Source organism: Podarcis muralis, chromosome 6, assembly GCF_964188315.1.
Source record: "Podarcis muralis chromosome 6, rPodMur119.hap1.1, whole genome shotgun sequence".
Lineage (NCBI taxonomy): Eukaryota > Metazoa > Chordata > Lepidosauria > Squamata > Lacertidae > Podarcis > Podarcis muralis.
Window position 1 is genome coordinate 503,094 of NC_135660.1, and position 67,768 is coordinate 570,861.

General features: G+C 55.4%; 2 protein-coding genes, 1 long non-coding RNA gene and 1 pseudogene across 6 annotated transcripts; 2 read left to right on the forward strand and 2 right to left on the reverse strand.

The window, feature by feature from the left end:
• The first annotated feature begins 1,227 nt into the window (after positions 1-1,227).
• Positions 1,228-31,670, forward strand: ACAP2 (ArfGAP with coiled-coil, ankyrin repeat and PH domains 2). Of its 4 annotated transcripts, XM_077929591.1 has the most exons (24): positions 1,229-1,379; positions 8,555-8,612; positions 9,166-9,285; positions 9,768-9,821; positions 11,861-11,919; positions 12,540-12,723; positions 13,734-13,778; positions 14,028-14,123; positions 14,562-14,636; positions 15,864-15,976; positions 17,781-17,801; positions 20,132-20,183; positions 20,948-21,048; positions 22,009-22,114; positions 22,491-22,696; positions 22,809-22,878; positions 23,620-23,714; positions 24,207-24,400; positions 26,289-26,369; positions 26,997-27,190; positions 27,307-27,416; positions 28,185-28,295; positions 28,518-28,579; positions 31,467-31,670. In XM_077929591.1, exons 1-24 carry the CDS (start codon positions 1,327-1,329, stop codon positions 31,568-31,570), a joined length of 2,364 nt encoding a protein of 787 aa, XP_077785717.1. In that variant the 5' UTR covers positions 1,229-1,326; the 3' UTR covers positions 31,571-31,670. The 4 variants fall into 4 exon arrangements, with proteins under 4 accessions (XP_077785719.1, XP_077785717.1, XP_077785718.1 ...); XM_077929592.1 differs by lacking the exon at positions 26,289-26,369; XM_028731960.2 differs by lacking the exon at positions 17,781-17,801.
• On the reverse strand, positions 30,754-31,470 carry LOC144327916 (uncharacterized). The gene is made up of 2 exons (XR_013393083.1): positions 31,065-31,470; positions 30,754-31,012 (listed from the first exon to the last, which is right to left on the reverse strand). It is a non-coding gene; the product is annotated as an uncharacterized LOC144327916 (long non-coding RNA).
• Positions 31,671-33,880: 2,210 nt separating the features above from the next.
• XXYLT1 (xyloside xylosyltransferase 1) lies at positions 33,881-37,251 on the forward strand. Its single transcript, XM_028731884.2, has 4 exons — positions 33,881-34,375; positions 34,514-34,661; positions 35,240-35,372; positions 36,179-37,251. The coding sequence occupies exons 1-4, from the start codon at positions 33,905-33,907 to the stop codon at positions 36,573-36,575; spliced, it is 1,149 nt and encodes a 382-aa protein (XP_028587717.2). The 5' UTR covers positions 33,881-33,904; the 3' UTR covers positions 36,576-37,251.
• Positions 37,252-56,201: 18,950 nt separating this feature from the next.
• On the reverse strand, positions 56,202-56,580 carry LOC144328109 (guanine nucleotide-binding protein G(I)/G(S)/G(O) subunit gamma-5 pseudogene; annotated as a pseudogene).
• Between the last annotated feature and the right edge of the window lie 11,188 nt (positions 56,581-67,768).

Sequence of the window (67,768 nt, forward strand, 5' to 3'; positions counted from 1 at the left end):
TACATCACTACTGGGAAAACCATGGCTTTAACTATACGGACCTTTGTCGGCAAGGTGATGTCTCTGCTTTTTAAGATGCTGTCTAGGTTTGTCATTGCTTTTCTCCCAAGAAAGGGACGCGGGTGGCGTTGTGGGTAAAACCTCAGTGCCTAGGACTTGCCGATCGTCAGGTCGGCGTTTCGAATCCCTGCGGCGGGGTGTGCTCCCGCTGCTCGGTCCCAGCGCCTGCCAACCTAGCAGTTTGAAAGCACCCCCGGGTGCAAGTAGATAAATAGGGACCGCTTACCAGCGGGAAGGTAAATGGCGTTTCCGTGTGCTGCGCTGGCTTGCCAGATGCAGCTTGTCATGCTGACCACGTGACCCGGAAGTGTCTGCGCACAGCGCTGGCTCCCGGCCTCTAGAGTGAGATGGGCGCACAACCCTAGAGTCTGGCAAGACTGGCCCGTACGGGCAGGGGTACCTTTACCTTTACCTTCTCCCAAGAAGCAGGCGTCTTTTAATTTCGTGGCTGCTGTCACCATCTGCAGTGATCATGGAGCCCCAGAAAGTAAAATCTCTCACTGCCTCCATTTCTTCCCCTTCTATTTGCCAGGAGGTGATGGGACCAGTGGCCATGATCTTGGGTTTTTGGATGTTGAGCTTCAGACCATATTTTGCGCTCTCCTCTTTCACCCTCATTAAAAGGTTCTTTGATACCTATGAGGTCCATCAATGACCATCTAGCATATATTCCACACACAGAAACAGCGGCAATTTGTTGCGGACAAAGGACAGCTGGAGCTAGAAAGGGCCGCATCCGGCCTCCCTCCGGCCCGGGCTCGGCAGCCCGTCCTGAAAGGGGGCGGGGCTCCTGCTTCTGCCTACGTCACTCCCGGAGAGGCGTTCCGCTCGTCTGCTAAGCAACGGGGCCCGCCCCCCTCGACGCGGCTCTGCCTGCTCCCCATTGGCTACGCAGGACGCGACGGCGGCGCGCGTTATGGACGAGCGCTATTGGCTCTCCGGGCTGCCCCTTATCGAGAACGGGGCGGGTGAAGGAAGCCGAGGAAAGCGCTTTGGCAGGCGGGGATTGGCGCGAGCGGCCCGCACCCGCCCTCATCATTGGCTCGGGGAGCTGCCCCTTCGGAGGCGGCCTGCGGAAGAGACGCCTGCCGCCGGCAGCCATTGGCTCGTGCGTAGCGCCGCCTGTGCCGATTGGTCGGCGGGTGGGGCGCTGGGCTGGGCTCCGCCCTCCCTCTCCGCCCGTCCTGCGCCCCCCCCCGGGCAGAGCCGAGTCTCTGAGGGAGAGAAGGAAGGAGCGGCGGCGGCGGCGGCCGAGGGGAGGCAGCCATGAGGGTCGCGGTGGACTTCGAGGAGTGCCTCAAGGACTCGCCCCGCTTCAGGTGCGGAGGGCGGCGGAGGGAGGGGAGGAGCTGCCGGGGCCAGCTAGCCCAGCCCCCCGCGGGCAAAGGAAGGCGAGGCCGCCGCCGGTCCAGGGGCGCCTCCCCGCGGAAGCGCCGGGCTCCCTCCGCCCGGGGACAGCCTCTCGCCGAGGGGAAGGCGCCTCTCCGGGCTCCTCTGATTCCGCCCTTCCTCTTCCGCAGGCACCCCCAGACTCGGCCCGCCAGCTGTTTTGCGACTGCAACTCCCAGCATCCCTGACCACTGGTCCTGCTAGCTAGGGATGATGGGATTTGTAGTCCCAAAACAGCTGGAGGGCCGAGTTTGGGGGTGCCTGCTCTTCAGGCTCCTCCTCCAGCAGCGTGGTGGGGGGCAGAGGGGGCATCGTCCTCTGGCTTCCCCTCTGAGGCAGCCCCAGCCTGTGGCAGACCTTCAGGGAGTGGGGTGGGGATTGCCCCAGGCCAGGGGCTCCTTGGGGGGAGAAGAGGCCTTGAAACAAATGGGGGGTCCCCTTGTCACATTTGGCCAAGCCCAGCTGGGCTTTGGGGCTTAGGAGGACCTTGCTACCCGACACCGGATCCTTGCGGGGCATCAGTGCTCACTTGGATCCAGGCATGGACAGGCTGAGTACCAAGAAAGGCCTGGGTGCTTTTTGTGCTCCTGTGTTAAGACTTTGTCTCCCGAGCCCTGGAGGGCGTTCAACATCAGGGTGCAAATGAGAAGCATCAAAATAAGTGGTGGATCCCTTGGTCAATATAAAACTGGCAGGAATCATTGACTTCTCCTAATGCTCAAATGTTCTGATGGACATGTGACTCTTTCATATGTGTTAGACTGTATTTGCTAAGCTACAGTGGGTGTTTCTGTGGATGGTTTGTTGGTTTGTTTGTGTGTTTTGACTTCCACAAGCAGCATTCATCTTGAGCTCAGCTGCTCTGGAATGCACGCAAGAAATAGACCGGAACAGACACAAATCTGTGTTACCCATCTCAACCAACCCACAGTAAGCGGTGTGGGGGTCTCGCACACCAACCAACTCACTCTACCTGATTTTGGTTTCGTCTATTTTTGAGCATCTGGTAAAAGCACCTGGTGTGTCCTCAGTTTGTGGTTAGCCTCTTCAGAAGCTTTGAAATATAGGGGAAAGAACAACTGTTAGCCCTATATCCAAATGCTGGAAGGCAACAAGAATGTTGTCCCTTCAATCTCCTACTGCCTGCTTGGCTAGTGGCCTCAGATGCATCCCGCCATGGTGATTCCATCATTTATGTAGGCATCTTGATGGTTGCTTTTCTCTAGTTGCCTCAGGCATCCCTGCCACTCTTTCCTCACCTTCAGTGTTTCCCATCTACACAATGGAATTTGTAATGCTGGCCTCTCCAGGGCTCATGTATGAAAGAAGTTCTTCCATTGCAATGTCATTGAATCCACTTTTCAACATGTGGCTTTTCAGTCAGTGACTATCACGACAAGGAAAGCAGGATAGGAAGTAGCCACAGTGGCTGGAGGGAGACCTGTGCAGCAGAAGCCACCCCCAGATGTGAGTAAGGGACCGTGGCCCCCAGCGCAGGGATTTATGTCGGCTGCTTGGATATATTGATGCAGGCGATGCCTTAGATAGACTGCATCCCACTGTAAGTAGCAGGGTGCCTTCACAGAGCCGATGTGTTGGCTGTTATGGAGACATTACTACCCTTAACTTGCAGGGTGTACCCACCCTTCCTGTACTGCTGTGTCCTTATGAAATGTTTGGTCCCTCCCTTGCCAGACTGGACCACAGTGGCTCTTCTGGTCATGGAGGTTGTCTTAGATGGGTCACAGCCTGGAGCTTGAAAGGAAAGCTAGAAGGAAACACCCATGCAAGAGGCTGGCTTATTCTGCAAACCGGCGGGTGGTTTCCTGCCAGACTTCTACCCACTTCAGTATGTAATTCTTGGAATCTGGAGCTGATCAAGTTTAGCTGTCCTTTAAAATGGTTCCTTTTGCTGCTCGCGTTTGCCAAATGAATAGAGATTTCTGTCTTGCTGTCATTTTACCTGAATACAGAGAAGCAAAGATACAAAGCCGTTCACAGGGCGGGCTTCTCAGGGCTCCTGCTCTGCAGGTGTGATTCTTTGTGTAAAGTTACCAGAGAAATGTTCAGATGGGTAACTGGCAGGGGAAATGGTCTCCAAGTTTTAAGACTCCTTGAATGTGTAGCTGAAATGGAGGAAGAAAAAAGGGCTGGGAGGGTTGTTTTTGCCAAGTGCTTTGAGATTTGCAGAATAAGGCAGGCATAGTAGAGATGCTGTGTTGCTATGCCATGATAAACTCTGGTTTATTGTGACAGAAGCCAGCCCGAGGCACATTCATTCCTGTACCTTCTCCCAATCTGGCTTCAGGTTTCAATAAACCACTTTCGCATGGCATCTGAACCTGACAGACTACAGTTTTTTGAAACAAGTTTGCTTTGTAACCTGTGCTTGAAGTTGGCTTGTTTGAAGGAAACCATAGTTAAGATAAACTACCATTTGTCAGATCTGGATGATGTAACAAGCTGTGTTTAATCAGAAATTGGAAGTTCGAGCTCCTTGTGGTGGCGCTGGAAGAGGAGGAGGGCTCTTGTGTGAGTCCAAGGCTTACTCAGCCTTCTTCTCATCTTAATAAACCAGTCTCTCCTATCTGGATACAGCCCTCTTGGTCTGTTGATGAGCCTGGAGAAATCTCAGGCACCACAAAACTGGATTCAGGCAGCTAGGAATTTTGCAGTCTCCTTCCAGGCTTCACGGGCATAACCTCAGTTTCCTTCTGACAAAGACCAGTGAAACTAGACAAGAGTACAGGCCTTGAGTTGACCCAGTTGTGCAAATGACGGATGTCAAATGCAGAAGTTGTTTCAGGGAGGGGCTCCAAGCATCAAACCCTAACCAGTGTTGCTACAGAGCAACGCGTCAGCAAACTTTTGTTTGGATTGCAAGGAGGAGGAAAATGCTTCTTCAAAGCACTGGAAAGCAGTATTTAATCTGCCACAGCTGTAAGGCAGAGGGTGGGGATGCTTTGTAATGTGTCACTTGCCTTTTGTGCTCTAGTTCAGCGGGGGGGGGGGAGCCTGTGACCCTCCAAATAGTGACCCTTAGGATGGCCGATGGAGGTGAGGGAAGTTGTTGCTTGACAACATCTGGAGGGACAAAAGTTCCCTGTCCCTGTGCTAGCCCAACAGACTGAAAAGACCATCTTAATTGGCATTTTCAGAAGCATAAGCTATTTTAACTTGCAGCGAAATCCCTTCTGTGAATCCCTGCAGCTTTGGGTAGCGCTCTCCTCCCTGCATTTGTCTTGCCCTCTTTTAAAGCCTTCCCAGTTGGTGCCCACCGCTGTCCTCAAGAGGGGCGCCAAGCTTTTCTGGGAGGTGCGGTAGGCGAAGCAGAAGTGTTTTCTGCCAAGAACTACTTAAGTTAACTTGCCTTAGGATCCAAGCGTTTACTCCCAAAGATGGACCCTCTTCTTTTTATTCTTTTTGTGAATGTGTTTTACTGTTTTCAAAGAAAGAAATTAACAGATACAAACCGTACAAAAAAAATTTAGAGGCAAGTCCCATATTTGAAAACTAAGGAGGGTACATTAACCCCAAGAACCTAACTCACACAAGCTGGAGCAGTTTCTTGGTTAAAGGGACAGAGCGTCTGCTCCACAATGCTGTGGGTGCTGCCAGTGTGTCCTTGTGCTCTTGGGGCCCCAAGGGAAGAAGGAGGCTGCTTGACGGCCAGCACATCATCCAGCCACTCCTCTGCACGACTGGAAACGGAGGTGGCTTTGCAGTTGGTTGCTGAAGCCCTGCAAATAGGATAGACCATTTTGCAGAATACCGACCCTCAATACACTCACATGCAAGGTGTCTCTCTGTGCCCCATTTGGCAGTGCCCTCCCCCAACCCCACATGTATCTTGAGCTGCCTTAGTGCTTCAGATGCAGTGTTCTCATTTGGCAAACATTTAAAGCAGACAGGGCAGCCATGAAGACTAAGAAAGATCCTCCCAAGCAGAGGCTGGGGTTTAAACGCATGCCCGGAGCACGGGAAGCTGCCTTCTCCTGAGTTAGACCGCTTAGCTCAGTGCTGTTGACACTGGCTGGCAGCAGCTCTCCAAGGTCTCTGGCAGGGAGGCTTTTCCCAGCCCCCCCCCCCCGGAGGTGCCATTGAGGATGGAAGCTGGACCTGCGTGCAAAGCAGGCGCTGGGGGTGGACAGGTTCTGACCCCTGGGCGCTTGACACTTGGCTCTCCTTTCTTTCTGAGAGGAAGCTGACTTCTGGCAGCCGGATATCTCTGCTTATGAGAAAGTCCTTTCGGAGAGGAGGAGAGACGGGGGCTTCCCTGACCGTTCTCTGCTCCGTTTGGAGATGGAGCAATGATGACCTGCATTGGGGACCCTTTTCCATGGCAGAGGCTCTGTGTTCAATTCACTCAGGTTGCTCTTTATTGCGTACGTAATCAAACGAAATACAGTTAGAGGAGCAAGCATGGGGCGACTTTCAGTTTGATTCCTGACGGAGGGGGTGAACTGGAGCATTTCCAGACAGGCCTTGTGTTCCCTGGCTGTTTTCTGTGGAGTGTGGCAGGCCAGTCTCCCTGATGCCTCCGTTGCTGCAGCATTGGTTACAATTACATCGGTTTGTGTGGCGTCTCATCCTTGGCTGCTCCTCCAGTCTTGGATTGGGTTTCTCTGGTTTGTTGGTGCTGGAGCTCCTGCCACCCCCTTGACCCCACTGTTGGCCCTTCGCCTGAGGTTTGCTCCCTGGATGCTGCGCCTGAAAAGGGTGGGGGCCTCTGTTCATAGCCAGGGGGGCAGGGGATGGAGAACCAGGGTGGGATGGAGCAGAGCAGCCCAGGGGCTGGGCAACCTGCCTGCCCCCTTGCCCACAGGGGCATCAGTAGCTGCCCTCACTATATGGGGGCCACCCTTCCCAGCCTCTCCCTCTTGCCTGCCAGGGTATAGCATTCAGCTCTTACTGGGCCCTTTCCCCGGTTTTTAATTGGGCACATCTTTTGTAAGGTGTTTTGTGAGCCTATTAGAAGGACAAAGCAGGATATCAGGGTCCTAAATAAAACTTCTAAAACATTCTGCCCATTTGGGAATCCTGGTGGCAGAAAACGTTGAGCCTCCTTGCCGGCCTGCTCCATTTGTTGCAGGAGAAGCAGCCAAGGGAGGGGGTGGGATGGCAGAGCTCCGCTCAAGCTGGCTCCCCTCTCCTCAGCAGGCAGTTCCTCTGGCTTTCTGTCTGCAAAAAGCCATTCAGGCAGGTGCTGCTGGCTAAAGAGGATTTTTAAACTTACCCAAGCACTGCTTTCCTACTGAAGATGCCCTCCCCCTTCTGTAAGTAAAGAAATGTGGCCGAGGCATGGCTGGCATCACCCTCAGAACCCTCCTTTCATGTGTCTGGGATGTCCTCCGTTGGTTCCTGGTGCTGCTTGTGAGTCCATCTGCTCCAGTTGGTTGTTCAATGGGCTCCAGCCCTTCTGGATGCCACTGTTCCTTGAGGGAGGGAGAGCACAAACGGCTGTGGCTCAGGCCGGCCTGGGCCTTGTCACTCTTGTTAACGCCAGGCAAGAGGCGCCTGCAGGTTGGCGCTTCTGCCAGAAGCATCCCCGCTCAGCCAGGTGGAGGTCTGTGCATCACAGCTGGCCTGTGTCTGGGGCAGTCTCCTTGCATGGTGCTTTCTGAAAGGAGCCAAGGGAATAACATTCACTTTCTGGCAGGCTGCTGATGCCTAGGAATAATCAGAGTCCATTTGCATAGCTCTCCAGGAACAACCTTTGCTGGATTTGAGAGGGCCTGCTTTGCAGCTTAGACCCAAATGAACACTTTGCCTCTTTCCCTGCCTCCTCCCCAATGGAAACGGTGAGAAGGGAGGAATGACCCTTTGCTTCATGGCTTTCGTCCCCTCTGGCCCGCAGCTGCAGAGCCTGTCAGCTGTTTCCCGGCTGTGTGGTCCCCTGCAGCTGGACTGTGCATCCCAGTTGCGGGGTGTGTGTGAAGAGACTTTCCTGGGTGGCTCTGCCCACTGGCTGCGTTCCTCACACCGATCCTACAGCTTCATGGAGATCAGAGTGTGGGGAAAGGGCTCTGTGTGAAAGGGGAATCGAAAAGGCAATTTTTTTCAAAAAAGGTAGTCACCCTCCCTCCTAAATGGCAGGAGAGCCCTTTTCCACAAACGGGTTTGGCAGCGCCATGCCTGGAGTGGGGAGAGTGTTTCTGTGGCACCCGGTGGCAAATTGAGGTCCCACCTGGCATTGGCAGTTGCTGTTGACTCCGCTCTGTGGAGGCATCCTCTGAGAGGCGACTCATTTTGCAAGCAGCCCTGAGTGCTTGGCTGCAGTTGTTGACACTGAAGCCGCCTTCTTCACAGAGTTGGCATTCAAACAGTGGGAATCTGGCCAGACCTAAATGGGGAAGCCAGTGCCACTGAAACTGCAGGGACTTCCAGGAGTGCCTGGAGATCAGGGCCCGAGTGCAGGGTGTCTCCCTCTGCTACACTGTCCTCCTCCACCCCGTGCCTCTTGGTTGTGCCAGGATGGAGCACCCCCATCCCTCAGACCCCTCCAGGGAGATCCACTGTAAGCCTTTCTGAAGTTGAACTGGCTGCTTTGCGTGCGGTGGGTCTTATGTTAGCAAACGACAACTTTCCCAGGGAGTCAAGAAGGACACTGACAAACTGGAACGTGTCCAGAGGAGGGCAAGCAAAATGGTCAAAGGCCTGGAAACGATTCCTTATGAGGAACGGCTAAGGGAGCTGGGCATGTTTAGCCTGGAGAAGAGGAGGTTAAGGGGTGATATGATAGCCATGTTCAAATATATAAAAGGATGTCACATAGAGGAGGGAGAAAGGTTGTTTTCTGCTGCTCCAGAGAAGCGGACACGGAGCAATGGATCCAAACTACAAGAAAGAAGATTCCACCTAAACATTAGGAAGAACTTCCTGACAGTAAGAGCTGTTTGACAGTGGAATTTGCTGCCAAGGAGTGTGGTGGAGTCTCCGTCTTTGGAGGTCTTTAAGCAGAGGCTTGACAACCATATGTCAGGAGTGCTCTGATGGTGTTTCCTGCTTGGCAGGGGGTTGGACTCGATGGCCCTTGTGGTCTATTCCAACCCTATGATTCTATGGTTCTGGAGGGTGTGACATCTCCGTCTGTTTCTCCTTGCAGGGCTGCTTTGGAAGATGTGGAAGGAGATGTGACAGAGCTAGAGCAGAAGCTGGACAAGGTGAGCAAACATCACCTGGGCAGTTCCACCCCCATCTTGCTCCTCAGAGGGTCCCTTAGGAGAAGGTTTGGGGAGGGAGAAGCAAAGTTCTGTTGCGTAAGCATAAATCATTGCTCTAGTGGAAGGGGGATATTGAATGCCACCCTTTAGGCCCAACTCCTAGTTGAAGCCAGTTGTGCTCCTGGAACCTGGGGGTCAACTAACTGCCAGTCAACTATTGAGGTGGGCATTGTCATGTGGAACGCAACCAGTTTCTGGAAATCGCAGGTGGGCAGAGTGGCGGCCGTTGTGTTCAGGTCCTGCTGGTGTGCTTCTCATGGTGTGGGGGCATCTGAATGGCCCCTGTGAGAACAGGAGACTGGACTAGATGGAGTCCCTTTGGCCGGATCCAGCAACAGGACAGCAGGGTCTGTCCCATCCAGCATTTTCATCTGCCAAGGTGGTCAGCCAAATGTCGGAGGAAAAGGGCATTTGCTCTTCTTTGCTGCAGAGTAGATATGTTGAGAGACGACCGCGGCCATGAGATAGGAAGACTCTGCTGCTTCTCTTTCAGTTAGTGAAGCTTTGCATTGCGATGATTGACACGGGGAAGGCCTTCTGCCTGGCAAACAAGCAGTTCATCCATGGCATTCAGGACCTGGCTCAGTATTCCAGCAAGGATGCCCTCGTGGAGGTAAGTGCCCCCTGCCAAGTGGGCTCAGAAGAGTTCCATATTCTGGGGTCTAGAGCTTCCCCTTGCCTGGGGAACGGGCGGGGGGGGGGGCTGCCTGCCTGGGCGCCTGAGTGGGCTTTTCTTAACCGGGGGCGGGAGGTGGAATCCACAGCCCATCCAGGGAGGAGCTGTTCCTAAGAGAGTGTAGGAACTTAGATGGGCTCCCCATTAAATATCCGTTGCTTTCATCTCCTGAAGCTAAGCGTACTTGGCTCTTCAGCCTTTAAATGGTAAATATATCTGTTAGTTCATGCTGACCCCTTGAGAGAAGTTGGAGAAGAGGAATGTTTGCAAGAGCAGAATCCCGCCCTCCCCTCCCGGCCCCCAGTGCAGCCGCAGTCTCTGCTGATCCCTTTGGGAGAGGGGGCTTCCCTGCTGTTCCCTGGGCAGGAATAATCTATCTGGCCTTGTTGCTTCCTCTCCCCGCCCCCCCCCCCCTGCAGACCAGCTTGACGAAGTTCTCCGACAGCCTCCAAGAGATGATCAATTACCACACTGTAAGTTTCAGAAGTAGCTCCGCTTTTCTCCTCTATGGATTTAGAAAGCTGCTTGATAGAGATGTGAAAGTTTTTCTTCCCTGTGTTTCGTCTCCAAGACACTTAGAAATGAAATGCCTCCTTAAAAGATTTAAAATCTCTCTCTCTCTCTTTATTAAAAAAATGTGTGTTTTGAAGTCCCGATGGAGCGTGTATGACTCGGTTGTTCCAGCTTCCTGGAACATCGCAGCTCTTGGCACTCTCTGCCGGTTGCCTTGGCTGGCCATCTGGAAACTCTGCCTCCCTCCCTCTGTCAGGCATGGGGGTGAATCTGCAGCCAGAGTCTGTGCAGGGCCTTGCACATCTTAATTTCTAGCCTCCTTAACACAGAGGCTTTGTCAGAGATGACTCCTGCAGCCTCGTGGCAGCGTGCCGAATGGTGTGGCTGATTCTTTCAGCTGCAGCGAAAGAAGGAAGCGTCCGCCATGCATCTTCCCAGCATGGGGGGAAAGAAGAGAGATGGAAGGAAGTGAGGGGCTCTTCTCCCTCCCGCCGACATTTTTGCGGCTTGTTTGCGCAGTCCCAGAGCAGGACTCTGGAGCTTAGAAACCCCAAGTTTCCATCTCTCAGTGCCCCCTTGTGGAAGGCACAGGGGCAGCGCTAGTGGGGAAAGGCAGGAAGAACTTCAGTGGGGAGACTGGCTGGACGTTGGAAGGTGCCTTGGAGCAAGAGGCGTCCAGAAAGTCCCGGCAGCGCTTCTCCAAGGCTGAGAGGGCATGCGGTGGGGGGTTCCTCCCTGGGGCGTCCTGCATGCAAGCTGTGGCCCGAGGGGAGCCTACTTGGCCCCAGGCGCAATGACTTTCCTTCTGGGCCTGTTTATGAGGCTGTGGGCTGGGGCCCTTCTTGCTTAGCCAAGTGGAGGGGTGCGCAGTGTGTGGTCTTTGAGGCAGAGGCTAAGGGAGGGAGCCAGGTGGGCCCTGGGGTTCAGCGCAGGGCTGCAGCTGCTCCTCCGGCAGGTGCTCCCCCCCACCCCACCCGCAGCCTCAGTCCTGTTGCGGCTGCCTTCCGTTTCTGATCCTATTTGGGAAGGGGGAAATCCAGGGCCCAGGAAAGGTGGGGGCTTTATGTCCCCCCCCTTTTTTTTTTTTTGCTGTTTAGTCAGCTGAAAGATGTGGGTCCAGCTGAAGGGGCTCCATTGGAAGCAGGAAAGTGCCTGGCAGCCATGGGAGGAGTGAGGAGAGGCCTCGGGAAGCCTCCTCCATTTGAGCAGCTTGCAGAGTGTTGGGCGGGGGGGGGGGGAGGCAGTACTGGCAGAGTGGGGCTGGGTTGGGGGTTCACTGCGCTGCTGCAGCATAACTTGGTCCTTGGTTGGGGGTAGGCCTTTCTCTGGCTGGTCTGTTGAGTCATAAAACCATTCCTGCCCTGTCTTTTGGTCACTGAAAGGGGCCCCCAAGGTGGCTTGTGGCATTATAATCCCACAGTAGCAAATGCTAAGGAGAGAGCATCAAATGATGCTAAAGAAAATGAGCCAGTGGGGAGGGGTGGGGGTCACAGTCCCGAGATAAAGCCAACTGCCTAAAGCCCTCCAAGGCTCATGGAGCCAGCCGTGAAGGTGAACATTGATACTGTGTGCTGAAAAATAGTTCTGCAGCCAGTGAAGTTGTTCAGGAGCTGCTGAGCGATATTCCCTTTGGCATGTCTTAGTCACCAACTGGGCAGCTGTATTCTGGACCAGTCGCTGCTGGCGCTGTCTTCAAGGGCTGCTCCATAGGCAGCCCATGGCAGTAGCCTAACCTGGATGCCAACAGTTCATGCATGGCAGAGGGCAGGCAGCCTCTGTTATTTGTACCTTCTCTGGCTCCATGGTGAGCTTGCCGTATAATCTGAAATATCCTTTGAGTTTAAAAAGAAAAGTGAAAGGTGACAAATTGCAGAAGCTCATTCTCTGGGCTCTGTTGCCTGGGGACCCTTAGAGAACCGGGAGGAAGAGGAGGCGGCTAGAGGTGCTGGGGCCTGGAGTGCCTTTGAGCCTAACTCTCCAAGCATTTCCTCCCTTTCAGATCCTGTTTGACCAAACACAAAGATCAATTAAAGCGCAGCTTCAGACGTTTGTTAAAGAGTAAGTAAGACTTGTGCTTAAAGAGTCTTGGGGGTGGGGTGGGGGGGTCAGGCTTCCAGGAGGGGCTGTGGGCCAGCTGGACTCAGGTTGCATATCTTCAAGGTTTCCTCGTCACTTGGGCATGCAGATGGGGCAAGATCTTGCCTTACCATGGAGTTTTCCCAAGACTTCTGATGCTGGAGAAGAGGCATCCCCAAACTCGACCCTCCAGATGTTTTGGGACTAGAACTCCCATCATCCCTAGCTAACAGGACCCGTGGTCAGGGATGATGGGAATTGTAGTCCGAAAACATCTGGAGGGCTGAGTTTGGGGGTGCCTGCTGGAGAAGAAGCAAAGGCTTTCCTGCCATGGAAGCCAAAGCCCTGCCTGGGTTGGGCTTCCGGTTTGTTCCTCTGCCGCTCCTGAGCCACGATGGAAGTGCCAGGTCTCATTCTGCTGAGCCCCCTCGCTTGCCCCCAGGTGGGCACTCCTGTGCCTGCTCTCTCTGTCTGTTGTGCCCTCCCCATCCATGAAGCCGTCTCTGCATTCAGCCCCGATTCCCCTGTGAAGCCGCCTGGGCGCTGCTGTGCTGCGAAGGGCAGCTGATGGAGGGGAGCCCTGTGTTTCCCTTGCGCTCTAGAGATATCCGAAAGTTCAAAGATGCCAAGAAGCAGTTTGAGAAAGTCAGCGAAGAGAAGGAGAATGCCCTGGCCAAGAACGCCCAGGTCCCACGGACCAAGCAGCACGAAGTGGAAGAGGCCACCAACATCCTGACGGCCACCAGGAAGTGCTTCCGCCACATCGCTCTCGACTACGTCCTGCAGGTGGGCCGCCCTCGGGGGCTTTGGGAAAGGGCCAAGGAAATGTGTTACTGCTTCTAGGGGACTCTGGGGGTGGGGCTCCTCTGGCAGAGCAGAGGTCTTGCTTGGCTTAGCAGGAGACCCGGAGGCAGGCGGAGGCGAAGCCAAGGGCTGGCAGTCAGGCCTTGGCTGTGGGCGGGTGAAGGCTCCGAGCAAGTCAGGAGAAGCTCAGCAGTTACCTCTAGTGACTTGGGTATTCTCCATGAAGCCCCCCACTGCTGGAATTGGCGTGGGGAGGGGTCTTTGTGGAAGGCTCGCCAGGGGCCAGAGCTGGTGCTGCTGGTGGAGAGGCCTCCTCCACTTTCTCTGAAGTTGGCTGTTCCTTGGGTTCTGGGCTGTGAGCAACACCTCTAGGTGAAGTAGCCCACTGAGCCCCTTCAAGAAGCCAGGATAGGTGGAAGGACAGCTGCAGGGTGACGAGAGCCTTGGGAGGGGGGTTCTGCCTTATTTGGCTGCCCTGGTTTTACGGATTTCTTTGTTCCTGATGTCCAGAAAGAGAAATGTGCTTGTTTAAAAAGTAGCTTTGACTGTCCTTCCCAAAGTTAGCTGCCCTTCTAGCAGCCTCACCGTGACTGGTGCAGGAAGAGGAAGCTGGAGCGTGTCTGGTGGCTGAACAAAGGGCTTTGGAGACGGAACCATGGGAAAGAGAAGGGTCACTTCAAAGCAGCAGAAAGGAGACCCAAGTGGGGAATCCTCCCTGGCTTAGCTGGAGAGAGCTCTGGCTTGGAGAGGAGTCAGGCCAGTCCTCTTGGGAGGCCAATGAGCCACCCGCCTTTGCTGGAACCCCAGCGGGTGCCTTGCAAACAAGAAGCGTCCCAGGTGCAACGTTGGCTTGAGCTGGTCTTGAGTTTCCCATCCTTCTGCTTGTTTTGTGACTCCTGCTGCCAGCCTTGCGCTGCTCCTGCAGAAGCTTCTAGCTCTTCCTTCCCACGCTCTGTTGCCGACATATTGACAGGATTCATTTTGCCCCCCAGATTAACGTTCTTCAGTCAAAGAGGAGATCAGAGATCCTAAAATCGGTAAGCTTCTCATGCCCCCGCCAGGGAATACTGCAGGCTTGGAACTGATGGGCGAATGTGTCCCTGAGGGACCTGGGTCTGGTGCCAGGCTCCGCCCTGTGGGAGCTGCTGGAATGAGCGGCTGTTTGCGTGGGGCCACTTTTGCCAGGTGTAGGAGGGCAGAGGGAGGGTGATGAGAGCTTGGCATCGAGGGCGGAGTGTGAGGGATGCTGGAAGCCCCCTGAGACCTTGCCTCTTCCTCCCTGCCAGATGCTGTCCTTCATGTATGCCCACCTGGCCTTTTTCCATCAAGGCTACGACCTTTTCAGTGAACTTGGACCCTACATGAAAGACCTTGGAGCTCAGGTAACGACTGCAGTGGGTGGCTGGGTCTCTCTCCCGGGGACGGAGCTGGCCTTCATGCTCTCTCCTCTGGCGGTGGAGCAGGGCTCTCCTCCTCCTCCGCTGCTGCTGCTCCTGCCGTGAGAAGGGCTGGCCCGGCAGCTGGCTCTGGAGCGGCTCAGGCGGCATGAGTCATCCTTTTCTCCAGCCGGCCCTTGCGCTGCACCAGCCCCACCGCAGGTCCCTGGCACCTTGGCTATTCTGGGAAGCCAACTCCTTGGAGCAGCGGCAGGAAGCGGGCAGGCCCTGCCCAGCCTCAGGTCGGGAATCTGGCAGGTAGGCTGCCAGGGGAGGGGAGCTCGCCGGGCAGGGGGGCATCCTGGCACACCGAGCAAGGCGCCCCACCTCTCGGGCCCTGGAGGTACAGGAGCCTGCACTGCCAACTCTCTTCCTTTCTTACAGCTTGAGAGGCTGGCTGTAGATGCTGTGAGGGAGAAGAAGGAGATGGAGCACAAACACTCCACCATTCAGCAAAAGGTACGGTGGGGGCAGCCAGTCCACCCGCTTGGTCTCTCTCTTCTGGCTGCATCGAAAAAGTTCCCCAGTGTGCTCCCGCTGCCAGCAGGGCTTCCAGGGCACTCTCCCAGCCCCCAGCCCCCCAGTGCCAGCTGCCCAGGGGGCACTATGCGGAGGGAGAAGCCAGGGCTGCCCAGGTCCTCTGTGGATGCCCACTCTGGCCCTCCAGTAAGGCCAAGGCGGCTGCCTGCCACTCGGCGGGACCGCCAATGAAGCCATCTCTGTAGAAACAGGCTCTTAGAAGGTTGTCACATGTGTTGAGCTGGGTGCTGTTTATTTTTAAATTTAGGAATTGCCTTTTACATGTTTGTCAAGACAGTTTACAAACATAGCTAAAAATAGTTTAAAAAACAGTACAACAACCCCTCCCCAGAAAGAATCACAAAGAGGTTTGAAAACAGCACTATTATTATTGCTTCTGAGTCTCGGCCCTTGAAAATGTAAGTCAGCAGCCCATTCTGAAGCTGGTCTTGGGAAGACCAAGGCAAAAGAGAACCAAAGTAGTCCAAATTTATCTTCTGTACCATGAAAATAAATAAAAACAGTATTTTAAAAGAGAGAGAGGGAGGAGCAAAGGGCTGCTGCGTTTTGGGGGGAGGTCAGAGGTGTCCTCTGCCTCTCGGCTTTCTCAGGGCACAGGCAGGATTCTGCTTCCCCGCGTGATGGAGCTGCAGATCCCTGGGACTGTGCTGCTGCTGAGAGCTGCTTCTGGAGGACCCCAAAGGGACAAACTCTGGTCATCTGACTCAGGTGGCCTCCTGCCTCTTTCCACCAACCTGACCCAGGAGCTGCCACTCCAGTTGGGTTCAGAAGCAACTTGTTGAGACCCCCAATTTTTCTTCCCTGCCCAAGGCAGGGCTGTGCAGGATTTCTTGAGTTGTGGGGCTCAGCTGCCCCACCATCTCCCCCACAGCTGCCCTCCCATGTCAGCTTGCAAGGGGAACCCTAACAGCTTGCCCAAGAAGGGCAAGCAAGACAGGAAGAGTCCATTTCTTTGTGAATGAAGCCTTCAGGCGTGAAGAGTCTCCGCTGTACCTGCCGCCACCAGAAGGGAGACTGGTGCCCCATCTGCTGCCACTCACTTTCCACTTCATGGCAGACTGTCTTATTTTGGGGTGAGGGGGACCGGCCTGGGAGAGGTGCCCCATCTTGCTGCCCTTGTTGAACAAGGTGCCTCTTTTCTGCCAGGACTTCGCCAGCGATGACCCTATGCTAGAGTACAATGTGGATACCGCCAGTGGCGTCGTCATGGAAGGCTACCTCTTCAAGCGAGCCAGCAACGCCTTCAAGACCTGGAACAGGTACCCGGCTTCCTCTTTGGCCTCCTCCTCTTCCTGCTGCTACCACTGTCTGTGGCCTGGGCTGGGCTTTGCTGTGTGCTCCCCCAAGACAGGCTGCTCTCTTCCCCTTCCCACTTGTGGCTCTCTGACCTCTGAGGCAGATGCATCACCTTCCGTCGCCTCCCCTCCACACAGGACTAATCCCTTTAACAGCACATGGAGGGGGTCACAAATTTGCACCCCTAGTTTTGCTGTCTGTGAGCTTCTCTCTGCTGGGTTTTTCCGATCATCATGCATTTTTCTGCCCAAATCCCCTGTAAACCATCATCAATGGGGAAAGGTGGGCCTGGAATGGTGGGTCTGTGGGGTGCCAGGCTCCCTAGGAGGGTCAGGGTGAGTTCACACTGCTGCACTGGCCCGTCTGCCACCTTTCAGTGGGAGTGTGGCATTACCTGCCAAAATCAGATGGAGGCGCTGTGTGTGCCTGTCGGCTTGGAAGCTGCCCCTTGAGGCCATGCCGCCCTCACCCACCCTGCTGGCTGCCTTGCGTTGCCCTTTGACCCTCAGCTCAGAAATAAGGAGAAGAGAGGCGGTGGGGGCTGTTCTTTCCCCCCATGAGATCTTCTGCAGCTTGCTATTTCCAAATGGGACCATGCCCTTTCCCTGCCTGCCTGCCCCAGTCCATACTGCCTCTTGGATGGGCACTGGTTTCCCTGAGCCAAAGGAGCGTGCAGGACCCTCGTGGAGGCCTCGCCTGCTGCCAGGTGCCAATGGCCGCATCTCCTGGCGTGTCCTGCCCCTGGGTCATGTTTCCTTCCTTGCCATGCAAGCAGCAGGGGAGTGTCTGCCCAGATCCTTGCCTGGTGAGCTGATAGCACTTGGGGGATTTTAGTAAAGGAATGAATTGAACTCTTTTCCCTATTGGGGTCTGGGTCAACCCTTTGCCAGGCTGGCAGTGAGCTTAAAAGTCCAGATCGGGCCTTGTTGGGAAAGAAGCCAGACTTGGGCCTTGTTCTGCGCTTGGTGTGTCCCTTCAAAGGGTCAAGCAGGGGCTGTTTCTGAGCTCTGGCCTGGCAAGTGGAGGGCTCTCCGTGGTGAAGGAGTGGCTCTTGCCTTGCCCATTGCGTCCTTTGCAAGATTTCCAACCTGCCCTTTGCCACGAGGTTCCAGGAATATCTGCACCTTCGAGAAGCATGGGTGTCTGAGCCCTTTGAGGTGTGTGTGGTGGCTTTGCTCCTGGGGGGCAGGAGGGTCTACTGGGGAGAGGGCTGCCTTGAGGATGGAGAGCTCTCTCCAGAGACACCCGCCTGGCACCTGCCTTGTCCTCCCGGTGCCAGCCAAAGAGCAGCTGAGACAAAATCCCAAGTCTGCTTGGTCTGGTGTCATCTGGCTCATCAGATCTTCCTTTCTTTCTAAAACTGTTTATTATTGTTCTGCTTTGTGTTTAGCTCTGTTTTAATTGTGTTTTCCTTTTACATAAGCTGCCCCTGGGATTCCTGTTGAAGAGGAGGGGGTGTCTAGAGGTTTCTTTAGTTGCAGAGAATTCCCGCATTTTCTTTCCTGTGTGTGTCTTGAAGGGCTCCAGGTTGCGGCAGCTCCCTAGCCGCTCCCTGGGGTTCCTTGGCTGCCATAAGATGCCAACGAGAGAGAGAGGCCCTGTGGCTTAGCCCTCCCTCCCTGGGTCAGCTGAAATGGGGGTGCCTTGCTTCCTCTTCTGCTCTGCTCTCTGCTTATTTGTTTGCGGGGGGCTTTGTTTCTTTTTAACATGTTCATTACTTCACCTCCTTTCCCCCACCTAACCCTTCCCATTTTCTCCACCTGACAGGAAAAAGCCCGATGGCATCAGGTACCAGCCAGATTCCGGCATCCTCTCCCTTTCCTCCTTCCTCTTCCTCTTTGGCCCAGCATGCAAGCTCTGAATCTAACCCTTAACCCTTTTCGCTCCAGCAACTTGCAATGGATGGCAAACCACGTGTCTCCGTCCCCCTCGGGAATAACGGCCCCTCCTGCTGCTGCTGCTCCATGGCTGAAGCAGGTTTGGTGGTTTAGGATCCCCCCCGCCCCGGTGTATGAGGGCTGCCCTTTTCTGTGATACAAGAGGGGGCTGGCATTTGGTAGCTGCAGTGGGTCAGAGTGCTGTAGGCTCCGCCTCTGAGGAGGGGCTTCTCTGGAACCAGCGGAAAGCTGGCTGGGGTCTCCAGGGACCCTGAAGTATTTGCCAGCTCCACAGCCGGTATTGTGCCCTTTTCCATGGGAAGGGGGACAAGGCTCCGTCTTGGCTGCTGCCTCCCCCCCCCCGCCAGGAGTGCAGGATGACTTTCCCACTTCCTTCTCACTGCTCAGATCCAAGAGGCGCAGCCCTGGGGTTAGAGTGGAGCTCCGGGATCTCTGGGTTGCCACGAGGGGCTCAGTTCCTGCTTGCTCTTCCCAGAAGAAAAGTTTCCCTCTGAGGCTGAGTGAGCTTCTGGCCAATGGCAATGGAATGGGGGTCCGGGGAGGGGGGAGGCTGCAGTGATGCCTCAAGGTCTCCCAGCTGCAGCTCCTGCTGCACCTCCTTTCCCCTCTCCCCCCCCCCCTCGGCCCCAGTCCTTGCAGCTGCTGACCCAGCTCTCCTGGCCACAGCGGAGGGGTGGAGGTAGACACCCATTTGAGGGGCAACCCAAACATGGAGTTAGTTGGGCTGCAGCCTCTGGACCAACCCCAAGGGGAGCCCCACCTCCAGCACATGGCAGCAATCCAGCCATGAGGCTCCCCATGCTTGGACAGCTGTGGTCTAGCTATTTGGATGTGGGTCCCAGCACTGGATGAAGAGCGGTCATGGCCATCTTTGCAGCGCAGCAGCATCATGCGATGCTCATTCCCCAACAGATACATACTCTCTCTCTCTCCAAGGCTGATCAGGGTCTGGTGACTTCTCAGGAAAACAAGGGGGGCAGGGAGTTCTGCTACAAACCAAGCTAGAGTCCCACCCCCTCTTGGCTGGAGGGTTCCTCTCCCGACTAGCCCCACAAGGAAGGAAGCCTGCAGGCCTGCCCACCTGCCCCCCCTTGTGTTTCCTGGCAGCTGTTCTGCCTTTTGCCCCATTGCACATTGCCCCCCCCCCCACCTTCACCCCCAGGCATGGAGGGCCTGCCTTCTTCTTTTCTGTCTGCCTGGACTAGATGCTTGATCTTACTACTTTCTCCTCCAAACAGCAAACGTCTTGGTGTGTTTTGAAACGCAGCCATCTTAAATCTGGGCTGATGATTAACCTTGTGTAGGCCTAATGTCTGGAGTGTTGCACTTGCTTTGGAATAATGAAGTGTGTTAAGATAAAGTGGAATGTGGCGGAGAGTCTTGCGCTGAGCCTCTGGGGGCCACACGGCCTTCGCTTGCTCTCCTCTGGGGCGTTGTCAGGGCTCGATCTTGTTTAGGCAAGAGCCGCCTCTGGATTGTGCAGCGGAGGTGCAGCATTGACCAGAGCTGCCCGACTCAAAGCCTGCAACTCCCACCGTTATTATTTGCCAGGCAGTGCAAGGATCTCCCCAGCTTCAGGAAGCGATGCTGTAGGGTTCGCCTGCCATCTTTGTAGGGCAGACCTAGACGCCCTTGCTGCTCTGGTGCGTCAGAGGCTAGGTGGGGGCAGGCTTAAGGGATCATCTTGGTCTTTTCCCTGTTTTTCCTTTTATTTATTGCATTTCTATCCCTCCCTTTTCTCCATGGAGCTCAAGGGGACATAGACAGGCCTCCTCCTCCAACTTGGAACAAGTGGGAGTCAGACATCCAAATCCCCCCAGGAGCTTCTCTTTCACCTGGCTTTGGCTCTGCCCCATGGCGGCCATGCCCAGAGCCCTGGCCTGAGCTGGGCACTCTCTGCCTCCTTCCCTGTGCCTATGAAGAGCAGGTGAGGCACTTTCAATGCGCAAAACACTCTGACAGCTCCTGTGGCGTTTGTCCCGCCAGCCACCATAGGCAGAAGGCTCTGCTAAGGCTAGTGGTGATTTGCTGAAGCCCCCCTGTGACCTCCTGAGACCCCCTCCCCCCAGAGCCAGGCCCCGTGCTCTCTGTGTTTGTGGACTGGGGTGCTGCTGCCGGGGAGGGCTGTAGCTGCTGTGTGCCCAGGTCCTCTCTCTTCCTGGCTCCCTGGTTCCTGCTGCCAGGAGAGGGCTGTTGATTTTGCTCCCTTCGCTTGTGCAGGCGCTGGTTCTCCATCCAGAACAATCAGCTGGTCTACCAGAAGAAATTTAAGGTGAGTCCTGGGGAAGCATGCCTGGGGAGGGGGGCTCCAAGGGCTGGGGGGGGGGGCAGGAGGTTGGGACAGGTGGACCACTGGGATGGAGTATGGATGGAGTTACTTGGGGCACACTGCCTTTGGGGGGGGGGGCCCTGCCTGGCCTTCAACTGCCTTTTCCTCTCCTCCCCAGGGCGAGGGGCAGGCAGTGGGGCTGCTAGCACGAAGCCCAGGGGAACAAAGTGGGGGACAGAGATTCCTGGGGCTTTGATGGCCCAGAAGAGATGCTTCTCCCCGGACTGCTTGGGTGTGAGATGTGGCTGGAGATGCTTTGGGCTCTGCAGGCAGGAGGGGCCCCAAAGGAGGGGTTCTGACCCCCATTCCTTGGGGACTGATTTCTTTGGGCGCACCCAAGGAGAGCTAGGATGCCTTAAGTCTTAAGAGACCCTCAGGCAGCCTTCATCCGTGGGGTGCCCTCTGGGGGCTGCCATCCTCCTTCTCCCATCACAGGAGCAGTGGAAGCTGCCTTAGGCCAGTGGCTGGACTTGGTGTATCTGGCTGAGCCTGCCCACACTGACTGGCAGCAGCGTCTCTCCAGGCTTTCTGGCAGGGAGTTTCTTGCAGCCCCACTGGGGACTGAGTGTGGGCCCTTCTGCGTGGCAGGCGGGGGCTCTGCCCCATGGAGCTGCCGGGGCCCTTCTCTCATTTCTGTCCAGAGGTGTTCCTGGGTGAGCTTCCCTCAGGCTTGGCTGGAGGCCCACGTCCTCCTCCTTTCTCCCTAGGATAACCCCACGGTGGTGGTGGAAGACCTTCGGCTCTGCACAGTCAAGCACTGCGAAGATATTGAGAGGCGCTTCTGCTTTGAGGTCGTCTCCCCCACCAAGTAAGGGGGCCTTGGAAGGCGATGGGAGAGACGGGGGGCCCCTTCGGGTGATGAAGCCAGAGAGGCAGAGAATAGCCGAGGGTGGGGTGGCTCTGGGGGGCAGAAGGGCCAATGCGGGGGGGAGAAGCAAGGGGGAGAGAGGACAGATAAGTCAACGGTCGTCATCTAGGCTCATCGTCATCACTCTTCTAACTTTTGGTGGGAAGGTTCAGTGAATAGTTGCCAAAGTAGTGAAATAAAATATATTCTAAAAGTTAGCTGATAACTCATATTAGAATAAGATGCCATATCTGGTTTTTTTTTGTTTCAACATGTGTTTAAAATAGAAATGGGGCCCAAATTTGGTTTATTTTAACTATTTGACACACACCCAAACATGGGCAAAGGGGCAGAAGCTGCCTTTCCTCCTCCTCCTCCTCCTCTTGTCACTTGGCAGGCGGTTTTGCTTTCTTGGGGGGATTGGGAGGCCTATCTTGGCTCACCTGGTCCAGCTTCCTGCTGCCCCCAAGCTGGGAGCGAGGGGGAAGGCTCAGGGGCAGAGCATCAGCCTTGCTTGCAGGAGGTCAGTCCCCTGAGCTGCCTCTCCTTGTTCCTGAGGCTCAGCTCTGGGCTGGCTGTGCCAGGGGGCCTTGGCAGAGATGGGCAGGAGGGGTGTTTGTGCGTGTGGACTTGCCCAGCCATCTTGAGGCTCCTTCACCAGTCCTTGCTGGGGGACTCTGGAGCAGCTTCTTGGGGCCCTCACAGACATAGACCCACGTGGCTGTCCATGCATGAGGGTCCTGGCTGCCCATTCAGGGCGCTTGATGGGTGGTTGGGGGCTTGCAGGCACGGTTGGTGTGAGGCAAACTGGCTCTAGGTGTGCTCAGCACCCACCCACCCACCTTCCTTCCTTTATTTATTTTTCTCTCTCCCTCCCTCCCTTTCTCTCATCTCTTGTCTCTATCTGTCTGTCTCTCACAGGAGCTGCATCCTTCAGGCAGACTCAGAGAAGCTGCGGCAAGCGTGGATTAAGGCGGTGCAAGCCAGCATTGCCACAGCCTACAGGGAGAAAGGGGACAGCCCAGAGGCAAGTGGGAGAGGAGCCCTTTCTCCCCCAGCGCAAGGGGCAGGGCAGCCTTGCGAAGAGAAGAGCATTGCTGCCGGCAAACGTCTCTCAAGGTGGCACAGCCTCCTGCTCTCCCTGCAGTGAAGCACATGAGGGCTTAAAGAGGAGCTAGGGGGAAGGAAGGAAGGCCTGCAGTGGCTGCTGCCTGTGTGGGGCAGATAGTGGAGGGCTTTGCCTTTCTGCCTTCTGCAGTCTGGGCTGCAGGCACAGGCGCCCAGAGAGCTGCCCAGGGGAGCCAGGCTGCAGGAGGAGGAGGAGGCAGCCCTTGACGTCTCGGCTGTGGCGGCTTTGCAGATTGGCGGCTGTCACACGAGTCCCTCTTTCTGCTTTTCTCCAGGTGGAGGGGAAGCCGTCCCCTTCCAGGGGGAGCCCGGAAACGGGCGCGGAACCCAAAGAGAAGCTCCTGAAAGGAGAGAGCTCTCTCCAGAGGGTGCAGAGCATTCCCGGCAACGCTGTCTGCTGCGACTGCGGCCTGGCAGACCCCCGGTGGGCCAGCATCAACCTGGGCATCACGCTGTGCATCGAGTGCTCTGGCATCCACAGGTGGGCAGGCTGGGCAGCTCAAGCCCCACACCAGGGAGGGAGGGAGGGAGGGAGGGCACACTGCCCACCCTGGCCGATTTCAGGCTCATTCTCCCTTTTTTCTTCTGCTTAGGAGCCTGGGTGTCCATTTCTCCAAAGTCCGCTCCTTGACGCTTGACTCCTGGGAGCCAGAGCTGCTCAAGGTATTTGCCCGCAGGTTGGGGCAGAAGAGAGCTGCGAGGAATCCCTCCTCCTCTTGTTGCACTTTGGGACCTGGGGGCAGCCCCTGGGGCCACATGGGCCTGGGAAGGGAAGAGAAGGCCCTCCTTCGAGGGTTCAGGGGCTGTCTCCGGGGGCAGGGGGGAGAGACCATCCTGCGCAGGGTCCTACGGGTGGCAGGGAACATAATATTCACCTGTAAAAAATTATACCAGGCATGGTAACATTTGCATACTTCAGAGTTGAAATTGTGCTGTTGACATGACATGCAATGGGTCTTTTTTCTTTAAATACTTAGGAATTGGTTGAACAATTTATTTCGTAAAGATTCACTGCTTGATTGCAGGAAAAAATCCTCAGAGTGGAATCCTTGGTGTTTGCATTAAGCCACTGCCATTTTGGGGGTGGCACAGAAGACTTTATAAGACCTGTAAGGCAAACCAGGCCTTTCTGGTACAGAATTGCCTGTGCCCATTGCGGTCAGTGGCCTTGAGGGCACAAAGGGGCTTCTGGTTTCAGTGAGCCCCCCTCCCTCCTGCGTCTGGTCTTCTCTATCCAGCCAAGGGGAAGGAGGCAGGCTGTGTCCATGGCGGCTGACGGGTGCTACCCCCCCCCCCCGAACCCGGGGTGGTTTCTGCCTGACCAATGAGGTGCCATTTAAGGGCAAAGGTGACCCTGGGCTGGTGCTGCCCTTCCTTTCAACTCTCCCTTCATTTCGCTTGCAGCTGATGTGTGAATTGGGAAATGAGGTCATCAACAGGGTATATGAAGCAAACGTGGAGAAGACGGGCGTCAAGAAGCCTCAGCCTGGAAGCCAGAGGTAGGCGGAGGGATCGTAGGATGGTAGAGTTGGAAGGGACCACGAGGGGGGCATCCAGTCCAACCCCTTGCCCAACGTGGGGCTGGAACCCCAATTTAGATGTGGACTTTTAACATCTTTTTCAAAAGCAACAACACACACATATCTAAATACCTCCAGGTATAGGGTGGCATATAAATTCAGCTAATAATAATATTAATAATAAATCCCCTTTGTTGTAAAATATGCATTTTAAAACATGTTTTGTTATCTTTTGAGGGCCCAAGTACTTGGTGCAAAATTCAGTGCAGTGCAAAATCTGAGGGAGGAACTTCATTCCGACCCCCGTCCTTATTCTGAGAGATGCAAGATTGATTTGTTTGGGGATTTGCAAGCTCCCTGCGCCCCTGCAAGGCAGGCCAGGAGGCGCCGCAGAACACAGACCCCCCCCCCGTCTCCCCCCCCAGAGACACACAGCCCTGTGTGCTCATCTGGCCTCTTCCCCTTGCGCAGGCAGGAGAGGGAGGAGTACATCCGCGCCAAGTATGTGGAGAAGAGGTTTGTGGAGAGGTGTCCTGCTGCCTCCGGAGGGAAACCTCGCCCTCGGAGCCAGGGGCCTCAAAGGCACAGCGGCAGCCCGGAGGGGAGAGCCGAGGAAGAGGAGGGCCCCCCAACAGCCAAGGAGCAAATGGCGGCAGCTCTGAGAGGTAGGGGCCCCTTCCGCCGATGTGCCACAAGAGGCTCTGTGTGGAGGAGCCAGAACTCTCCTCCTTTCTCTGCCCCCTCTTCTGACTTCCATCCCTCCAGGAAATAAGAAACAGAGTCCGGATCATGTGGACGTTCTGCCTTTGCGAGGAAAGGGAGCGTTTGCTCTTGAGCTGCCTCCCGAGGGAGGCGGGCACTGCCCAGGCAGCTTGAGAGGGAGGCAGTGGGAAGCCTTGCTGGGGGGCAGGCCTCGCTCTGGGGTGGAAGGGGAGCACGGGCTCCTAGCCCAGTAGAGAGCCAGTGTGGTGTAGTGGTTAAGAGCGGTGGACTCGTAATCTGGGGAACCGGGTTCGCGTCTCCGCTCCTCCACCTGCAGCTGCTGGGTGACCTTGGGCCAGTCACACTTCTCTGAAGTCTCTCAGCCCCACTCACTTCACAGAGTGTTTGTTGTGGGGGAGGAAGGGAAAGGAGATTGTTAGCCGCTTTGAGACTCCTTCAGGTAGTGATAAAGCGGGATATCAAATCCAAACTCCTAGCAGTGGGGGGGGGGGGAGCCTTGTGAAAACCCAGGTGGGTGCAACATGGTAAAGTGTGGTGGGCAAGGGGTTTCAGGCGGGCTCTGGCACTGCTGCGGAAAGGACCAGTGGGGCGATTGTGGGGAGAGATGGACAAGGGGCAGTCAGGAATTCTCCTAGGTTTGCGCAAGGCTGGATGAAGCGCAGAGAGGTCCTGTTTCCCGCAGAAGCTCCCTGGGTGTCGTTCTGGGAAGGCTGTTGTGCCTCTGCTGCCCACCCTGTACTAACTGGCTGCTTCTCCTCCCTCTCCTCCTCCTCTTCCTCCTCCTCCTTTCCTTCCTTCCTTCTTTCCTTCCTCCTGCCTGCTGGGCTCTGCTTTGCTAACTTGCATGCCCCCAGGGGTTGGTGTCAGTAGCGACGAGGTGAGGCGGGAATCCCTGTTCTGCCCCGATGAACTAGATTCACTCTTCTCCTACTTTGATACTGCCTCAAAGCTGCGGAGTAGTAAGTACCTCCCTCTCTCTCTCTCTCTCTCTCTCTCCCTCTCTCTCTTTCTCTCTTTCTCCCTCTCCCTCCCTCTCTCTCCCTCCCTCCCTCTGAGCTGTCCCTGTGCCTCTTTCTCACCTGCCCAGTGTCCTGCTTGGCGCTTCCCTTTGCCTGTCCTTCACCTGCTTGTTGTGTACACCTTGGAAGGGAACCGGAGAATAGATGAGCCTGCAGGATCAGGCCAGTGGCCCCTCGGGTCCAGCATCCTCTTCTCACAGGGGCCGACCAGCGGTCTGTGGGAAACCAGCAAGCAGATCTGAGTGCAAAAGCAGCCCCCCCCCCTGCAGAATCCAGAAGCATCGCTGCCTCCAGCTGTGGAAGCAGAGCTGAGCCCCCCTGGCTAGGAACCTTTGCTAGCCCTCCTCCTTCTCTTTTAAAGCCATCTAGATGGGCTACTGCCTCCTGTGGCAGGGAGTTCCACAGTTCCACTATGTTCTGGGTGGAAAGGGGCTTACTTTTCTCTATCCTGAATCTTCCAAGATTCTTCTTCTCATTGGTTGCCCACGATCTCTGTTACGAGAGAGGAAAGAATTTTTTTCTCCATTCTCTCTCACGCAATGCATAATTCTACAAACTTCCATCATTGCACCCGTTACTCGCCCTTTCTCTAAACTGGAAAGTGCTGCAACGGTTCTTCACAGGGGAGTCCTGCCACCCCCTTCCTTGTTTTGGCTGCCCTTTTCTGAAGGGGAGACGGAGCCTGAGAGCCGTGGGGCTTCCGGGACGGTGTTTGCTTTTCCACCCGGTATTTGGGAGGCGAGACCCCGCTGGGGTGTTGGTGCCGTGCTGCTGTGTGGGCGTCTCACGGCCGTGCTGCTTCTTCCCACAGTGCGCAGCAACGACAGCGGCTTCCAGCACAGCAGGGAGCAGCTGGCCTCTGCCGTCTCAGCCAGCACCTTGTATGAGCCAGGTGGGTTTTGCGGGCGGAACGCCAATCTAGGCAGCCTGGCATGGCCAAACCGTTGTCTCTCCCCTCCCCGCTGTGTCCCAAAGGTTTTGTTCCCTGTCCGCCACCTCCAATCCAGACCCCAGGGGCGTACAACTCTACAATAGAAGTGTAGAGTTGCCACCACGAGGGTCACCCAGTCCAACCCCTTGCAATGCCAGGATCAAAGGAGCATGGGGAACTGACGTTATTTGCCTGTTTTTTGCCCTTCTGTTTGCCCTTTTGGAGCTCTTCACCATCTCTCCGTTTCAACCGCCCTGAACAATTTAGCGTCACCAGCAAACTTGGCCCCCTGCCTGCTCACCCCTGACTCTAGATCCTTTATGAACAATTTAGAATAAGCCCCGGTCCCAGTCCCGATCCTTGGGGGACTCCGCTTTCTCCCTTTGGAGAACTGTCTGTGGATTCCTACTCTCTGCTTCCTGAAACTCAACCCACGAGAGGACCTCTCCTCTTCTTCCTCCTCTGCTAAGCTTCCTCGGGAGTCTGGGGTGAGGTGCTTTGTCCAAAGCCTTTTGAAAGTCCACCGGATCTCCTCTCTCTGTGAAGGGTGTTTGGGGAGTCACACCACCTCCTCCTCCCCCCTTCCAGAGGCTGAAAGGCCTGAGGCTGCTGCTTCCGCTTCCCGAGACGCCCGGCCAGATGTTCCGGGGCTGCAGCTGTACTTGGCCTCCTTCCAGAAGAGCCTTCCTGGCATGGCTGAGGCGCTGGCGCACGGGGCGGACGTCAACTGGGTCAATGCAGCAGAGGGCAGGTCCACGCCGCTGATCCAGGCCGTCCTGGGGGTGAGCCTTGCTTTCTTCTGGCCCCATAGTGCCAGGCAGCTGGCGGAGGTGGAGAGCCAGGGGGTGGGTCCGAGGCCGCCTTTGGGCTCCCAGCTCAGCTGTGGTCTTCTCCGCAGGGCTCCTTGGTCACTTGTGAATTCCTGCTCCAGAACGGGGCCAACGTGAACCTCCGGGACTCCAAGGGCAGGGGCCCCCTCCACCATGCCACCGTCTTGGGGCACACCGGGTAGGTGCGCTTCTCGTTGCCCTTCTTGGTGGGGGTGGGGAGGAAGGGCCTTGAGAAGCCTCTGCATGGTGCTTATTTGGAAGGAGTCTTTTCTGTGGTGGCTCCCCATCCGTTTGGGGGGTGCTCTCCCCAGGGAGGCTCACCAGACACCTTCGCTGCATCTCTTTAGGCAAAAATGTTCTTTTTCTCCCAAGCCTTTGGCTAATTAAACAATCTGCATTTTAAGCTGAGGCCAAGGCCTTATTTTTTGTTTGTTTGTTTGTTTGTTTGTTTGTTTGTTACCTGTATGTTTGTATGTTGTGTCTTTTTATTGTAAAAAGGGAAGTTTTTAACATGTGATATTTTATTGTATTTTTGGTTTTTATGGAAGCCGCCCAGAGTGGCTGGGGAGGCCCAGCCAGATGGGCGGGGTATAAATAATAAATTATTATTATTATTATTATAAACCGCCCTGTGATCCTTGGATGAAGGGCAGCGTAGAAATTTAATGAAGAATGGCCATTAATGAATTAGCAGAGTAAGGGGGAATGGCCAGGCCTGGAGGAGAGCAAGGGGGGTCCTGCTTTGTGGGAGAAGAGATGGAAGGCATGCAGCTGCTGGGTGACCTTGGGCCAGTCACACTTCTTTGAGGTCTCTCAGCCCCACTCACCTCACAGAGTGTTTGTTGTGGGGGAGGAAGGGAAAGGAGAATGTTAGCCGCTTTGAGACTCCTGAAGGGGAGTGAAAGGTGGGATATCAAATCCAAACTCCTCCTCTTCTTCTTCGCAGGCAGGTGTGTTTGTTCCTGAAACGGGGCGCCAACCAACATGCCAAGGACGAGGAAGGGAAGGACCCCCTGAGTGTGGCCATTGAAGCTGCCAACGCGGATATAGTGACGCTGTGAGTAAGGCTGGGACCGCGCCCCCCAAGTTGGCACCCCAGGGGCAGAGTTGCCCTGTCAGACCACAGAGCCTGTCAGCTCAGAGTGGGGCTCAGTGGCCGGGGGGGGGGTCAGAGTGGGGATGGAAGAGCTCAGAGGGGCGGGTGGTGGGTGCTGCAAGGCCACCCACTTCAGGTTCCGCCCCACCTCACCCTGTGCCCTCTTCCCTCTCCTTCTCACAGGCTGCGCTTAGCCAGGATGAACGAGGAGATGCGGGAATCCGAGGGACTCTACGGCCAGCCAGGTCAACCTTCCAGTAACCCCACTGAGATGCAATACCGGAAGTGCATCCAGGAGTTCATTAGCCTGCAGCTGGACGAGGCCTGAGCGGAGCCCTTGCTGGTCTGGTGGGAGGGGCTGCCCGCCCCCCCCCCCGGCACTCTGCTGCACCCAGGGCAGAGCCGGGAACGGCCCCTGCCTCTCTCCCCAGGAGAGACCCTGAGTGGGCAGCCGCTTCTCCGCTTCCCTCCCCCACGGGGCGCCAGGGCCCACAAAGCCCCTTTTGGCACAGCCCCCTCCAGAGAAATGCGGGGGGGCGGGGCGGTTTGGCCACACTGCAAAGCCAGCCTTCTGCTGCTTCATGATCGCACCGGAGAGTTGAGGGGTGGGCTGTGAAAGCCCCCTCCAGCCAGTATATTTCATGGGGGGGGGGCGGCATTGGCTACTGTATGTGCTCTTCAGAGAATTGGGGGAGGGGGGGAGAGATGGCAGCAGCCTGGGCAGGATCAGGCCCGTTGCCAGGAGGAATCAGCTCAGAGCGTTCCAGGAGCCTGGGCCAAGAAAAGTCAAATTCCGTCCCTGCCTAATTCTGCCTCCAAGTCCGCCTGCCTCTGCCTCCCTTGTGCTGCTTTTGCTGGCTGGGGTGGGGGGAGCCCCTGCCCCTCTCCCAGCATCCCTCGAGCTTGGGACCTTTTCCCAGGGGCTGCCGGGAGCCTTTTGCCCTGGGCATTGGGGTCGCCCCGTGGGCAAGGAGCTGACAGCCAAAAGCAAGGGAGGGCTGCAGTTGCTCAGGGAGCTCAGAGCCGCCCTTCCGGGGCCTGGCAGGAGCAGGGGAAGCTGGGTTTCTCTTCGCTCTTGCAAAGGTAGCCCAGGAGGGCAGAAATGGAGTTCCCCACCAGAGGCCCCCTTCTCTCGGTGGCCACTGTCACTGCAAGAGCGCAGGGCTGGGCTGGGAGTCCAGGGTCCCTGCCCAGAAACACAGCTGGAGGCCAGCCTGGCCATCCAAGCCCCCTGCCCTGGCTGAGTCCGGGCTCTGCCCTCCTCCCTGAAGAGGGGGCTCTGGCAGCTGTCCTCCTCCTCCCCTCCCTGGGGGCTCCTTCCCGGCCTGGCAAGGGCTGGTGCCCCCCGTCTTCCTCTCCCCTCCTGGCCAAGCCTCGCTGGCATATCCACAGTCCCTGGGAGCAGGGGCCCTGGGGGGGGGGGGCACAGAGGGTGCCCTCCCAGGTGTGGGATAGCCGCTTCGGTGCACGAAGCGACGCGCACACACTGCAGCTGGGGGCGGAGCGAGCCGCCAATAGCGGACATTCGGCGCACCGCCTGCCAATGACTGCCAAATGTCACCCCCCTTAGCAAAGACACCTGGGGGGTCCGCCCCCACTGCACCCCCCCTCCTCCTCCCCTGGGACCCGCTTCTCTCCCCGGTTGGTGCCTTTTCAGTTGGGTTTGGGGAGTCAGGGCTGGAGAGCAGCGTGTCATTTTGCACTATTAATGCACACAGGTCCTTTGAATGTGTCTGGCTACTGATCCTCGAATGCAGCACAGTGTGAAATTCAAGGGCACTTTATGTTTCCTCTGTGTTCATATGGGAGTTTCTGTTTCTCGAGTGGCCAAAACTTGAACCCAAAGAGAATGTCCCCCGAAACAGCTTCTGCTGGGCAGCTGAGCTTTACCCATCCAGGAGCAGCAGCACCCTGTCTGTCTCAGAGCCTTGAATGTTACCAAAGAGCACCCAGAGGTGCCTTTGGTGGGGCAAGTCTTGCCAATGAGGCCTGGGCCCCTGGGAGGTCTTTTCCCAGGCCCACCTCGGTCCACGTAGCACAAATGCCCACAGCAGCTCCTGTTTTCCTTGGGGGAGAGTGGCAAAGGGGGTGCCCAGTCCCCAGAGAAGCCGGCCCCCCTGGCTTGTGCCTCCCCCCCCCCCGACTCTCCTGGGGCCGACGTGAATGTACTGCCAGCCTGCTCTGGCCCCAGTGGCAGTCAAGGCAATTTCAGGGCAGGCCAGGAAGTAGAAAGGGCTGCCCCCCCCCCCAAAGCCAGGCGGCCAGAAGAGACTGCTCCACCCCGCGCACAAGAATCCCAGGTCTTCCCTGGCTCCTGCTGGTGGCGCCACCTCCACTCCCGGTTCCCTTGCTCAGCGCTTGGGGTCAATTTTGGGGTGCTCCTCTTGCCTGGGTTTGTGGGAAGCTGCTTTTTTCTCCCTTCCTTCCTTCCTTCCTTCCTTCCTTCCTTCCTTCCTTCCTTCCTTCCTCCCTCCCTCCCTCCCTTCCTCCCAGCATCTTTTGTTTCTCTAACGTTGAGCTTCCTCTCTCTGGCTGCCTTTGAGGTTCTCTCCTCAGGTAGAGTCTTGACTTTTTCTCAGTTGCTTTTCCAGGGCTTGGGAGCAGATGCAGGGCGGCTTTTCTTGGCGGAGAAACGGGACCCGTGAACCCCCTTGTGGGACGGGCATTGCTTTGCCCACCTTGAGCACATAGGGAGTCACAGCCGGGCAGGACAGGCATTGCTTTGCCCACCTTGAGCACACTGGCAGGGGCAGGGCTTCTGAAGGCTTGCGGAAGCCCTTCTGGGCTGGAGTATTATGGTCTGGGAGGACCAGAGTCCTAACTAAAACCACCCTCAAGTGGTGAGGCTCTGGAGGGGGCAGGGGAGGCCTCAGCGCCTGGGCCCACTTGGGGGAACCACTTTGCAAGTGAAGTTTGCAGTGCAAGTTTTAGGCAAGCAGCAGGTTTTTTGGGGGGTGCTGGAGTAGTAGGAGATGCTCATGGTGGGAATGCTACCCAGCTGAAGCCTTGGATGCTCAGCCCGGTACCGGGATGCTTTTCTTGGGAGGGGCAGCAGATGGCTGGGCTGCTCTGCCGCCCCCTTCACTGAAAGCGCAATTCTCCAATGCCATTTTCCCCCTCTTCCTCTTGCAGGAGACGAAACCTACCAGGACATCTTTCGAGACTTCTCACAAATGGCGTCCAATAACCCGGAGAAGCTAAACCGCTTTCAGCCCTCAGATGTGCAGAAGCCCTGAAGGCTCCGGGGCTGGGGGGACCCCAAGACTAGCCCCCGCCCTGCCTCCTCCTTGAAAGCTCACCCCTCCTTTTTATACATAAACGCTGCTTTGAGTAAGAGATGCTGTTTGCAGTTTGTTAGCTGTTAGTATCACCTGGAAAATGCAACCAGAGTGGCTGGGGAGGAAGGGAAGCTGGGTGTCGATATGCTGAGCGGGGGGGGGGGGGGGGGCTGCAGGAATCTCTTCCCACCTGGATCTCCCCCACCCCACCCCTTTTTGAGCTGCCTTCCCTCCTGGGGGGGGGGCTGATTGCAGGCAGCAGGGAGGAGCTTGTCTTATTTATGTCCTTCACAAGATTTATGTATCAATTGACGGAAATGAAACTTCAAAGCAGTTTTCTCTTGTATCTTCCCTGATGGTAACTTTCTTCCTCCCCCCCCCCAAATAATCTGTGTCCTCAAACTGCCCCTGTAGCCTCCCTCTGGGGGGCAGCATTTCCCATCCAAGAGCAGCTTGTGGGACCATCAGAGGCTTCCAGCTCCTGACCGTGGTGCCTCAACACTGGAATGGTGGAGACTCTGGCCACCTCACTGGGCTCACTCTGCCCCCCCCCCCAGCATGTTCCAACACCCACTTTTAAAAATGACTGTCCCAGGAAAACTGGTGGAATATATTAGTAAAGATTTATTTATTTTTTAAACCCAGCTTTTGACAAAGCTTACAAAGAGGGAAAGTCCTGTTATGGGCCAGGAACTGGTTTTGCAAGAAGAGAAGGAATGTGGGGAGTTCTCCAAATGGAGAAAGTGGAGGCCCCCAAGGATCGGGATTGGGACCTGTGCTTTCTAAATGGTTCCTAAAGGATCTAGAGTCAAGGGTGAGCAGGGAGGGGGGCAAGTTTGCTGGTGATGCTAAATTGTTCAGGGTGGTTGAAAGAGAGATTGTGAAGCGCTCCGAAAGGACTTCTCCAAACGTAGCGAAGGGGCTGCAAGTGCAATTCAATGAAAACAAGTGCAAAGCGATGCATGTCAGGACACACAAAAAAATCACATACATGCTCTTGGAGTCTGAACTGGCAGTGACTGACCAGGAACGAGACCTCAGAACCACAGTGGACAGCTCCATGAAGATCCCGACCCTGCGTGCAGTGGCTGTGAAACAGGCAAATTCCATGCTAGGGATCATTAGGAAAGGATCTCAAAACTGCCCATCTCATAGTGCTATTATACAAATTAAGGTGTGACCACATTTGAGATGCCAGGTACAGTTCTGGTTGCCTCACCTGAAAAAGGATATTGTAGAGTTTGAAAAGGTTCAGAAAAGAGTAGCCACAATTATCGGGGGGGGGGGGGGAGTGGAACAACGCCCCATGGAGAAATGTTGCAGTGTCCGGAACTTTTTTTAGAGAAAGTGGAAAGAGGTTTTTCTTATAAAACTAGAACGCATGAACATCCAATGAACCTGAATATTGGAAGTTTCAGGACAGAGAACAGACAGTCCTTCACAGGGCACAGAGGCAGAGAGGGCCACCAACCTGAATGACTTTAAAAGGACAAATTCATGGAGAGCTAGAGGAGAGGAGAATGCTCTTGTGCCTATCGGGTCCCGTTTGTGGGCTTCTCAGGTAGCCGTGATGGAGAGGCGGGGGCTCCACAGCAGCCGCCCAGAGCCACCTGTTTTGCCTCTGGGCTGTTGCCGGCGCACCCTCCCTGCAGAGTATCTCGGGGCCTGACGGGCTGCCTCCCCACCCCCCCGAAGGGGGCCCTGCAGTGGCCGTGGCTCCTGCCCGTTGCCGCCTTGTCTCCTTCCATCTGAGGCTGGCTCGGGGGGGGGCCTTCTTCGCTTGGCAGGGGCCCCGCCAGAGCCCCCCCCCCCCGGCCAGAGCTCTCCAGGAGGGAAGAGCGCAGCGCCCACGCGGGCCTCCCGCTCTGCAACTGGACCGGGGCAGCCCAGGCTCCCCCCCCCCCAGGGCCTCCTCCGGGGGAAACGAGGAGAGGGAGTGTCTGCTGGATCGGGCCAAGCCCCCCCCCCAGCATCCTGCTCTCGCAGCGGTGGCACAGCTGGATCCGAGCGCAAGGGCAGCTAGCAGCCCTCCATCCCGCTCTCCATTAATTTCCCCGATCCTCTTTTAAAGGCATCCCGGTTGCGTTGGGACCCTTCGGAGGAGAAGTCCCTTCTTTGGTCCGCCCTGGATGCTTCCACGCTCATCTCCGCGGGATGCTTCCCCGCCGCGCCGCCGGGAGCCCCTTTTCTTCCTCCTCTTCCTCCTCCTCCTCCTGCTGCTGCGCTGCCGGGTCCGCCTCTTCTCGTCCTTCTCCTCCGCCTCTTCCGCCGCCGCCGCCGCCGCCGCCGAGCATGGCGCGTCTGGCCGGGTCTCCGGCGTCCCTGCTGCGCCCCCCTCCCTGCGCGCTGGCGGCGGCGGCGGCGCTGGCCGTGCTGTGCGCCCTCTACTACGCGCGCTCGCCCGCCTCGCCGGAGCCCCGCGCCCCGCCGCCCGCCTCCGCCCCGGCTGCCCCGGGTGCCGCCCCGGGTGCCGAGTCCGTCGGGGAGAGCAAGGCCAAGGCGGGCGAGGAGCTGCTGGCCGCGGCGGGGGCGGCGGGGGCGGCGGGCGAGGCCGAGCTGCACGTGCTGCTGCTGCTGGCCAAGGCCGAGCGCAACGCGGCGCTGCGATCCAAGGCCGAGGCGGCGCTGCGCTCCCTGGCGCGCTTCGCCAAGCTGGGCCCGCGCCAGACCCTCGTGCTGCACCTGCTCAGCGACGCGCCCAGCCGCCCCGTCGGGAAGGCCCTCCTCCGCGACGCGCTGCGCAGCGCGCAGTTCCAGCACAAGGTGCGCTCCCGGCAGCTTCCCCACCACCGGGGCCGCTTGCCCTTGCGCTGCGCCCGGGCCGGGGCTCTGGCGCGGGCAGCCCCGCTTTCCCCGGCGCGCATCCCTCCCCCTGACGGCTGCTTCTCCCGCTTCCCGCAGGTGGTCTTCCACGACGTGGACGTGGTGGCCGAGAAGCTGCTTCCCCTGGTCGAGGCCATGCAGAAGCTCTTCAGCGCCGGCGCCGGAACCTACTATGGCGACTCCCTCTTCTTCCTCTCGCTGGCCATGCACCGCGTCCTGCCCAAAGGTCAGCAGGCAGATGGGCACCCCCCCCCCCGTCCACCTGCCCCCTCCCTGGCATCCTTGGCGCTCCTGCTTTAAGAAGCGCTTCCGCATGCCTGGCGCTTGGGGTCCAGGGGGTGAGCTCGGCCAGGGTGGCAGCGCCAGGTGAGATCGCCAAAGTCGGACTGAGTAGACGAGGTGCCCCAGGGCCTTGCCTGGCCACTGGGGCAGAAGGGGCGGTGCCCACAGCCACCGCCAGAGGATGGGGAGGGGGTGGCAGCAGGGGCTTCTCTCTCTCTCTCACCTAACAAGGAAAGTGTTCCATGTTGCCTCCCCCTGCCATTGGCAGCAGAAAACCCTGCCCCCCCTTTCATCTCAGTGCAGCAGGGAGAGGGGAGAAGGTGCAATATACGGTTACTGAGCCCCCCTGACCCACCCCCTGCCCCCTACCTGACTGCCATGTATGGTCTTGGTCCCTGGCCTCTTCCTCTGGGTGGGGGGCTGAATGAAGCCTCCCTTGGGGGGCGGAAGCTGTGCCTGGGGAGGACCAAGGGAGCAGGGAAGGTGCTTCAGAGGCTCCTCTGGTTCTTGACTCCCCCACAGAGATTTCGCGGATCATCCAGGTGGACCTTGATGTGGAGTACAGGACCAACATCCGGGAACTCTTTGAAGAGTTTGACAACTTCCCGGAAGGGGCCGTGATTGGCATCGTCCACGAGATGCAGCCCGTCTATCGGTAGGTGCCAGCAGTAGGTGGTCCGGAGGGGGGGGTACTTGGGATCCTAACAGAAGCTGCACACGGGCACAAGGGGTCTCAGGGGTGGCTTCCCAGAATCCCACCCCCCTACACTCAGGACAAAAGATTTGAGAAGGGAAGTTGGCCAGAAAATCTGTGGGGAAAGTGAGCTCTTGGGGTGGAGATCGGGGGCCCAGAGTGTGAAACTCAACAGGAGCTCACTTTTGGGGGGGCGGGCGGTTGTCAATTTCATTTGCTGCTTACAAACACCTAGTAGGACATGGGGGACAGGCCTTGGGGGGGGCACTGCTGCTGTCACATGGAGCCTGGGGAGGAAGGGGGCCAGCTGCGCCCTCCATCTCCTCTGCTGGCTGGGGAGTGGGGCTGCTCTCCAGATGTTTCCTTCCTTTGCTCTTGCCAGCTGTTTGTAGGCAGCTCTTGCCAGCAGGGGCCTGGGATGGGGCTGGCCGTGCTCATTCCCCCGACTTTCCTTCCGGACTTTGTTTGGAAGAGACAGGAGGACTCTTGCCGCCTTGGCTTTCCCTGCAAAGGAGAACTAGACACATTCAGGGCTGTCCGTGACGGCCGGCCCCACGGCCTGAGCTCTGCCCTTCACAGTCAGAGGCAGCAATGCTTCTGAATCCCAGCTGCAGGAGGGCAGAGCTGCTCTTGGGTTTGAATCCTGATTGCAAGTTTTCTAATGGAAGCAGAACAGGATGCTGGACTGGATGGGCCCCTGGCCTAATCCTGCAGAGCTCTGACTTGCCTTTCCTCTTGTGCCTCCCCCCCCCCCCCCCCCCGTGCAGGCACCTCTTCTGGCAGTACCGCCAGGAGCACCCGGGGACCAAGGTGGGGGAGCCCCCGCCGGATGGCCTCCCCGGCTTCAACAGCGGGGTCCTCCTGCTGAACCTGGAGGCCATGCGCCACTCGGAGCTCTACAACCGCCTGCTGGAGCCGGGCGCCGCCCAGCGCCTGGCAGACCAGTTCCACTTCCGGGGCCACCTGGGCGACCAGGACTTCTTCACGCTGGTGGGCATGGCTCACCCGGAGCTCTTCCACGTCCTCGACTGCACCTGGAACCGGCAGCTCTGCTCCTGGTGGCGTGAGCACGGCTACCGCGACGTCTTTGACCACTACTTCCGCTGCGACGGCCACGTCCGGATCTACCACGGCAACTGCAACACGCCCATCCCCCAGGAGTAGCCCCTGCTGGCCAGGGGGAGTTTGGGGGCGGCAGCTGTGCTGTGGTCACTGCAGGCCTCTCGCCATGTCTCTTCGGGGGGCTCCATCAAGTGGAGGTTGCTCCCTTTCCCTTGCGCGCAACTGGGGTCTACCTGGGAGGAATCCTCATGGGCCTTGCAGGAAGGATGCGGAGCTGAGTGCCTTCTGCCACCAGCCAGAGATTGTTGTTTTGGGACCCAGACACGGCAGGGAGAGGGAGGCGAGCCCAAGGCCTCTCTGGGGCTGAGACCTCCTGCTGGACATTTCCCTGGCAGCTCCCTGGGGGACTGTGAACGTTTCCCCCTTGACTGCAGAGTGCGGCCATCCACGTTCCGATCTTGGCTGCAGCACACGTGCCCAGCAAGGCGGCAGGATCGTGGCCCCCAGAGCAAGAACAGGCCTGGATTCTGCAGAGATCCATTGGCCCCCAGTGCCACTAGAGCACTCAGCCCTCTGCCATCCTTTCGGGCTGTGGGGGAAAGGCCCTGCTGCCCTTTGGGCCGAGGGGAGGCTGTGGGGCTGGGAGGCCTTGTCCTGGGGATGATGGTGTGGTTCTTCTTCTGCTGTGGGGCAGGGGGTGAGACCTGGAGGGAGAAGGAGAGGGTGCCAGGAGTCTTTTGTCCCTTCTGCAGGAGCAGAATAAAATGCATTCCAAGAGGCCCAGCATGTCTCTCACCTCTGGGGAAAGCGGGGTGGAAGGAGAGGGGTCTGCAGCAGGGAAGCGAAATGGCTTGCTGGAAGTCAGACCAGCTGCCACCTGACGTGGCTTCCAGGCCTCTTGGATCAGGAATGGAAAGCTGTCCAAATGGGGAGAAGTAGAAATCGTAAGTCCCCCAAGGAACAGGATTGGGGCCTGTGCTTCTTAAACCTGTTCATAAAGGATCTTGTCCAAACTTGGGTTTCCAGCTGTTTTTGGACTACAACTCCCATCATCCCCAGCTAGCAGGAGCAGTGGAGAGGGATTCTGGGAATGGTAGCCTGAAAACAGCTGGAGACCCAAGTTTGGGAAACACTGGACTAGAGCCAGGGGTGAGCAGGGAGGGGGCCAAGTTTGCTGGTGGCACTAAATTCTTCAGGGTGGTTAAAACAAAAAGAGATTGTGAAGAGCTCTAAAAGGATCTCTCCAGGCGTAGTGAGGGAGCTGCAACATGGCAAGTGCAATTCAGTGGAAACGAGTGTAAAGTGTTGCAGGTTCCCATGGAAAATGTTGATTTCACGTACACACTTGTGGGGCCTGAACTGGTGGTGAAGACCAGGAGTGGGTCCTCCGGCTTGTAGCAGAGAGAGAACAATAGAGATGTTGGGCCCATGTGCGACAGCCGTGAAAAAGGCAAATTCCAAACTAGGGATCATCAGGAAAGGAATTGAAAACAAAACTACTGACGTGATATTTACAAATCAGTGGTGTGTCTGCATTTGGAATCCTGTGTCCAGTTCTGGTTGCCTCACCTCAAAAAGGATATCGTAGAGCGGGGGAAAGTTCAGAAAAAGGCAACAGAAATGACCAAGGGAACAGAGTGAGCGTCCTCTGCCCCCATGAGGAAAGGCTGAAAAATTTGGGACTCTTTAGAGAAAAGGTGAGTAAAGGAGACATGATAAAAGTGTGACACAGGTTGCCTGGCATAGAGAAAGTAGGTGAAGAAACGTGTTTCTTTCCGTGGTTTCCAGCAACTGGCAGAAGCACTGGTGCCCCTGCTGTGGAGTCAGAAGCAGAGCCTTCATCCTTCTAGGAGCCATCAATAGCCCTCTCCATGAATTTTTCTGGTCCTCTTTTAAAGCCTTCTAGGTTGGTGGCCATGGATCAGGGCTTCCTGGGGGTGTGAGTCCCACAATTTACCTCTGCAAAGGAGAGCTTCCTTTCTGTTCTGAATCTTCCAGGATCCGGCTTTTATTTACTTATTTAGCCCTTCACACAAAGGTCCCAGAGCAGGTTAACAGCATTAAAAGGAATCGAAAACAGCTTCCACTTCACTTGGATGTCCATGGATTTTGGTGTCCGAAGAGAGGAGGGGGAAACTTTTCTCCCTCCGCTTTCTACATGCCAGGCATAGTTTCACATCCTCCTTTCCCTTTGCCTCTTCCTCTCCTTTTCTCTAAACCTAAAAAGCCCCCAAGCTGAATCCGGACCCTTCCCTCTAGGTCTCGGGACGTCTCTCCATCCCTGGGTCCTTTGCGTTGCCCTACTCAGAACCTCCTCCAGAGGGCGCTGCTCCCGTTCTCACAACCCACGAGGCAAATTCGCCTTTTTAGCCGCCTCTGCAGGGCTGGCGCCTCGGCAGCGTCGGGGAAAGCAACTGGCACCTCGATGCGGAATACTTGAAGCAGCAACGCGGGCGAGCCTGCTCCGTCCTGGCCGGCTGCAGCCTTGCAACAGGATCCCCCCTTAGCTGGCGTTGGGCTGGTGCAAAAGCGGCCTCTGGCTGTTGAGCAGGACAGGGATCGGGGCCAAACACAAAGCGGGAGTTTGACGCTGGTGGCGAGGAGAGCCTTCCTCGGGGCCTGGCATCGCAGCTGCAGCGGGAGGCCGCCCATCTCCGCTCTGCCGGCTTTAGGGACCAAGTGACGGCGAATCAAGCTCATAGAGTCGTGGAATGGGAGGGAAGCCAAGGATCATCTAGTCCAGCCCCTGCCATCCAGGATTCTCAACTAAAGCATCCATGGCAGGCGACCTGATGAGGCTGGGCAGCCGGCGAGAGAGCGGCTCGCCAGGCGCGCTGCGTGAGGACGCGGGTCTTCCAGGAGCCCCTGCCTGGCTCTGTGCCCTCCAGGTCTCGCCCCTCGTGCCTGACCATTGGTCCTGCTGGCTGGCGCTGGTGCCCAGCAACCTCTGCAGGGAGCCGTGTTAGTATGTTGGTTACCCCAGCAGCAAAGGGGTTCCTACATAAAATATTGTTGGGGTGCAGGATCCGGACGCTGTTCTGCACCGGTGGCAAGAGGAGGGGGGGTGTTTCAGCTCCACACCCCCTGGGACCGAGTCCTCACCCTCCCTGGTGCCCTCCTGGCTCCCAGCTGCCAGCCTAGCCTCATGGTCGGGGAGAATGGGAGTTTGAATCCAGCCCAAGGCCCTTTACCAGGACAGCAGAGAACATGGGAAGCCCTTGACCCATTTCTCTGCCACGGAGCAGCAGAAGACCCCGGAGGAAGACGACCAGCCCTGAACTGGGACTGAACAAGCGGCTAGTGGCTGGCAGGATCCCTGCGCCATCCCGGCGGAGGAGCAGCCCCTGCCCCGCCAGGTCCCAATTCCCAGCCAGATGCTTCTGTTGTGGAAAGTGGCAGGTGCCGGCGGGAGGCTGTGCCAAGGCTGCCCTGGGCAGGATCCGGAGGAGTCTTTCCCCTGGGTGCTTGGCTGGCAGCTCGGGCGCAGCGGGGGTCAGTGCGGGGACTGAGTCACGCACAGCCAAGGCACCCATCCTGCAATGACAGCTCGCCCAGGAGGGCGCGCCTGTCTGTCACCCGCCCCTCCCCCGGCTGGCGCTTGCGCGATATTTTTAGCCCGGGCGCTTCTGGAGAGCCGCCAGGTCCCGCAGAGCCGCCTGCCTGCTTTCCTCTTCCTGCAGGTTCCAGATCAGCAGGAAGTCGCGGGGGGCGGAGCGGAGCCCCACGAAAGCCTTGCGCGATGGGGAGAGAGATAACCGGTCTGGCTCTGCCACACGTTATGGGGAAGTGGAGGGCGCAACTGCCCCCCCCCCGGTGGAGATCCGCAAGATCCCTGTGGGGCTCCGTCCGGCCTCCCTTGGCGAGGTGCAGCTCCTGGCGCTGCCCCCGTGGCTCTGCAGAACCCACGTCGACCCCATAATGTATGGGGCGGAGAGGAGGAGAGAGAAAGAGAGCAGGGGGCAAGGCTGGGTGGTGTGTGGGGCCTCTCAGCCCGCCTCGCCCCGTGAATCTCTTGTCACCCCTGAATCTCCAGCCAGGCAATTCAGCGGAGTGGCAGCCCCCCCCCCCGGTGCAAGGCATATGAGAAGCCCCTTCGTCCCCCCCTTTGTCGCAGCAACGGGTCTCGCTGCAAACTGAAGTCTTTAAGGCGTTGCAAGGGAGCGAGAGAAAAGCTTTTCTCCATCCGCTTTCTCCGGGCCATGAGAAATGCTATTCACCTCGACAGGTGCGGCTGCGCCCTTTCCTCAGAAGGGAGTCGCTCCGACCCCTCCATCCCTCGGACTGCCGTTCTCGTTTCCCAACCTGCCGCGTCCTTTTTGAGGCGAGGCCACCAGAACTGGACACACAACTTAGCTGCGGTCGCGCCAGGGAGCTGTGAGCGAGATGGGCCGTTTTCCCCAGCTGTTCCTGGCGCGCAGGTTGCCTGCTTCCAGGGCCCCGACACAAACACCAGGGTGGCCTCCACCGGGACCCCCAGAGGCCTCTGAGCCAGGCTGGGGGGTGGTGCCAGGCCCCCCCCTCTCGCCCTGCCTCTGCCCTTTCATCCCTCTCTATGAACCTCATCTTGCCCAGGATCAATCTGCCGGCTGGAAAGGAAGCGCTGGCCGCCTCTGCTGCCCACAGCAGCCCGGGGAGGGGGGAGGCGGTTGGCTGTCGCTGCTGTGAGACTCAGCTCCCCTCGCCACCCTCCCGCAAAGGGCAGAGCCCCCTCCCCGCCAGTCCCGCTGACGTGGCTCCCCAGGGTGCCATCGGGGGGGGGGGCTGGCTCTTGACATTTCCCGCTGCGCTCAAAATAGCTTTGCTCCAGCAGCTGCTGCTCGCCTCCTGCTCGGGCGGCATCCGAGCCCCCCGCCCGCCAGAGAACGCGATGCGCCCCCAAGGCGGCTGCTCTGGCCTGGCGGGTTGCAAAGCCTGCTCCGCTTCCCCGTGGCCGCCTTGGCAAGACCCCGCGACCCCCGGAGAGGAACCAGAGGGAGCAGCAGCGGCAAGCTCAGGCCTTCGCTTTCCTCGCCCGCCTGCCGGCCCCATTTCCAGGGCGGGCATCGTGAGCTGGCCCCCTTTCCAGGCCGCGAGAACAGATGCCCCTCAGAGGACGCTTGTTTCGTAGGTTGATCTGTGAAATGGGCACCTGGCCGCCTTCCCACCAAGGGCGCTTCAGGTGGCAAAGGGCAGGAATAGACTCTATAGGGAAACTCAGCAGCGAAGGGGCCCGCGGGCTTGCGGCAGATCAGGATCCTGACCCTGCTGCGTGTTGAGGCCCGAGGGCTTTCTGAAACTGAGCTCTGCCCCCTTATTTTCTCCTCCTGGTCAGGGAGACCCCCACTCGGCAGGCAGCCGCTGAGCTCGGGACGCTGTCCATGGTACTTACTTGTTTTATTTACAAAACTATTTGTATGCCGCTGTGCCATAGAAATAGACACAATATAAAAACATAAATATAAAAACAAAATATAAATATAATATAAAACACAATATAAAAACAAAGAATTGAAAGGATGCATTCTTCCTCTCCTGCCTAGGCCTTGCAGAAGAGAGATTATTTTCAGCAAGTGGACACAGAAGGCACCTGCTGACTCTCATGTAGCAGGGAGTTCCACAGGCTCAGCTCCTCCTGGCCCTGGAGGGCTCTCTGGTGCTTCCAGCTGCCCGTGGCATGCCTGGGAGGGTGAGCAAAAGAGCTCAGGAGCAGAACACCTGCTTGGCATGCAGAAGGCCCCAGGTTCGATCCCTGAGACATCTCCAGGAACAGCCGGAAGAGACTCCTGAGTCTGAAGCCCTGAAGAAACGCTGCCAGTCATGCAATCCTAGAATTGTAGAGTTGGAAGGGGACCCCCAAGGGCCATCCAGACCAACCCCTGCAATGCAGCAATCCCTGTCCCTGTCCCTCTGCTGCTCTTAAACACACATTTTCACGCCATTATATTTTTCAAAGGAAATCTGCAGATAGTCTTGACATGACCTGCAGGACAAAAAAAGAAAAAAAAATGCAATACAAAATAAACAGAAGATTGAAAACAAGAAAAAGCACCCAAAATCATCATAGACGAAACATCAGGCAGAAATGCAGATTGTTATAATTTATTCCATTTATATCCTACCCATGCCTGCAAAGGAGCCCAGATTAATGCAGTCCTGATATGGGGGGGGGGGTGAGACTTATGAGTGGAGATGGGGGGGGGGGCAAAGGGGCCTGGGAGGAGACTCCCCCCACCCTCCCGCTCCCCGCTAGAGCCCAATCCCAAGGGCAGCTGCCTGAGAGAGAGAAAGCCATGGCACTCTGCTCTTCCCAGGAGGACAATAGTCCTCCTCTGCAACCTCGATGGCTCACTGCTCAGCCTGTAGCTGCTGCTCCTGAGAGGCAAGGGGTGTGCGCAGCTAGATTGCTATGTTCCCGTCTCAATTGCAGCCTCCAAATCTCACCCAAGGGGCAGGTTTATTTTTAGGAAAGGTTCCTTGTTGAGTTCTCTGCTTGACAATGAGTTTGCTTTCTGCTGCCAACCCCAGCCGATATTCTTTCCCCAGGCAACGTGGTCCTTCAGAGAAGGTGCTCTTTTTAGGGGCTGGGGCTGTCATGGAATCACAGGGTTGTAGAGTTCGGACCCTCAAGGGCCATCTAGTCCAGCCCCCTGCAAGGCAGGAGCCAGAGCTGAAGAATCCCTGATGGATGGCCACCTGGCCTCTGTTTAAAGGCCTCCAGTGAAGGAGAGTCCAGCCCCCTCAGGAGGTGGACAGTCTATGAAACGCACAACTAGAGTTGCTGCTCAGTCAATTCAGGGCACACCAGAACCTCGCAGGGGGAGAAAGGAGCCCCCTCGCCTCTCCTCACTTTCTGCAAACTAACTCTCCCAACTGCCCTCTTCTTCTGCCCATTTGAGAGGAGCAAAGGAGGTCAAAGATGCTTTGGAAAGGTTGGAAAACAACAACAGGCAAAACATGGCATGGGGGGGGGGAGCAGGGAGGGACGGCTGCCCTCCTGAGTTTTACATAAGTTCCAAAATCCATTCGTTCAGCTTCTTGCTGACCCCTTTAATAAAGTTTATTAAAACAGGCAATCCCTGGATCATGGAATGAGGCAAGAACTATTGCAGTTACCTAAGTCACAAAGGAGGAGGCCGCAGGGCTCACTTCACTCCCTCCCTGCCCCCCCCCCCCACAAACCAGAGAGTCAGGATCTTCACCAGCCAAATGCAAGTCAAAGGAAGTGGATGTGAACCCCTGCATTTAGGCTGGGGGGGGGGGGAGACCTGGCTTGGCAGAAAAGGATCCAGGGGTCTTAGTTCCCAGGAAGTCACCCCCCCCCCCCGCGCCTCCTGATGGGACCCCTCTCTTCCACCCCCCCAGAAAGAGCTCCTTCCTGCCCCTCACTCCCCCCCCCTTTGGACTTGTTTTCTTTCTTTGTGGGTGGCAGAACAACTGGAAGAAGCAATGCTTCATTTCATCACCCCCACCAATATCGTCACTACTTGTTTTCTGGTTTGCCTTGGAAGAAATAAGTCCTGCCCTCCAGCTGTCCGATAACAAATTTCTGATAGATTTCTGCTGCCTGTGAGAGATTTCCGGCCCCTGAAGAGACTCTGAAACTCTGAATTCCTAACTGATTTGCTTTCGTGTCATCGGGTTAAGGTTGTGTTCTTGTTTTAACATATTAATGATATATTGGGGCGGTTTTGGGGACTGGATATGGCTTACAGAATTTTGAAATATTAACCAGTTTATAAATGCTTTTGAGTGATATAATACAAATGAATGAATAGCTGGCCTTAAAGTGTCTGGTCATAAATGAAGGAATGAAGGAATGAAGGCAATGGGAAAGCTCTGAATTATAATCCATCAAGAAGCTCAGTGGGACTGAATTGGCCTAATGCATATTTATATTTATATTTATATTTATATTTATATTTATATTTATATTTATATTTATATTTATATTTATATTTATATTTATATTTATATTTATACCCTGCCTTTTTTCCTGGTGGAACTCAAGGTGGCTTACAGATAAAGAAGAGAAAACAATTATTTTTAAAAAAACACTGATAGTATTAAAACTCTCCCTCTCTCTAAAAAAATGTCTTAATTGGCCTAGCAATGCTGGGATCTCTGTGTTATCAACAAACAACATTTTCTGAATAGTCACTATTAATTACTTAATTATTACTTTCCACCTTTCATTTCCACCTGCCCTCCCTGCTTACACTTCCGCCTCCACCTGGCAAATTGCTTGTTGCAGAGACCAGTCCGTCAGGATCTGGTGCAACTCCACACCTCCCTCTGTTCCCGTCGGCTCTGAATGCCTCTTCTGCGCTTCTCCCAAAGAGCGGCAGGCACCTCCCTGATAAAGCCATGCCATTAAAAATAAAACAAAAACCATTAAAAACCATTAAAAAACAATTAAAAGGTCTCAAGCAACCACTGACTTTTGTTAGTCTTTGAGGTGCCACAAGAGTCTTCGTTGGTTCTGCTGCAATTTCAAGGTTGTAGCCAACTAAGTTCTACTTGTGAGTAGGCCCAGTAAGCCTGGTTAGCCAGGTCCATTCATTTCTATGGAGCTGCTATGGCAGAGGTGGGAGACAACTTTCTCCTGCAGAGGCAGGACCCTTTGGCTCTCAGGTGTTGCCCAATTAAATGTCCCCTCAGCCCCCAGGAAGGGTGACCAGGAGGGAGGCTGGAAACTGTAGTTCAGCAGCACCTGGAATGCTACAGGTTCCCACACCTGTGAGAATGTCGATCCCATTAGCAGAAATGTTATAAAGAATTAAGTAAAAATAGATTGTTAATGGGCCAAAGTGTAAAATTTAAGGTCAGATTGTGTTAAGATATATTATAGAACAAAAATTGAGAAAGATGGAAAGGATTTGCTGAAATAGCTAATTGAACTAGAATACAAAAAAGGGAGGTGTGAGGAGGTCGAGGAAACAAGTAAAAGAAAGATTAAGATATGGAAATACTGGATGTGTTTTTAAATGTTTTTGTTTTTAAAAGTTTTTGTTTTTCTTATTGTTTTGTTGTATTGTTTTTTATTGTGCTTTTTATTTTTGAAGTATTGTAATTTTTTATTTTTTTTATTTTTTCTGTAACTGTTAAATTTTTAATAAATATCATTTAAAAAAAAGAGAGAGAATGTCGATCCCGAGGGAAAGAAATGCCCTCTGGCAGAGAACAAAAACCCACAGCAAGCAATTCAAAAATCTGTTTGACCGACACCTTTCCACATTTGACGTCTCTTTCAGTCCGCATTCAATGCTTCTTTTTCATATTACAAACATTCAAAAGCTAAGCAACAACATGCTTCAAAAGGAGAGAGAGAGAAATACTGTCCTTTTCTAAGGAAGAGGAAAGTGAGGCGCAGCGGAGGAGGAAAGGGCGAGGTGCCTGGGCTCTTCCTTCCTCGCTAGCAAATAATCAGAATTCAGCAGCACAGCAGAGAGGCAGGAAGGGGACATTTTCACATGGTTTTCATCAGTCTGCTCCAACAGAGCGCGGCTGGCAACACCTCACATTCATGGCTTGAGTCAGACCAGGGGACCAAGGAAGGGAATCCTCAGAGATTACAGTATTTGCAGGGAAAGCAAATCTGAGCTTGCCAGAAACCGCAGGAGGGGAGAGGGCTGCTCTGTGCTCACCACGTTCTGCTTTCAGGTTCCCCACAGGCACCCAGTTGGCCACTGTGAGGAGAGGATGCTGGGCTGGATGGGTCCCCTTTGGCCTGATCCAGAGGGCTCTTTCTATGTCCTTACGACCCTCAGTCCCTTCCAGCCCTGCAAGAGCTTGTCTGTGACACCCACAGAAAATGGCAGCCAGGCAGGGAGAAGAGGCCTGGGGCAGAGGGAGGGGGCAGGTGGGACTTCTGGTCCTAAACCTGCCCATTTATCTTTGGACAGTGACACATTTACACCAGCCCCCTGCTGTGCTTGTTCTCCTCCACAACCTTTTAATGAGGCCATTAATATTTGTCTGATTGGCCCAACTTCCCTTTTCTCATGGGCTGGCGTGAGAAAAACTGTGGATCAGGCCAGCAAAGGTGTGTCCAGGGGCCCTGAGACCACGGGAGCTTCTGTCCAGCAGGTCACCCTGTTAGTTGGCCAAGAACAAAAGCCCGCCGTGGGGTGCTCCACTGGTGGTCTCCTCTCTCTCTTCCAGATGGAGCAGCGTGCCAGACTTGGGCTGCTTCTCAGGGTCTTCAGTGGACAATCACAGCACAAAAGCCTTCCTTCTCTGCCGCTCCATCGAGGTTCAGTCAGAGAGGGTGAAGTGTGTGCCAGGCGGTGAGGGGGGCAGTGAGGACGGGTTTTTCCTTGCAGGGAAAGGGGGTGTTTCTGCTGCAGCAGGAAAGGACGGAGCCAGCCGGGTTTCCTCTTTGGAGAGAAGAGGCTCTGCTCTCCCAGGGCTGCTGCTGCTTCTGTGGAAAGTGCGGAAATGGCTGCCTTGGCACCAGGAGTCTGACTCCACAGCCCCCTTCCTTACACTGGGAGGGGGGGCATGCTCTCTGGCCCATGCAGAGCCCAGACTCCCTGCCTCCTTCTGGCGGGGGGGGGGGGTGAGACAGTTGATCGGGGGGGGGGGGGAATCCTGGGGTGTGGATTTACTCCACTGCCCAGCTGGCTGGGGTGCCACTCCCCGTGGGTCCCTCCAGTCAGCAAAAGGAGGAATCTCCAGCCAGGTTAGAGAAGCAAAACAGCAGTCGGTAGACCTGATCAAGGTTCAAACACAAGACAAGTAGGAACCCCCAGCATGGGGTGGCACGGACTTTTAAGACTTCCTCCCCTTTCCCCGTAATACATTTCCAACAGCAGCATCGATATGTCACAAATATGTCACAATGTGGGAGTGTTTGGCATGAAGGAACATGAAACTGTCACCCACCCCTGCCAATCACCCCAGTTCCTGACGCCTTTTAACTAGGCTCTTCCCCAAAGAACAATGGCAGTGTTTACACATCCCCTGCACTTCTCCCTTGAAAGCATCAGGATTGAATCCACCATCCTGATGGGTTTCCGTCTGGGGTATGGGCTGCCCTTGACTGCCTCCTGCCTCCCATTGTGTGGCTAAGGTCACACCTTCTGGAGGGGAAGGAGAATGTGACCTTACGCTTAAGGGATTAGGGAGGCAGGTGACACCTGGTCTCCCCTCTTCCAGAGGAACCAAGGAAATCGGTCAAACCGTTGAATTCTGGAGATTATTTGTGAAGTTTCTACAGTTCTCCATCTTGGATAGTCAGAGGAAACAGTACTTGGTACCTGCTGATTGCTACAATTTTATAGACGGCTTTTCTGAGCCTCTTTGCTGTTGCGTATCTATGGTGCCTGTGTCAATGGTCATTGTCCGGGTCTTAGTTGAGGCTGTGGTGGGGACTTGGGTTTTTGGGGGAGCCGTTTAACTCCCCCCCCCCCCCGTTTTAACACTGGAAAGGCCTCCTAGCTGAGCAGAGAGCTGGAATTGGGGGTGGGGAAAAGCTCTTGCAAGCCGGGATAGAGCCAGGAGAGCCTTTGTGGGCAGCGTGGGTGGAGGGGAAGCGCCACCAGCCATGCGCCATGTGTGCATGGAGCCAGGCCAGGCGTGTGACAAGGAGGCCTCCCCGGTCTTCCTCAGCACCAGCGCAGCCGGCCAAGCAGTGAGCTAAATATAGCCTGGCCCCAGAGGGAGAGTGAGAGCCAGAGTAGGGCAGGCAGGAGCAGGCAGGGAGCAGCCTCTGTCGCCAGCCCACATCAGGCAGAACACATCAGATGGGGAAAGGGGTCTGCCCCCCCACCAGGCAGACACCCCCCCTCCTTCCCCTGGCCTTCCTTTGGCCTCCCTCAGCATCTGGCTGCCCACAGAGGAGCCTGCCCTGGTGGTTTTCCTTTAGCACCAGGCTGGGCCAGATCCTGCACCTAGAGGGTCTTCCCTGGGCTCCTGAGGACAGGGTCTGGTCCTTGGTCGAGGGGACCCTTGGAGTCTCTTTCAGCTCTGCGGTTCTATGAACTGTGGGGCTTCCTGCAAACAGAGAGGAAGTCCAGAGAGCGACAATGTCTTAGTCCTGCTGGAGCTACATGCCAAAAGGTTCCTTTGCCAGAGAGTGACGGAGGGAGTGTGATAGGAATTTTATGGTCTTAGATGTATGGTAATGTTCATAAGTGTACCAACCAAGCACATACATAGATCAGCACAGGAAGGCCAACCTGGAACCATTTTGATTCCTAAACTGACCAAATCTTTTCTCTGCAAGGTCAAAATGGAAAAGCCTCCCCATTGTCTTTTCCTTCACAAATCCTGTCTTAAGGGTATGTCTGTGTATGAATAGGCTGTGAGCCTGTGACCTGGCCCAGGAACTAAGTATTTATCATTACAAAAGACTGGCCAGGCTACCCAGGAAATCCAATCAAGTAACCTGCCAGACAGGAGATAAACAACAACAGGACAAAAACAACATTAAAATTTCTGTTTTAGACCGCCTTTTCTGTGATGTAGGTGTGATGTATCTGAGGGGTGGTCTTAGGTTACACCCCTTCTGTGATGTATGCATGATGTTTCTGGGGGTGGTCTTGATCTACAGGGTGGCAATTTCAAAAGTCTTTATAAGGCCTTGCACACCATTTTTCTGGGTCCCTCCTCTCTCCTGCAAGTGAGGGGAGCACCCTGTTGCAACAGTTCTATAAAGGCCAAGCCTACAGGCTGCTGTTTTGCTCCAAGTAATCCTGGTTGGTGTCTTTGTTTTTGTCCAAGGGAGCCCTCGGATTTTTCCAGTAACAGGAGCAAAGGAACAGAGCAAAGGTCTGCACCTTGGGGCCCTGCTGCTCCCTGACTGTCCCAAGCAGGAAGGGCCTCCTCCTCCTCAGCCACTTCCCCAGGATGCTGAGGTCCCCCCCCCACTAGCAGCAACTGCATCAGGCATGGGGGGGGCAGCAACGGGAGAGAGGGATGGCTGCAGGAGGGGTGATGTGCTCAGGTGCGGGGGGGGGGGGGGCTTGTTCCTGTGGCCACCAAGGTGCCGTATCCGTAGCTCCTGGGCCCCTTCAGAAGGGAAGGATGGCCAGCCATAGGGAGTTTCCTGGCTAAGGCAGGATGGTGTGGGGCTGTGAGCAGCCCTGGCCTGGCTAGCAGCCCCTGCCCTTATGCTCCCTGCAGGGGCTGAATGGCTGGTCTGCCCCAGTGGCGTAGCGTGGGTTGTCAGCACCTGGGGCAAGGCAAGTAATTTGCGCCCCTTAACCTGTGGATTTGCACCCCCTAACCCGTGGATTTGCGCCCCCTAACATGTGGATTTGCCCTAACCCCAGATGTTGCGCCCGGTGCGGCCGGCCCCCCCTGCACCCCCCCACGCTACGCCACTGGTCTGCCCAGGCTTCATCCTGCCCCCCCCGCCAGACATTTCACATCCCCCCCTGCTTGAGTGATGTGCGCCAGGAGGCAGCAAGGTGTGCAGAGTTCCCTGCTTGTGCTCACTGGCGACACACACGCATGCTCTGCTGCGCAAGATGGATCTGTGGGTGTCAGAGGTGCAGCCAGAGAGAAGAATGGGCAAATCCATCCGCCGGCAGGAGAGAGATGGAGCTGCTGGTGCAATGAAGTCCAACCCATCATGGAGAATATGTTCTGACTCTGACTCTCCCTCTGCCGCCTCCCCAAGCGCTTCCTCAGCCTTCATGTGACACTTTTCTTTTGCAATGCCTCGCAGGCGGTTGGGGCTGGCTGCGGCTTCCCTGCTTCCTCTGGCTGCTTTCGACCAGGCCTTTCCTGTCTGCTGGCTGATGGGATGAAGGCTGGGGAGGCTGCCCTCTTGCATTGGCAATGGGGGCGCAGGATGCTGGTCTAGCAAGAAATCTGTGGAGCCCAGCCTGCCCTGCTCAGGCCTGTGCAGAGCTTGTCTGAGGGCCAGGGAGGGAGTGCCCAGTCGGCCGGGAGGCACTGGGCATTCTTGGCATGACAGCGAAAGTCCAGTAGGGCCCTGGCAGGGCTCCCTGGCCAGCTTAGCCTTCCAGGATCCCCGGCTGCAGCCCCCTCTGGACACAGGGAGAGCAGCTGGCTGGTGAGGAGTTGGTTTCCTACCAGCATAAAGGCCATCAGAAGACCCCAGGAAGACCCCTATGATCCCAGATCACCACCACAGCAAGAGCTTTCCCTCCAAAGGGAAATGTAAGAAGAGCCTGCTGGATCCGGCCAATGGCCCATCTAGGCCAGCATCCTGTTCTCACAGGGAACAACCTGAAAGAGGAGCAACACTCCTCTCCTGTGGTTTCCAAACATTGGATTCAGAAGCCTGGCTGCCACCGACTGCTGCCTCCTCCACAAATGTGTCTAAGCCTCTTTTAAATCCACCCAAGTTGTCGGATGTCTCCACCTCACTCTGAGCACAATGCAAGCATGCTCAGCCTTGCCTCTTCCACAGCGGCAGAGCATTGCACACGGCCACCAGAGCAGCCTTTGGACCCTAGAGAGAATAAATGTGCGCTACACAGCCCTTTGTCCTATGGCCTTGCATTGCCAGTGACATAGAACCACATAATTGTAGAGTTGGAAGGGGAATCGAACCTGCAACCTTGGCGTTATCAGCACCACGCTCTAACCAGGGCAGAACAGAAGAGTCCTGCAGCTGGATCAGGCCAAAGGGGCCCCATCTAATCCAGCACCATCTCTTCACCATGCCTTACCCGATGCCGCCATGGGAAGTGCAGAAGGCCTGAGCAAAGCAGCAGCGACAGCCCCCTCCCCTCCTGGGGTCTCCAGAAGTTGGGACTCAGAAGCATCTCTGCCGCTGCTGCTGCTGCTGCTGCTTCTTCTTCTTGAATCATAGAATCATAGAATCATAGAGTTGGAAGAGACCACAGGGGCCATCGAGTCCAACCCCCTGCCAAGCAGGAAACACCATCAGAGCACTCCTGACATATGGTTGTCAAGCCTCTGCTTAAAGACCTCCAAAGAAGGAGACTCCACCACACTCCTTGGCAGCAAATTCCACTGTCGAACAGCTCTTACTGTCAGGAAGTTCTTCCTAATGTTTAGGTGGAATCTTCTTTCTTGTAGTTTGGATCCATTGCTCCGTGTCCGCTTCTCTGGAGCAGCAGAAAACAGCCTTTCTCCCTCCTCTATGTGACATCCTTTTATATATTTGTACATGGCTATCATATCACCCCGTAACCTCCTCTTCTCCAGGCTAAACATGCCCAGCTCCCTTAGCCGTTCCTCATAAGGCATCGTTTCCAGGCCTTTGACCATTTTGGTTGCCCTCCTCTGGACACGTTCGAGTTTGTCAGTGTCCTTCTTGAACTGTGGTGCCCAGAACTGGACACAGTACTCCAGGTGAGGTCTGACCAGAGCAGAATACAGTGGCACTATTACTTCCCTTGATCTAGATGCTATACTCCTATTGATGAGGCCCAGAATTGCATTGGCTTTTTTAGCTGCCGCGTCACACTGTTGGCTCATGTCAAGTTTGTGGTCAACCAAGACTCCTAGATCCTTTTCACATGTACTGCTCTCAAGCCAGGTGTCCCCCATCTTGTATTTGTGCCTCTCATTTTTTTTGCCCAAGTGCAATACTTTACATTTCTCCCTGTTAAAATTCATCTTGTTTGTTTTGGCCCAGTTCTCTAATCTGTCAAGGTCGTTTTGAAGTGTGATCCTGTCCTCTGGGGTGTTAGTCACCCCTCCCAGTTTGGTGTCATCTGCAAATTTGATCAGGATGCCCTTGAGTCCATCATCCAAGTCGTTGATAAAGATGTTGAATAAGACCGGGCCCAAGACAGAACCCTGTGGCACCCCACTAGTCACTCTTCTCCAGGATGAAGAGGAACCATTGATGAGCACCCTTTGGGTTCGGTCAGTCAGCCAGTTACAAATCCACTGAGTGGTAGCATAGTCAAGACCGCATTTTACCAGCTTCTTTACAAGAATATCATGGGGCACCTTGTCAAATGCCTTGCTGAAATCAAGGTAGACTACATCCACTGTGTTCCCTTCATCTACCAGGCTTGTAATTCTGTCAAAAAACGAGATCAGGTTAGTCTGACATGACTTATTTTTCAGAAATCCATGCTGACTATTGGTGATCACAGCATTCCTTTCTAGGTGCTCACAGACTGTTTGCTTAATGATCTGCTCCAGAATCTTCCCTGGTATTGATGTCAGACTGACTGGGCGGTAATTATTTGGGTCCTCTCTTTTCCCCTTTTTGAAAATAGGGACAACATTTGCCCTCCTCCAGTCTGCGGGGACTTCGCCTGTTCTCCAGGAATTCTCAAAGATGACTGCCAGTGGTTCTGAAATCACATCTGCCAGTTCTTTTAATACTCTTGGATGCAGTTCATCTGGCCCTGGAGACTTGAATACATCTAGACTAGCCAAGTATTCTTGTACTATCTCCTTAGTTATTCTGGGTTGTGTTTCCTCTGCTGAATCATTTGCTCCAAATTCTTCAGGTCGGGCATTGTTTTCTTTATCGGAGAAGACTGAGGCAAAGAAGGCATTGAGGAGTTCAGCCCTTTCTGTGTCCCCTGTTTGCATTTCACCATCTTCTCCTCTGAGTGACCCCACGGTTTCTTTGTTCTTCCTTTTGCTACGAACATACCCATAAAAGCCTTTTTTGTTGCTTTTAACCTCTCTAGCAAGCCTGAGTTCATTTTGTGCTTTAGCTTTTCTGACTTTGTGTCTACACGTGCTGGCTATTTGTTTGAATTCCTCTTTGGTGGTTTCCCCCCTTTTCCATTTTTTGTACACATCCTTTTTTAATCTTAACTCAGTTAAAAGTTCTTTAGATAGCCACCCTGGCTTCTTTAGGCACCTTCCATGTTTCCGTCTCATTGGTATTGCCTGAAGTTGTGCTTTTACTATCTCCCTCTTAACAAACTCCCAGCCATCTTGAACTCCCTTTCCTTTTAGTATTACTGTCCATGGGATCTCACCCAGCACTTCCCTAAGCTTTATGAAGTCGGCTTTCTTAAAGTCGAGAAATTGAGTCCTAGTATGCTTGGCTGCTCCTTTCCGCTGTATAGTAAACTTCAGAAGAGCATGATCACTCGCGCCTAATGATCCTTCCACTTCTACCCCACTAACCAGGTCATCAACATTGGTTAGGACCAGATCTAAAATGGCTGTTCCTCTTGTTGCTTCTCCCACTTTCTGGACAATGAAGTTGTCTGCAAGGGCAGTGAGGAATCTGTTTGACCTTATGCTCTTGGCTGAGTTTGACATCCAACAAATATCCGGGTAATTGAAGTCCCCCATTACTACTATCTCCCTTCCTTTTGCATGCTTGGCCATCTGTTCCAGGAAGGCATCATCTATGTCCTCCGTTTGGCTTGGGGATCTATAGTAAACTCCCACAATGAGGTCACTGTTATTCTTCTCTCCCTTAATTTTGACCCAAATGCTCTCACTTTGGCTTTGAGGTTCTAAATCTTGGATCTCTTCACAGGTATACACATCCCTGACATATAACGCCACTCCTCCTCCTTTCTTGTCTGGTCTGTTTCTTTGAAATAGATTGTATCCCTCCATTATTACATTCCAATCGTGGGATTTATCCCACCAGGTTTCAGTGATTCCTATTATGTCATATTTAGTTTGCTGTACCAGGAGCTCAAGCTCATCTTGTTTATTTCCCATGCTTTGCGCATTAGTGTACAGACATTGAAGTCCATTAATCATTCCCCCGTGTCTCTTATTTAAGGATTTTTTCCTCCCACCACTAGGTCTGCATGCTCTTTGCTCCATTCGGTCTATGACATTTGGATGATCATCTTCATCAATTGATAGACTCCTACCTTCAGGAGCACTGTCTCCCTCCCCCACATTAGTCAGTTTAAAGCCCTCCTGATGAGGTTTCTGAGATTTTTTGCAAAAACATTCCTCCCAACCGTTGTGAGGTGCAGCCCATCGCTTGCCAGAAGTCCATCTTCAAGAAACTGCAGTCCGTGATCTAAGAATCCAAACCGTTCCTGTTTACACCATTTGCGAAGCCAGTTGTTCACTTCCACTATTTTTCCCTCTCTCCCTGGGCCACGTCGTTCAACTGGGAGGACAGATGAGATGACAATCTGTGCATTTAATTGCTTCAATTTCCTGCCCAGAGCCTCGTAATCTCTTTTGATCTTCTGGAGGCTATTGCTTGCAGTGTCATTGGTTCCCACATGAACCAAGAGGAAGGGGTATTTGTCAGTGGGTTTTATGATTCTTTGCAGTCGTTCAGTTACATCTTGGATCTTAGCCCCGGGGAGACAGCACACTTCCCGAGACATCTTGTCAGGCCCACAGATCACTGCTTCTGTTCCCCTCAGTAGGGAATCCCCTATCACCACCACACGCCTCCTCTTAGGTCTGGTCGGGGTTCTTCTGTGAGCTGTCCGTTCCAAGGTCGCCTGGACATTCCCTGAGGACTGCCTTTGCTGCTCATCTTCATATACCTGATCGACTGTAATGAGGGAGAGATCCTCAAATGGAGTCTGCTCTTCGTCTTCCATGGTAGGGGAAAGGACCTCAAAGCGATTGCGTATTTCTAAACAATCAGAGCGAACCCTGGGCCTCCTACTTCTTTGAGTCACGTTTCTCCATATATCTGGCTCCTGTGTTGGTGAACTAGCCACCTTCTCAGGGGAGTCCCCTGTCTCTTCCTTGGTGGAAACGGTGTGCTCTGTTGCTTCCAAGAAGAGTTCCAGGTCTCTAATTCTTTGGAGCGTAGCTACACGTTCCTCCAGTTCTTCTTCTTCTTCTTCTTCTTCTTCTTCTTCTTCTTCTTCTTCTTCTTCTTCTTCTTCTTCTTCTTCTGCGATCCCTCGTAGCCGAGTAAGATTGTCTCCCATAAACACGGTTTTAACAGTGAGTCCGTAAGTGACTGTGGAGGCCAATTCTGGATCCACACGTCCTTCCACAGTGGGGACATTGGTTTCTGGGCAGGAGTTGATCCCGGTGAGGGTTTGCCAAGCGTGCCTTCCTCTTAGCACATGTCTCCCTTGCGTCCTGAGTTCAAGTGTCTTCAAAGCCCAGGACACCTTTGGTAAAGGCTGTTCTCCAACTGGAGCGCTTGCATGTCAGTGTTTCCCAATTGTCAGTGTTTATACTTCATTTTTAAAGATTTGCCTTGAGAGAGTCTTTAAACCTCTTTTGTTTTCCACCAGTATTTTGCTTTCCAATCTTGAGTTGGGAATAGAGTAGCTGCTTTGGAAGATGATAATCAGGCATCCAAACAACAAGACCAGTCCAACGAAGTTGATGTTGAAGAATCATTGCTATGACACGGGTGATCTTTGCTTCATGGCCATCCTGGCTAGGAGCCCTCAGTAGCTGGTTGGTCGCTGCTGGCAGCCTGTGAGGAGAATACTGAGCAAGACATACTTCCTGTGTTCCTCTTGTTGTTGTTGTTTAGTCATTTAGTCGTGTCCGCCTCTTCATGACCCCCTGGACCAGAGCACGCCAGGCACCCCTCTGTCCTCCACTACTTCCCGCAGCTTGGTCAAACTCATGCTGGTGCTTGAACCTAATTTCTCTCTCTCTCTCCCCCTCCCCCCCCCCTCTCTCTCTCTCTCTCTCTCTTTCACCAACTTTTTATTGCTTGAATATAAAATTGATTCCATCATGATAACAGAAGTTATTGCAACTAGCATACAAGTTTAGAGAGGTACATTGCAAGACGTTTGACCACAGCAGCGGTATTACTAGTTCTAAGTTGGCACATTTAACACAAAGTTTCTGTACAGATTCCAGGTCCCTCTCCTTCACTTCCATTTTCACCAGACCCACAACAGATTGTAGGTCACAAAGTTAGAGAAATGAACAGACGTTCTGTGGCCTCAATGGATTTGTACTTGAAGAAGCTCCTGTTCGTAGGGGATCGTGATGTGTGTTCTGCAGGCAAAACTGCTTCAAGTCAGCTGCAGCTTGTGAAACCTTCATGCGTCTCACTCTGGCCTCCAGGCGCAGCTGCTGCACCACCTTCTTCATGGCCGCCATGTTGGAGGAGCCGGACATGGTTCCCTCGCTCCAGGATCCTGCTTGCTTTATGGGACAGCTGAACCAAAGAGGCGCCTTGCAACTCTCCCAACCGTTGAACCTAGTTTCTGACGGGGCGAGGACTGGGAAGATCAAGTCGTGCTGAACCGTCCTCTCAGTTCATTTCCAAATATAAAGTGTAATTGGGAACGCGGAGCTGCAACCAATAACATTGACATGCTGCTCAGTGAGGGTCCCCTTTCCAGGACTTAAAGTCTCCTGAAGTGCTCAAATGAGTTCACAGCGCTCCAGGCACACCCACCCTCCCCTGTCCTGGGCAGGGGTGCAAACTGCCCCTCCTGCCCCCCATGCCAGTCGCACCTCTGCCATGGGGCGGCTGCTGCTGCTGCTCTGCCGTGCAGAGAAATTAATTCATCGGGGCTTCCTGACCTCGTTGTGTTTGGCCCCCTGCCTGGGCTGGAGAAACCCAGATCGAAATTCAATTTTTAGAGGACAGGAACCAGCAGGTATCCCACTAATTTTTGAAGCCAGCTTTTTTGCTGGGGAGGGGGTGGAGAGAGGGGGGGGAAAGAGGCGACTCATTATCAGCCCCACCAGGAAGCTTTCTGAAGAAGGCTCCTCTCTGGACCGGGAAGAATCCACGGCTACTAGAGGGGACTTTGTTTTTCTGCAGCATTACAGACTCTTAATTGATAATAAGTGATAAATACTAACTGCCACACAGCTTTAAGAAGGTAATGGACAACGAAGCCAAATGCAGTTGTGTAAAAGCATCAGAAACTGAGGTCCATGCACAGCCCCTGCCCCAGAATGACTCAGGCCCCAAACACCCTACGGCTGCCTCCTTCCCTACAGGCCCCCTTGGGTGCAAGACTGGCAGGGGGACCTCCTGGCAATCCCTCCACCCTCAGAGGTCCAAGAGGGGGTGGCCCAGGGGGAGAGCCTGCTGCTGGGCTCTGATGCGCCGTTGCAGGCACAAGCCCAGTTGTGAGACTTTTAGAAGAGTTTGGATTTGATATCCCGCCTTTCACTCCCTTTAAGGAGTCTCAAAGCGGCTAACATTCTCCTTTCCCTTCCTCCCCCCCAACAAACACTCTGTGAGGTGAGTGGGGCTGAGAGGCTTCAGAGAAGTGTGACTGGCCCAAGGTCACCCAGCAGCTGCGTGTGGAGGAGCGGGGAATCGAACCCGGTTCCCCAGATTAGGAGTCCACCGCTCTTAACCACTACACCCCACTGGCTCTCCGTGATGGTTTTAGTGATGGTTTGGAGTGGCTCCGTTTATCTACAGCCACGCAGCCTGTCTCTGTGTGTCTTTGTGTTCCAGAAGCCTCCTTTGCTTTGCGATTGCACAAGAGGAAGTTGGGCAAAAGGCGAGGATTAAATGGCGTGAGAACTCCGGCCGAGTCTGGAGACTGGGAAGTCCAGAGATAAATGTGTCAGCAGCAGCAAGCAAAAGGCAGCTCTCATTTCCATGCGCCCCTAATGCCCCAGAGCCAAAGGAGGAGGGCCTGGTCTCCGAAGCAGAGGGAGCCAGGGGGCAACTGGGCACCCGAGTCAGACCATCTGCTCCACTGCCTGCACTGTTGCCTGCACTGACTGGCAGCAGCTCTCCAGGGAGGCGTGGGACTCTGGGTTTTGAAAAGTATTAAGAGCAGTGGCCGGCGGCTTCCCTCACATGCCAGCTTCCCACTCCAATTCCCCCCTTCCATAGCTGCTGCTGCTCCTTGTCCTGGGGGGAAACGGACCACAGTGGCTGCAACACAGATATCTGGTGGGAAGGAGTTTTCCCGGTCCAATGAAGTCGATGCTAGCTGAGAGGTGCCCGTTTTGTAGGGTTGCCATCTTTCCTCTTTTTTGAGGACACACCCTCTTTTTCAGGATTAAAATTTCTGTCTAGGTGGATTTTTAAAATTTGGCAAAATGTCTGAGTTTTGTTTGGTTTTTTTTTACAATAACTCAATAATTTTTTTCTAGTGCATTAGACTCAGATCTTTGGCACCCGGCTAAGCTAGTCTGCAGCAGAGAATCACAACAGAGCAGCATCTTGAACCAGCTACATCCTGTATAAACGCCTTTTCTTGCGGCTCAGCTACAAGGTCTTGGAGAAGGAGTCTGGGAGGGCAAGAGTTAACATCCCTCTGCCCTTAAGGAGAGTCCATATGTACATGTTAAACAGTTTAATGAATTGTTCTGTGCACATTGATGTTCACAAAGATGTGAACATGAGCCCAAATGCTTTCATGTGGCAAGTGAGGGAGCAATAGATATTATTATTATTATTATTATTATTTTGTTGAAAGTTAAGAACATTGCTACTAGCAATATATCACAGCTTCTATAGCCTATATATAAGAGGGGTATTTAAAATGAGTCGTTATAGCAATCTGTAGTTAACAGTGGAAGTCAGCAAATCTGTCCTCTTTTTTGCTCTTCGAAATACGTTTGGGTCACTGGTGGCTCTTTTGCTCTCAGGCTCCCTTCCTGGGTGATGCGGCCTCAGGCGACCCAAAGGCTCAGGGTGTGGAGACCCTGAAACGCTGAGCAGGGACAGGTGCCCAGGGTGGGGATTCAGGTATTGGCAGAGATGCAGGAAATGGACTTTAAGGCGTTCAGTTCCTCTCTGGGAAGGCCAAAGCAGCTGAGTGGGGCAGAGAGCCTGTTTTTTGGGCCAAAGGTCCCTGCTTGGGACCCCCTTCCTGAAATCCTGGAGAACCACTGCTGCCAGCCAGTGCGGGCAACACTGGTCTGGCTCAGGATAAGGCAGCTTCCTCTGCAGCTGATGGTCCAGCTGAGGGAAGCGGAGGTTGTGGCCGAGGCTTTTTGGCCTGCCCTGCTGAGCAGGTGCAAGGAGCTCCTTCCCGTCCATCCAAGGGATGTGGAAGCCTTTGAGAGGTTGGGGAAGGAGGGAGACAGCATCGCCCTGGACTGATGGGGTGCAGCGTCACAGCGCCCTCCTTGCAGGAGCACAACAGGGGAGGAAGCCGTGATCCACCAGGACCACTTGGGAGACAAAAGACCTCGACAGGGATCAGAACCAAGCCCCCCCCCCCCCAGGAATGGCAGGCGCAGGTGGGAGATGCTCCAGGAAAAGCCCCCCCCCACCTGCCCCGTCTGTTTGCCCAACAGGAAGAGCAAAAGCTGTTCAGATACAAATGCCTTTGATCTTCCTCCTCTGGGATCCTTCCATTGGGATTACAATGAAGCGATATTTCATTGTACAAATAAACCCGACAAGCAGACATTTGAAAGGACTTACCAGGCAGGCTGGCCTCTGTTTACAAGTCCTTTCCGCTGGAGATATCCCCCCCCCCCCAACTCCTATGCTCCTGGTCATGTTTACAGCAGCCGGTGGCTTCTCAGGGAGCTCAGACAGGATGCAGAAGTCTTCCGCGAAAGGACCTCCATGGGCGAGGAGCCTGGCTGTTGCCCTTCTCAGTCCTGTGCCAGGGAATCCATTCCACAGTGCAGAGAACTCCATGGAACTGTGGAACTCCCTCCCACTGGAGGCAGTGACGACCACCAACTCGGATGGCTTTAAAAGAAGATGGGCTAAATCCATAGAGGAGCAGAGAGCCAGGATGGCTCTGCCTGTTCTGAATGTCTGTGGCTGGAAACCACAGGATGAGTGTGCTTTGTGCTCAGATCCCACTTGTGGGTTTCCCTTGGGATGGGCCATGGGCCTGATCCTGCAGGCTCTGCTTGTGCTCTTACTCCAAGTATGGGAGGATCCGAGGGGTGCACCCAAACAAGGAGCCAGCAGGGCCTGCAGGATGCGGATCAGCCGTCATCCACCTGCTGCCATCCAGCTGTTCTGCACCACAACTCCCAGCTAGCGCAGCTCTGTGATGGGGCTGATGTGAGCTGCATCCCGGCACATCCGCCTGGCGCCTGCCACTCTGGGAGTCAGGAGGCTGGAATGGCAGGCAGCTTCTCTGATGCAGCCTGGCAAATTCCAGGTGGCGTGGGCGAAGGCAGTGGGCCTTAGCAGAGACCCCTGCTGTGAAGAGAGATGGGTGTGCTTCCTCCTTTCATTGCCACAGAATCACAGAACTGTAGGACTGAAAAGGGTCCCAGGGTCATCTAGTCCAACCCCCTGCAGTGCAGGAATTGCAGCTCAAGCATCCCTGGCACAGGGCCATCCACCCTCTGCTTAAAAACCCCTGGAGTTCTCTTTGAGTGCACCCAATTGCACAGTTTCGGGTTGGGATTGTATGCAGCTGCCTTTGTCAGGGAGGCTCACCAGGGACTGAACCTGGGCCCTCCTGCAGGCGAGAGAGAGGCTTTGCCACGCAGACAAGGGCCAGCGCAAGGCAGTGTCCTCTGTGACTGACAGGCTTGCCAGCTGCCTGCATTTCCAGGTTGGCATCCCCAAAAGGGCTCCTGTCAAGGGGAGCAAAGGAATGCAAAGTTTCCTGGGGGTGCTTTTTGTTCCAGCCTCTCTGGAATGGCCAGGCAGACTGGCTTTCTGCTTGCTTTATTCATCATCCCAACATCTGCTGGGATGAGGCTCCCTGGCGGTTGCCACTGGGGGCCATTGGGGGGGGGGCTCAGGTTTCCCCAGGGCTTCCAGACCACAGAGGATCATGACAAAGAGGCCTGGTGGCCTCCTGGGCGCCATTCAGCAAGGCCCAGAGCCCGGGGGGGGGGGGCGGAAGGAGTTACAAGGAGCAGGCTGGACGGCCCAAAGGCAGCCTCCCCAGGGGGCCAACTTGGAACATGAAGCATCCCTGATGCAACAGCAGTGCTTAGTGTGAGACTTATACTGGCCGCCCACACATCATTCCCCTTGCTGTGTGTGCTAAATAGGGGAGGGGTCATTTCCTTCATTCCACCCCCCCTCCCACTGCAACAAGCCCAAGGGGTCACACTTTTTCTCCAGCTCAAACCATTTTGTGTCTTCTGCCTCCTTCCTTCCTTGCTTTGCTGGGCTCTTCAACTCTGGCTTAATAGCCCCTCTTACCTGGAAGAAGAAGAAGAAGAAGAAGAAGAAGAAGAAGAAGAAGAAGAAGAAGAAGAGTTTGGATTTGATATCCCGCCTTTCACTCCCTTTAAGGAGTCTCAAAGCGGCTAACAATCTCCTTTCCCTTCCTCCCCCACAACAAACACTCTGTGAGGTGAGTGGGGCTGAGAGACTTCAGAGAAGTGTGACTGGCCCAAGGTCACCCAGCAGCTGCAGGTGGAGGAGCGGGGAAGCGAACCCGGTTCCCCAGATTACGAGGCTACCACTCTTAACCACTACACCCCACTGGCTCATGGAAGAGCTCTCCTTGCACAGCCCAGGAGCTGATGTTACTTGGCCTGCCTAGAAGGGGCTGGCCTAGGCTTGAGAGGGGATCTCATGCGCTTACCTGACCCGGTGCCTGGACAGCATCCACCTGGGCGACTCGCACCCGGGTCCAGGAGGCAGAGTGTTTGAGAGAACAATGCGTCCCACCTGCCACTTCCTTGTTGACCATCTATCTCCCACTCTGAATCAGCAAAGCCCTTGGCCAGAACCAGACATCCTTTGTTGTGCTTTCAGTTCAGGACTCTCTGCATTCTCTTTATTGTGAAACTGTCATATGGAGGAAGAGATTAAACTTGGAGTTCCTTTGGAGAGGAGCCAGAGCCAGGATCAGGTGGGGCGAGGCAAAGGGGTGCATTCAGCCCTGGAGAAACAACCTCCCCCTCCCCACACAGCTTGTCCCTGGTGGGCTGGGGGTCATTCCTGTTCTCAGGTATCCAGCACCCAGTTTTTGATCCTGGGGAGGCTCTGGCCAAGGGTTGAGAAGGCAAGGAGGAGCAAAGCCCCCTCCTCCTGGACCAGGGCAAGGTCTGTGGCCCTTTCCTGGGGTCACAAAGGGGCAGGACTGGGGGCTGGAAATGCAGGCTCCTGGCCCACAGGGCTCTGCAGTCCAGAGGGGCAAGGAGGTCCTGGGTGCAGCCACAGCCCAAGTGGGAGGAAAGGGGTAGCAGCCTGCCAGGGCACCCCTTGCCCCCCAGCTCCACTGCTGCAGAACAGACAGGGAGAGTGGGCGAGCTTGCTGGGTCAGCCCAAGGGGGCCCATTGTGTCCAGCGTCCTGGTCTCACAGTGGCCAACCAGATGCCCAGGATGCGAAACTTGCAAGCAGCTTCCAAGCCCAAGAGCCCCCTCCCCTCATGGGGTTTCCAGAAAATAGTTTCCAGAAGCATCGCTGCCTCCAGCTGGGTGATTCTGGCTAGGGGCCATCAAGAGCCCTCTCCTCCTCCTCCACCTCCTCCTCCTCCTCCTCCTCCTCCTCCTCCTCCTCCTCCTCGAATTTCTCTGCTCCTCTTTTCAAGCCATCCAGGAGAAGGGAGTTCCATAATTTAACTACAGGCCGTGTAAAGAAACGTTTTCTTTTCTCTGTCCTGAATCTCCCACCATTCGCCTTCATTGGATGGTCCTGAGTTCTGGTATTAATTAAAGCTCCACATCTCTTCCCTGGAGAGTTGCTTTTCAAGACCACCAGGACCCAGACCCCTGGGCAGGTCCAGGCGCTCTGCTGGTGTCCTGCTCCCTGTTCTGCCCAGGCCTCTGCCTCCCTCTCTCTGCTCCCTGTGGAGCCAGAGATGAGCGTCTGGCCTTCCTGCAGGGATCACAGCGGGAAACTGGAGCGAAAACAGCCAGGCTTATGTAACCAGGCTCCCTGCCCTCCGAGGAGAAGCAGCAGCAGCAGCAGCAGCACAGCCTTGGCTGCTTAAATAGGGCAGAGCAAGGACTGGAGCAGCCAGTCGGTTATTGAATACACACACACACAAAGGAAATTGACATTTGACTCTTGCACAAGCCTCTCCAGAAATTTGGGGCAGGTAACATTTAATCGGTTGGAAAACATTTTTTTGATGTAATATAGAGCCTTTTATTCTCGGTCCTCCTTGTGCCTCCAGTGGTTTCAATCACAGGTTTATGTTTCTTGCAAGACAGGTGTGCCTCACCCCTTGCTCTCTCGTTTCTTATGACGCTCCTCTCCACTTACCTGTCTGCATCTTAGCATGACTAAGCGAGGGCCATGCATTTCAGTAGGTCTACTCTGAGCAAAATGTGGCTGACTGCCGCCCGCAGAGAGTTGTTGTTGCTTCTGTGACGCACGTTGCACATTCCTAAAGCGCAGGCTCCAATAGGAGGCAGCGTGGCATAGTGGTTAGAGTGCAAGACTAGGAGCTGGGAGACTCGGGTTCGAATCTCCACTTGGCCAGAAGGCTCACTGGGTGAGAGTCATTGCCTCTCAGCCTAACCTACCTCACAGGGATGCTGTGCAGATTAAATGTGGAGGGGGAGAAGTCTCTTCACGACCTCGGAGTGGGGGCTGAGATGGATATAAATGCAAATAAATAAATAGGAGTCAAATCCTGCCCCCTGCGTCCTGACAGCTCACACTTCTGAAACACAGAAAGCCACATGGTGAAGAAGGCTGGGAGGGGGCTGGGGGCTCCATCCTGTGAGTTTTTGGCAGGGGGGGGCTGCTCCATGGCTTAATCTCCAGCCGTTTAAGTGGGTCTTCCTGTTTTGAGCACAAGGCAGCACTTCCTGCCAGGAAAAGGCATCTGGCTGTGGAAAAAAACGCTCAGGAAATCTCCTCTGGAAGAGTTGAGAGAAGCTGGAGCAGAGGCTGCCAAAAGGGAGCTCAGCAAGGATGGAGTTGGTGGGGAGGCTGCACAGTGGGGGGAGAACATCCAATGGATGAGGTGCAGTGGGGAGATGAGGCCCCCCAAGCAGCCCAGCGCAGCAGAGAGACCCTGTGACAGGGGGGGGGGGCAAGGAGAGCCTGCTCACGTCCTTCCCAGAATCATAGCACTGTAGGGGTGGGACTCAGAGGGACCCCCAGAGTCATCTAGTCCAACCCCCTCAATGCAGGAATCTCAGCTAGACCACACATGACAGAGGACCACCCAACCTCTGCTTAAAAGGCTCCAGCGGAGGAGAGCCCACCACCTCCCAAGGAAGTCCCTTCCACTGTGGAACAGCTCTTAGCGCCAGAAAGTTCTTCAGAATCTCCTTTCTTGGAACTTGAAGCCATGGGTTCGAGTCCTACCCTCCAGAGGAAGAGAAACCAATCCTGCTCCCTCCTCCTTGAGACAGTCCCATCAGTCTTCTCTGTTCCAGGCTAAACAGACCCAATTCCCTCAATGGTTGTTGTCCCAGGAACGCCAAGTTGTGCCCAACATTGGGGGGAGGGGCCAACCATCCCCCATGCATGACATCACACACACAATGCCAACTTGCCCTGCTGGCCACCCCCCCCAGCTGCCTTACCTTTTGGGAAACGATGCTCAGGGCGAAGCATCTTCACTCTGCGCATCCCTGATAGAGATCTCCGGAGCACCTTCCAGGTGGGCGTTCTGGCCATCTTCCAAGAGATGCACAGGGCCCTCCACTCGTCTCAGCCCTCACCTGTTTCCTGGGCACTCACCTGGTGACAGCAGGGGATGGCAGCCCCTTCAATATTAGGGGGGGTGGTCCTCAGCCCCCTGCGCACCAATATTGAGGGGCCTGAAGCACCTTCTGCCCCCTATACTTGGCTCCCCTGCCTGGGACTCCGGGGCCACTGGTTCTGCTGGCGCCCTGGGGAGGCCCCCTCCCCCGTGTCCCTGATCTGAAGATCCCTCGTCACCCACAGGCCTCATTAGTGGATCCTGTTCTTCCGGCTCTGCCTGGAACTGGCTGTGACGGACTCCCCATGATCCCGGGGGTGGCTGTGGAGCAGTGACACATCGGCCAGCCTTCTTCCTCAAGAAGCCAGCCCTGGGGTAGACGGGTCAAATGTTGCTGTTTTGAAAACCTCAGGGAGCCTTGATACTGGGCATGTCTAGATTTAACACTGTTTTCGGGTGGGATCCAGTCACATACCAGCAGATCCGGGTTGTGCAATAGAAGCTGATTTGCAGCTCTTGTGCCCCAGAGCCCCTCCCTTGAAAGAGCAGGCTCCTTTTCTGGGACAAGGACTGTGATGGGGAAATGCCCTGGGAAGTGCGTGTGTGTGTGTGTGTGTGTGTGTGTGTGTGTGGAGAGAGTGTTGGCTTTGGTGCCAAGGTCATCTCGCCTCCATAGCCCAAAGGCCAGCTTGGGCAGGGGGCTGACCTGGGCTGAGGCAAGCGAGTGGTTGGCGGCATCTGCATTGGCACCATCCTTGGCAAGCCACAGCTGCCAGCCAGCCAGTTCTTCCTGGGCCAGCTCGGCACTCTGGTGCACAAACCCGGGCTGAGCCACTCAGGAGGCAAAGGGAGGCCTCGGGCAGCAGGGTCCACGGGAGCAGCAGAGCCTGAGGCAGAAGATCGTCATTCCTCCTTTGCTCCCGAGGCAGATCTTCCTCTGCCCGCCTTCAGCAGAGGGATTCGGCTTGCCAGAGTGGAAGCAGCAGCCTCTCTGCCTGGCTGTCCTCTCGCTTGCGTGGGGAACCGGTTGTGCTTCCATGCTGGGGGAAGAGGGTGGGGCAACCTACATACCAGCCAAACACGTCCCTCCCAGAGCCAGCTGGGCAGAGTGGGAGGCGTCATCCAGGGCTGCTGTGTCCCAGAATAAGAGGCAAAGCGCATCAGAAGAGTCTGCAGGATCAGGCCAACGGCCTGTTCTCACAGAGGCCAACCAGGTGCCCGAAGGGGAAACCAGAAAGGAGGATTTGAGTGCAAGAGCCGCTCTCTCCTCCTGCCGTTTCCAGCACTGGGGATTCAGACACTGCTGCTTCCAGCCATGGAGGCAGAGGGTGGCTGTCCCGGCTAGTAGCCGCTGGCCGCCTTGTCTCACGCCCTTCTAGAGTCACGCGTGTCGGAGGCCCTTGTTCTCTGCCCCTTTGAGGGCAGGCAGTCTTGCTCCCCTCCAGAGAGGGAAAGGGATCCCATGTCCCACTTGGCTGTGCTGTCTCACTTCCCCTCCCCTCCGGCTCTGCTACAACCCCCCCCCCCCTCCAGAGCCGCACGTTGTTTGTCTGGCCACTTGTGTCTCTTCCAGGATCTGGCAGAAGGAGGAACTGGGATTTCCTGTTTTGACAGAGATCGCCCCAGCTTTCCCTCTGTTATCGAGAGAGGCAGATAAAACCCAGGGCAGCCTGGAGACTCCATCCCGGAGGAAATTCCATTCCTCACCTGCCGGCCTCTTGGAGGCTGCTCTGCTCCCCTGAGAGTCGCTTGTGGGGCAGAGGCAGGGCAGCAGAGAGCAAGCAGCCAGCTCTGAGATGGAACTGAGCTCAGGGCTGGCCATGGGGCAGGAGGCCAAGGCCCGGCTGCAAGCGCCACCAGCGAAATGGGTCAAGGGCCGAGGGCTGCCTGTGGAGGAGAAGGCAGCGGGGGCTCCAGGGAAGAGAGCCTGGCAAGCGGCATTGGCACCACCCTGGCACAGCTCTGCCTTGACGGTGGCATTGGCGCTGGCTGGCGATGGGCATCCTTCTGTTTTCTGGTTGCTGCCTGTGAAGACGGCCATGATCTTGGACCCCTCCCCAATCTGTGAGGCTGCCTCCTCTTCCTCTGTAAGGCTCAATCTGGGGTTGGACGTATCCCGTCCACATGAGAACCTAAGATGAGCCTGCTAGACCAAGGGACCCATCTGCTCCAGCCTCCTCTTCTCACAGGGGCCAAAGGGAAACACGCAAGCAGGATTCGAACACAAGAGGACTGTCCCCGCCTGCGGTTTCCAGCAACTGGGATTCAGAAGCGATTCTGCTTCCAGCCGTGGAGGCAGAGCAGAGCCATCTTGGCCTGCAGCCCTCCATAGCCACTCCTCCTCCATGAATCTCTCTAGTCCTCTTTGAAAGCAATCCAAGCTGGTGGCCGCCCCTGTCTCCTGTGGGAGGGAGTTCCACAGGCCACATCAAGGGTATCTGAGGAAGCTTCTCAGGGCAAGAGACCTTCTCCTCAGATCCTGCCGTTGGCAGCCTTTCTGCAGATCAAGGGGCTTTCTGGGGTGAGGGGGGGAAATGAGCTTCCCAGCTGCCTGCCCAGGACAACTCGGCTGAAGCTGCCAGGGCTGTCTTTGTCCCCGGAGGAAGGGGGCACATTCCTTTGGCTGCAGGTCAAGGCGGGGAGGGAGGCAAAAGGTCAATGGAGCCAGCAGGAGGAGGAAGAGGAGGAGGAGGAGGAGAAGCAAGCTTGCTTAATAGGATCATCGCCAGAGAACAATTAACTCTGGAGGATCAAGGCCTAAGCTCATTACCCTTCCCAGGTGCCAAATTTAGCTCTGAGCTGCCTCAGGAACCCCAAGGCAGAAGAGAGGCTCTCCTGGAAGAGGGTTTTGCCCAGGGATGGGGCTGGAGGGGTGTTTTCCTTCCCCTCTTGTCACCCCCCTCCCAGGGAGATTCAGGACAGGCCAAAGGGAGGAGCTTGTTCCCAGCTGAGAGGGGGAGGAAGAGGGCACTGGCGTCCAGAACTTGACTTAGGGATGGGAGAC

Coding starts and splice junctions, on each gene's coding strand:
- ACAP2 (XM_077929591.1), top strand. CDS start 1,327: ATGAGGGTCGCGGTGGACTTCGAGGAGTGCCTCAAGGACTCGCCCCGC. Junction 1,380..8,554: donor AAGGACTCGCCCCGCTTCAG/GTGCGGAGGGCG, acceptor TTCTCCTTGCAG/GGCTGCTTTGGAAGATGTGG. Junction 9,286..9,767: donor GCAAGGATGCCCTCGTGGAG/GTAAGTGCCCCC, acceptor CCCCCCCTGCAG/ACCAGCTTGACGAAGTTCTC.
- XXYLT1 (XM_028731884.2), top strand. CDS start 33,905: ATGGCGCGTCTGGCCGGGTCTCCGGCGTCCCTGCTGCGCCCCCCTCCC. Junction 34,662..35,239: donor GCACCGCGTCCTGCCCAAAG/GTCAGCAGGCAG, acceptor ACTCCCCCACAG/AGATTTCGCGGATCATCCAG. Junction 35,373..36,178: donor GAGATGCAGCCCGTCTATCG/GTAGGTGCCAGC, acceptor CCCCCCGTGCAG/GCACCTCTTCTGGCAGTACC.